The 72089-nt window shown below is 39.7% G+C and overlaps 1 long non-coding RNA gene across 1 annotated transcript; it reads left to right on the top strand.

Moving 5' to 3' along the window:
* Window positions 1–15869: 15869 nt before the first annotated feature.
* Window positions 15870–50626, top strand: LOC139440445 (uncharacterized). Its single transcript, XR_011650687.1, has 3 exons — window positions 15870–15944; window positions 38873–38981; window positions 50131–50626. It is a non-coding gene; the product is annotated as an uncharacterized lncRNA (long non-coding RNA).
* Window positions 50627–72089: the final 21463 nt, after the last annotated feature.

The following is a 72089-nucleotide window of genomic DNA, read 5'->3' as shown; positions in this document are numbered from 1 at the left end:
ATGAAAACTTTATTGGATTCCACAAAAATAGATACAAACAGCCGAAATACAATGTGTGGTTAACCACAGACGATGCAGTCCCTTCTGCTTAGCTCTGATGCCATCTGAAACTTTTTCTGGGCCATTGCTACTCTGCTAGTCCAGTAGCTGACCATTGGAATGAAGAGAATTAATGTGAAGTAGCATTTTTTTTTTGGATGAGCTTACATAGATATCAAGTTTCATTAATCTGTAGCGGGCTTATAGTTTGTCCCTTCACTTGGGGAGGATAAAGGGTGGAGTCTGGTTACATACACCTTGAATAATCAAAGTGTGCCATTCGAAACTCTCAGTCTGAACATGACCCATAGCCACTTGTTGGTAGGAATGAAGGAAGGCGATAAAGCCAACTCCTACCTTGCTGGACTTCACCTGCTGTCAAAAGGCAAACACAGTTAAGCTCGGGTTTACCTCTGTTTACATTGAGAACTTTAAGATCGTATGAAATTCCTTCTGTTTTGTAGATAAATGTCCTAATTTAGAATGGAAGAGAATTGCCCAATGTTATTACAGTTATAAAATAGCAATGCATTTAGCATGGCCTCTGGACTTTTGATAGCAGGGTACAGTGTTGAGAAATGACTATGCTGATTTCAGAACTTCAACGTAGCAAGTGGGAAGTGCCAAGTAAACTTCGGTTTACATTCTCACTACTGTATTTAGGAGTGGCCCTTTGACCTCTGGGGACAGCACAATACCTGACTTTTATGGCTGTTGTGCAGATAATTAATAGTCCATGTATAGATTCAATATAATGATAAGAGTACAAGATATGTATATGAAGCTTCCAAGCATCTATGAACAAAAAGAGAGGGCATCATTCGGCATGCTCCTCTCGTGACTGTTTGGCCTCCCTGCCACATCCTGCCCTTTCCGATGTACCGTATGCTGTGGGTGGACTTCCTCTGAACAGGCTGCATCTGTCCCCTCTCGGCTGGTCTCTGCCCGATCTCAGTCTTTGGAAACCTCTGTGAAAAGAAGTGACAACAAGAAGTGAAAACCAAGTGTAATACGGTGTCCTCCCTTGGATTCTGGAACAGTGGAAGGACATTGGTGGTGAATTGGTGACATCCAAGCCAAGTCTGGGGATTAGTTAGCGGTGACCTACCACAGTCCTGTTTGTTAATATTAGGGGAAACCTAGTGAAGTTTATGGGGAAACCCCATGTACTATCTTTGAATGTTTTTCTGTAAGTCTAAAATTATTTTAAAAATAAAACATTTATTTGAAGAGTTAGTAAATGAAAAATCAGGATGCTTACCTGCCCCCTTCATCAGTAGGCCTCCCAAGCAGTGAGCTATGTCCCCCAGGGCCCAGTGGACGTATCTGTCTCCATTTTCCTCTGAAATGTGTTAGCACCACCTCCCTTGCTTTTTTCTTTTAAGCTAGTGATGGTAAAAGCTTCCTTCTGTTGCTATTATCAGGCAGGCCTTATGGTTAGCTATTTGGCCCTCCAAGTGCTCATCAACAGAGTAGTCTCCTCCATTATTTCTGTTTGAGAAATTCAGAGTCGTGCTATTTTTCTTGAATGGATCTTGGCTAATGCACTTAGGGGAAGCTCCCATAATAAAGGTTATATCCTTTCTATATACAAAGTCCACTCTGGGATTTGATACTATTGATCAAATGAGATTGCAAATCACACTGGGGAGATGAAGGCTAGGTTATGGAAAGTACATCATGAACTGGGAGTTAAGAATGTCAGAAACATCCATTCATATCATCTGTTTTGGTGACAAGATAAAAAATATAAAATGTAACAATGGGTTTCTCAGGCCCCATTTAAGGGTCTTCTAATAGCTGCTAAGACAAAAATCCCTCCGGATAACATACATTTATTCGTTCATCATCCTTCAGGGTATGAACTTCAGCAATGCCGTATCAGTGCCTTGGACTCTTTCCTATTCCTGGGATTTGTTAAGATGGACCCATGGTAACCATAAACCTTGGGGATGATGGTCAACCAAACACCAATTAGCCCCGTTAGCTTTCTGGAAAGCTCCCTTGAAATAACTGGCACATTCTCTTTCCATTAGTTCAACGTATTCAGTTAAAAATGTAGTAAGATGGTTCCTTGATGGGCGTGTGCTATGAACCAGAAGAGTTAGTTACAGGAATTCGTTATTCAAAGATATCAGGGTAAGACAGTTTATATGCTCTTCTACATAAGGGGAGTATATCTGACATACTCCCAAGATAATTCCAAGACTTTCACGTGGACAAGGTAAACAAGACACTATGCAGGTGGTGTCAATGGCTTCATTTGTGACTGGCCGCCTTCATAATAACATTGATCTTAGAACCTGATCCATTGGTCTTACTGAAATGTTTTATATGTTGTAATTTGATACCCAAATCTTGCATTCTGTCTCTTTGCATATAATTGTGCTGATGATAGTGCATAGCTTAATCTATTTCTAGCTTCTTATGGGGCATTGTGTCCATCGGATGATGTTTGAATGGTATTTTATTGTGTTATTCTATTATTGTCGCTATAGCCTGCATATATTGTCCCTCTCCAAATAAAAATGCCATAAATCTCTTCATAGGACCAAGGTGAACAGTTCCAACTGCTAGGTTCCCAGAGATCTGGGGTCAACATTCCTCAGACAAGTCCTGATTATCCTTGTCATGGCTGTTTCCTGCTCCTCTGCAGCCTACAAACAAGTCCCAATGGCTGACACACTAGCAACAGGGGAGAAAGTACAGAATGGTTCAGCCATCAGCACAGCTCTCCGCTGCCCATGTCCTCTCTCAGCTATGGAGCACCCAGTCACGGAAAGAGCTCAGGCCTGGAAATCAGAACGCCCTCCTTGTTTTGGCATTAGAAGTGAGACCTAGAGCAAATCACTAGGACCCCCAGTGTCATCTGTGAAATGGATGAGATTTTATAACTCTTATGGATTAAGTAGGGGTAGTTTATAACACTTTATACAGTGCTTGAGATACAGCAGGTATTCAGTGATCAATCATTTCCTGTCATCCATATGGAGAATAATCCAATGCATTCTCAGCTCTCTTTTCCTGGATCCGGTAAGAGTATAGTTAAAAAACATTTGAAAGAAAGAAAAGCAATAATCCTCAAATAGTATGATAGCTGGTTTCCCTAAACACCCTATAATTTTTCATTTTGACAACTTGTAAACATGCCTCTGATGTCTTAAGGACTCTGATGCCTGTGCAGATGTTTGAGCTCAAACCTAAATTCAACTTATATCTGCTAAATACTTTGGTTTCTTTATTGGGGATTTGGTAGGAAAGGAAGTGGGCACAAAATAATATAATGGAAAGACATGTGGAGTCTGATAGATGTGGGTTTGAATTTTGCCTCTGCCAATTATCTGAGAGGCTCTGGAGCATGTCTGTTCACCTATAAAATGATAATGATAATTATTACTTTACCAGGTGTTTATGATCATGAAGAATTGAACGCAGTCATTGACTTGGCAAGGTACAGCCACATTTGGTACCAGTGGGCTCCATGATTGGTATTTATTGTTGTTACTATTGAAGCTATTTTCTTGGTTTTTCCATTTGGGATGGTCTTCGACCTAGAGGGTAAACAGGGAGATGTACCCTAGATATTCTGCTTCTGATACTGTTCTCTTCTGTCAAAGTCATGGTCTGTCACCCCTTCCTCCTACAACGGGCATGTCACCTCACCATGCCATTCTCTTCTTAGCCATTCACATCAAAACTTTCCTGGGTCAGTAGACCACCAATTCATAATGTTAGTCCTGGCAAAGAATAAAATCTGCCATGCCTTTGCTAATTGTTATTTTTATTTTTTATATTACAACCCTATTTTTCTAAACTCCTAATTTCCATTAATTTCCTCTACCTGTACTCTATTTCCTCTGTATTTAATTCCAAGTGTGTCTTGTAATTGCTATTATGCAACCATAGTAAGAACCTGGGAATAGCTGGGAGCCAATCTACATAATGTTAACTCCCTAAATGGTATAATAGCCTGCTCTCTTGTTCCTACATAAAGAAATGAGTTTATGATATGACTGCCCCTATGACCATTTCTTCCAGGAATTGTCCTTTTTTTTTCTTTATATTCCCAATTAAGTATTACATTCTTATATAGGTATAGGTCAGTCATAGTCTCTGTTATCAAGAAAATTTATATCATATAACAGGTTAGATGACACCAAGGGCTTAGAAAGCGTATTACATAGAGATTAAGGGTCTAAGCTTTAGGCTACCTCACAATGTATTCATTTTTTCATTAATTCACTAATATCCTTAACAAATATGTTTGAGCAATTCCAATATGAGAGAGAATCCATATGTGTTCAGAGGAGAGAGGACAGGACTTGAAATGTAGGATAACTGAATTCATATGTTGCTTTATCCTCAGGAAACAGATTTAATTCCTTGAGCATCAATTCCTTAGATCAAACAAGAAGAATTCGAGGTATCGTATTTAACATGTTTCACAGCATCTGCCACACTGTATGCACTTAATTAATGCTGTTCCTTTTTATTTTTTGTTGTTATTTTCCGGCTAATGTGAAATAGATGGGCCATATTTAGAATGACTACAAAAGCTCTTCATTTTAACATTATGAAAATACGATGAAAACACCATTCGTTTTGTACTCTGTAATTACTATAATTAATTCCCTCTAAGTATGAACAAGGGACCATGGCTCCAGTGACCCGGACCACACATGTGTCAAGAGAGGTCTGTGCCCTCCCGAATAGCAGGTGTACGTTTGTGTGTAATGGGATTGTTTCTGAGTGAAACTACAGGCACTTAGAAAGAAAACTGCGGTTGATATTTGGCAGATGAGTCACTTCTGAGACCTCGGTGGCCACAGAGGATGCATCACAATGATGTAATGAGAAGAGGAACCTAAGCAAATAGCCTTTTCACCACTGCAGAGAAGCAGAATCATGGTCCTAGTAGAGAGATCCATGAAATAATTGCTTTAGCTTCGAAAAGACTGTATCACTGATTAAAAAGAAAAACAGACAAGCAGAACTATTGACTATTGACATCTCACCAGTCCGCCTACAGTCAATAATTTTTTTAATGTCCTTTCTAAGATCTGACAATATGAGAAGAAAGTTCGCTCTTTGGATATGTTGAACCTACCATTGAAGACTCTGCCTTTCAGTAGTACATGCTGGCTTTCAAAGTGTGGAAGAGATGTTGTGCATGCTACAGACTGCGGTGTAGAGGTGTCAATAGGATTTCAAGTACAGGCAAGTAACAATTCTAGACCCTTCCTTATATATAAATGCTTGAACTATACAGGGTGGGGCAAAAGTAGGTTTACAGTTGTGAGTCCTTGAAACTGATGTGGACACTGTGACGCAGTGTCCACGGTGGTGTGGCCAAGACAAGACAAATTCACACGGACTACTGAGTTCTAGGGAAGAAAAGGGATGGAACGGCCACTGTCTCAAGGGGTGAATACACCGACCCCTGCCTTGACAGGCTTTTATTGCTTTTCTGGGCACATTATACTGAGGATGGTCCTCATTTACTATGCACAGGTTCACTCTAGGTGGTTACCTTTCACAGAAAACAAAGGAGAGGATGCTGCTAATTACATCAAAAAGGAAGGATATTTACAAATGTAAAGGGAAAAGTGGTTGAACTGGTTACACTGGTCCTTGGAAGGTTTAGCAAAGATTTTAGGAAGTTACTTTAAAGATATGCATCAAAGGGGAGGAAGGAGTTGGGGGAGGGAGGGGGGTTCGGCCAGGGTGGGTGGAGGGATGGGGAGAAAAGGCATACAACTGTAATTGAATAACAATAAATTTTTTTTAAAAAAAAGATATGCAGTAAACGTTTACTGCCTCAGTTCAGGGTGAGGGAGTTTTAGCAAAAAGCAAGTCTCAAAGCCGCCTAGGTACAACGCAGGCCTGATTCCCCACGGGAGAACCTATCCGTGAGCGTGGGTCCTATGTGCCGGACCTCAGTTTCCACTGGCCTTTCCGAGTGGGAGCTGGGCCCACACCACGCAGAACGGTCTCCTATACGAAACACAGTTGATTCCCGTATTATTATTAATTAACTATTGTATTACTTTCTGTGCAAACAACTGCAGATCTACTTTGCCCCACCCTGCAAATATGATAATTAGATTCTTTCTCGCATTAGTGGTGAAGAAAACTGAAAACTCAGAAGTTAACTGCAGAAAGAAATGACCGCCCGTGGAGCTGGGCGTTTAATAGGAGTAGGTATACCAGATCGCAAAATGCAGAATCAGCCAAGAGGAGCCAGAGCTCTCACGGGGTATTTCAGTGTGAAGGGCAATTGTGGAAGACAGGGCTGCCTGCTGGCAGCATCTCTCAGAGGTGACCCAGGAAGCCAAAGGAAAAGTAAGAAATACACAACTTCTACCAAGGTGTCTTATGGAATGAAGCACACCAGAAGCCAGAGAAAAGAGGATTCTGGAAATATAGGTACACCGAATAAGAGAAAAGAACAATAAAAAGGAAGATAATAGATTAGAAAGTACACAGACAATTCACTGGCATGCTCTCTAATCCATCCTATAGAGGGCTGCATAGTCGTTAGCAGAACAATTAAATTTGATCCTGACATTATCCTGTCAAAATTTCGGTGACTCTTTGTTTTCAGAGTTATTAACTGTTTTTCACGGCCTTATCTCTTGCATGTCTCCATTTTGCAAATTATACTTCAGCATTACTCCTGTACTTGCTTTTGTAATATCTGCACCCATCACATATGCTGCTTCCATCCTGAGGCGGAACGGATTCTGTAGACAAAAGACTAACCCTCACCTGAAGTCTCATATCAAAGAACCCATCCTCCAGGTTTAGTCCATAAGCCAACACAGCCACCAAATACAAATGCAGGACACTTGTGAAAACAAAACAGTACATCTTGGGGGTTGTCATTTGGGACAGTCCCTTTGTCCTACAATGAGACCGACAGCTCTGACAGTAGCAACTGCCTGGTTCATCTCGGTATTTCCTGCACCTAATACTGTATATGGGGGGACCCCCCAAAACCCAGAATTTATAAGAAATTGTGCATTTATTCTTACATGTTTAAGCTTCAGTCACCTTTGAAGTACCCTCCATCTGATGCAGTCCACCTATAGAGACATTTTTTCCACTGCTAAGAACAGATTTCGAAGTCATCGATTTTGATGCCTTTTAGTGCTTCTGCAGTTTTTTGTTTTACCTGTTCCACATTGGCAAAACATTTCGCTTTGAGGACTTTTTAATCTAGGGAAATGGAAAAAAAAAGTCACTTAGGGTGAGATTGGGTGAATAGGGAAGGTGGGGCATGGGGGTCATGCAGTGTTTGGTCAAAAACTGCTGAACACTCAGTGCAGTGTGGGCAGTGGGCTCATAAATCACCTATTGTGAAATAGGTAAATGCATTGAAAGAGTCTAAGAAAAATTCAGTGAGGCCGAATGCAGCCTCTCACAACAATGCCAGCTGGTCCACTGGTATAGATAGATTCCCAGAACACTCACCTAGCAGGGGACGCCTGTACTACAAGGGGCCTGCCGTCCAGAAGATAATTCTGTTTTATTTGAGGGGGGGCAGTCAGTCACCTGCCATATGTGACATGTGGAAACTTACTACATATATAGAGAATAAATAGCTAAATAATGAAGTAAAAAATCAATAAATTTGAAAGTCCTCACAATGTTCTCTTTAAAAATCTCATAACTTTTCTTCTTTTTCTCCAACTCCACACTAGGTGTTCTAATTATAATACAATATGTGAACTCTTGATAACTGGTAATATAAGAAAAAAAGTAAAATTATATTATAATACTATCCCAATATATTATTGAAAGTTTCCCTTAAAAGTACACTAAATTGTTGTAGATCCACCTGACAACTTTTGCTCTTTTGCCTCCAATAGGTTACCAGGTAGTAGTTCAACATGGTTGACCTTCATGGGCGTTCCCTTACATTGTAGTCTCATGAAAACCAATATTATCTGAACAACTGGGTACCACACATTCATGTTTATGTGTCCACCTGGAATTCATGTCAACATACCATGTAGAATTCCAATTCATGGTTAAATATCTCTTTAAAAATTATATGCTTAAGCAAACATTAGGAAGCAACTGAGATGACATTTAAGTCAATCACCTCATTAGCTACCAGCTTTTATAATAGCACGATATTCATAGGAAAAAATACTTTTCAGATTCAACATCAAATTTAATTGTCTTGGGGTCTTCGCCATCCGATCAAATGTCTCCTTAGGTGACAAGTCAATGTTTTCCACTAGAAAATATCAAAGCAGGTAATACTCAGCGGTGGTTTGTATTTGGACATGTTTTGTTTTCTCCTCTGTTCTCCTTTTGCCAGGCTAATGATTATAGGAAAAAATCCCGGTGACATTCAAATCAAACTTCTCTATAAGAATAAATAACCTAAGATAGATTTTGAAAACCTTGCAATTAAAATCCCTAAGCCTCATTTTAATGAATGCTTAAGATATTGCTCACAGTTTGCTAAATTTTTCCCCTTGACTTTCCAATGTCCTCACAAATGGAGATACAAATCCAGTGTCCATTAAACTACATTTTATTATCTTTAGGTTATTTGGCAATAGGTAGTCTTAGCCCATTCAGGCAGCTACATAACTAAAATATGATAGACTGGGGGGCTTACCAAATAAATTTGGAGGCTGGGGACTACAAGATGAAGACTCTGGTAGACGGAATGTCTGGTGAGGGCCTGCTCCTTCATAGATGACTGTCTTTTTGCTGTAACCTTACGTGGCAGAAGGAACGGGGGACCTTTCTTGAGCCTTCCTAATAAGGGCACTAAGCCCATTCTTGACGGCTCCCACTCATGACCCAAATCATCTCCCCAAGTTCCCGCCTCCCTATAACATTACTTTGGGGCTTAGAAACTCAACACACCATACGAATTTGGGCGGTGGGGGGACATGTTCGACCTGTCGTGAGGACGTTGAGTGCTCTTCCACTTGCCCTCTTTCTCAAAGGAGAAAAAATGTGTTGAACAAAGTGATAGCATGTGGGGTCCTCTACTTAAAGTTTATCTTCTCTCTTTCTGTTGCGTTCAGAATCACATATCTTAAAAACTGAAACTGCATACAGACTCAAAGGAATACATTGACTATAAACTAATACATGTTGGAATGGAAGCTAAAAGAAGAATCTACTAATGCAGGGAGAGAGAAAAGCATTAGCTTACTATCCTTTCTTCTTCTTTTTTAAAATTTTACTTCAAAATCTGTGCAGCGTTTATTGGCAAGGCCAATGAAAACTTTTCACAGAGGTGGAATGGGGAATGTAGGAATTGTAACGTAGAGAGTGTGTGTGTGTGTTTTGTGAAGGTGGGGGGAGAAAGGAAACAATTTTCATGCCAACGAAGCGTGAAGTATACATTGTTTCATACTGTTTTAAAAAGGAGAACCACACTGAGGTGCATTGCTGAATGAAACTTGAATCAGGAACTCTTTTGCTGGGAAGAGGAGCGATATTTACATCTCCCCAAACCCAAAGTTAAAATCCCTTCCAAATCATTGCGTTCTATTCAAGGGACTGTCCCCAAAGAAATCAACATCCGATGTGTAATTGTACCACCTACGTATCAGATGCAAAAAGCACAAAGATGTACAGCCTGTTTACTTGTTTACATGCTTTACAGTGATGCCATATCTCCCTTACTAGTGTGGAATAACGGGTACCATTCTCCATTTTTAGACCAATAAAGTCCATCTGGGTCTAAAGGCAAAAAGTAATGTGAAAGCTCATAGCTGGTTTTTTTTTTTGAAAGACCAAATTAAAGTAATAATTAAAACCCTATAGCTTTAATCAGGACTACAAGCCTTGAAAAATATACAGCATTATCTCCTGGGCTAGGAACAAATAACTCACCTAATTTGTTCCCTATTAAGTCTAACTGACTCTCTTACTTAAGAGCCTTCAGCAAAATGGGGTGGTGGTGTGAGGGGAACTAGAAAATATTATTTTGTTTCTTTTTTTCTTTAAACATTTTGTGGGTTAAGGTAGTGTTTAAAGGCTTCGGGCAGTGGTGGCTGGGTGATTCTGACTAACCCTTTCACTCAGTAACTGGAAAAACTGAATTAAAAAAATTGAAGTTACCGGGAAAACATCAGGTCGGAAAAGTAAGGGACTCAAGGATCAACTTTGAGACGGGAGCGCAGGTCTGGGGAGGGGGTCTAGCGTTTTGTTTGTACTCACCGCGTGTTCACTGGCTTGCCGGTGATCTCCCCACATCAGCGGAAAGGCAAGGCTGGGCGGAGCTTTCCACAGCGGCACGTGGGTGGGGACCCCTGGAGCTGTGGGCCCCTGCAGAAGGGAGGGTCTGGTCACACCTTCTTGACTGCCCGGCTGCAGTGGGAACGTCCAAGGGGACCCTCCAGTAAAATAGGAATAAACCAGTTTGGAAAACACCTAAAGTCTTCATTGGATTCGAACAACGCGGAATTACGGGAGCCCACAGACCAGCCGCTAGCCAGAATCAAATGTCAGTTCCCACTAGAAAAACATGTTATCCTCTACAGTTATCAAACTATTTTTACAATATTTGCATGTACAAGGTCCAGCATTTAATTTGAAATAGGGAAACATGTTTTTTTTGTTTTTTTTTAGAAAACCAGACCACATGACAGAGGACAAGAACCACCAAAATCAAGTAGAACAAAAACCTAATTTAAAAAGAAGACATTTGGAGGATAAAGAGATATAACAGTAGATAAGACACAGCTAAAAGATGCTTAGTGGATTTGAAGAAAAGTCAGGTAAAACTGTACGGAATGAGGGCTGTAATATTAGAAAACATAGTCTTATTAACTACTAAGGCTAAATATATGCATACCCTGTAAGCCAGGGAGTCTACCCTTAGTCATGCCCATAACAAAAACGTGTGTACTTGTATACTGGGTGGGGCTAAAGTAGGTTTACACTTGTTCATATGGGAAATATTACAACAATTAATGAATAATAATACAAGAATAGACACGGTGGTTTGCATACTCACGATGTAAAGGTACTTTTGCCCCACCCTGTATGCATACATAAAACCATGTACAAGAATAATTATATGAGTATTATTGGTATTAACCAAAAATCAAGATACAAGTTGTCATGTATGATAGTTTAGAAAGTCAAATGGTGGTATATTTACATAATTAAATAGTATACCATAATAAAAATAAGCAAACAATAAATATACATACCATCTTGGATAAATATCATAAACATGTTCATGAACAAATCAGCCAGAGACAAAAAAAAGGCCATACTATGTGATTTTACTTACATAAATTCAAAGCAGAGGAAAAAATTAATCTCTATATAAAATAATATAGCAAGTACTTTGGGAAGAGCTGCAGGAGCGTGTAGGAGGGGCACAACTGGGATTCTTGGGGGCTTGGTATGGGAGGGAGTACAATCAATTTGTGAAAAAGCCTTGAACTTACTCTTGTGATTTGTACACTACCCTATGTGTGTTTTGCATAGAGAAAACACAACAAAGGTAAATGCAAAAATGTCAAAAATAGAGCCCCAAATGGCTCTATTTCAGAATATATAAAAATATTCTGCAAAGTAATACAAAGACAGACATTGTAATTTAAACAATGGGCTAAAGATTTGAATGGCTCTTCATTGGAGAGGCTTAGAGTAGGCACTGCTTTTTTTTTTTTTGCATTTAAAAATTTTTAAAAAATACTTAAAGTAGAAACTATCAGGAATCTCAAGAAACTTTCTCTCAAGTGGTTATCTTTCCAAGACCCAGAGACCCCACTTCTTTCAGTCTAGAATTTTGTACCAGAAAACTTTTCTTGCTGATGCTTCTGCCTAGTGTGAACTCTAGCACCCTGTCCATGCACCCTTTGAGAAGCAGAGATCCAGGGAGGCTGACATCAAATGAGTCCCCTTTTTCCCTCTAAGATTTTCCATTTTAACAGAGGCCTTGAGCAGAAGCAGCCTTACGTACATCAGTAGCTCCTGAGAATAAAGTTATTATGGATGGCCATTCCAGTACAGGGAAGGGGTTTTCCAAGTGCATCTCCAGTGTCCCTTCCAGTGTTGCATGGGAATGCAATTCTCACTGGGGACACAAGGATTCTAATCGCCAATTGTGATATGAGGGGCTTTAACTCCATTCTGACACGATTTACCCACAGGTATGGTCATATTCCACAGGTTAAGGGGTCAGTCCTACAAGACTTACCCCCTGACATGCCCCAGACAGCAGTCACGAGCCCAGGTTACTGCATGTGTTTCTTACCAACTGCTACAGAGCAGAGGTTCCAAGGTCGGCTTCCGGGAGGGGTTTGGCTCAAGCAGCTCACAGAACTCAAAGAAACATTTTACTTACTAGACCACTGGTTTATTATCAGTATATAGATAGATAGATAGATAGATAGATAGATAGATAGATAGATAGATATAGATAACTCAGGAACAGCCCGATGGAGGAGATACTCTAGTCAAGGGATGGGAAAGGGCATGGAGCTCCCTGATCTCTCCCAGCCTGCTACTTTCCCCCAAACTCCACAGGTTTACCAGCCCAAGAGCTCTCTAACCCCGATCCTTTTAAGTGTTTATGACGGTGTTATTACATACTCATTGTTGATGAAATCATTGGCCATTGACAATTGACTCAACCTCCAGTCGCCAGATATTATTGGAGGGTGGTACTAAAAGTTGCAACAATCCCCTTACCACATGGGTGGGTCCACGGGCCCCCACCCCCATCCTTAGTTTACCTAGTTCTTTCCCAAAGTCACCTCATTAACATAACAAAAACACCTTTGCCATTCTTACCACTTCAGGAATCCCACTGGTTTTAGGAGCCTTGTGACAAAACAGGGACAAAAACCAAATCTACATATTTTTATTATAAATCACAATATCACAAAGACCTAAGTCATAAAAGTTCAGATATGAGTCTATGAATTGCCCTACATATAAGAGGGAAAATAAATGTTTAGCACAGAAAATGTTTGCAAGCAAAGTTCTTTCCCCCTCAAACTGGTTTAGTCATAGAGCCCTATTATATGGATAATTTAAATATAGAGAATTATGTCCCTTTAAATCACAAGGAAACAACAGTCATCACTTGGGTATTTTATATAAATTTGCTGGCATATAAATGTATATTGTGTATATGACTCAATGCGATACGTAATTTATGAGGTTCATCTTCACAATATAGGCTGAAAATTCCCATGAAGCACTTTGAGTGTCCTCCTACATGAAAATATTAAAGGGGGCACGGTATCATAGATGGTCAAGGAAAACAGAAAGCCAGAGAGAATGGGCAAAACTTCGGGTCAGTCATTAGGAGTAGGATAGAGAGGATGTTGTCCCCGATACCTCACCTTTCCCAGCTCCCATGCTCATTGCGATACAATTTTGCAGTCCCTCCCTCCCTCTGAAGTGAGGGTGTATCTCCCTCTTTCACTTTGGACCTGGGTTTGTAATGCTATTTAGCAAGTGAAATATTAGCACACATAACACAAGATGGGGCTGGGAAAGTGCTTGCGCACCATGAACTTTGGCCTCTTGACTTCTGCCATCACCAGGAGAAGAGGTTTCCTAGACTAGCTTCTACCCCATTAGTCTGGGCCGCACAAAAAGCACGCAAGGCCTAGAGCCACCAGCTGGGCTCAGGCTGGAAGAGCTTCCCAGGCAGCGACCTTGTGGCACTGGCTTACCGACACACAGGTTGATACAGCCTAACCGTTGTGAAACGACACATGGTAACATGTCCTTATAACACATCATAAAGCTTTCAAATCAGTGATCTCATTATAATCCACCAGTATTTGTTCTGCACAGGCAGGAAGTCATGGCATTAACTGATTTCATAGATGCATAAACTGAGCCTTATGTATTTGATTAAGGCAATAATTCCTATGTGAAAGCCAAGATTCAAAGCCCAGGTGTCTGAATCTCAGGTTTACTGCAATTCTATTCCTCTATGTGGCTTTTTCAAAAATCAGGATGAAGAAACAGGAGGAAGAACTGAAGAAAATGCAATGATCATATAATCTATTCATTCCAAAACAAATTGGATTATTTCTAAATGTTTGAGTAGACTTACTAACAGAGATCTAAAGGCTAACAGTTATTTTTCCATTTTCCATTTTCCATTCTGTCTGTGACAAAAGCCCACAAAGAAATGCATTAGGAGCTAAGGATTGGGGAGGAATGCAGAGAAAAAAAAAAAAAACCCAAAACCCTGTAGCTAGATAATCCATAAACTAAACAATCAACCCTTAACTGAAGGCACACGTGTCGACTGAGATGCCTCCCTAACAGTGAGACCGTAGGCAATGATGAATGACTGGAAGAAATCAGCAAAAAGTCCTTCCTGAGCTCCAAATTGTGCCCTGAATATAAAAATCTGCTGGAATAGGTGACATGTTGCCACAGGTTCTGGGGAGCAGACAGAAGAAATTGCAGATCTGCCAACAATTTATTTCCAAAGACAGAGAGAAATGGTGATGTAGCAATGTCACAAAATAACGCAGCGAGCTTTTTTATTTTTCTGTCTGTCTGAGGAATGGCGAGCCAGACGAGAGTTTTATTATCTGAGCTACAGAGAACGACAAAATGCAATAATTAAGAAATCCGAAGACTGTCATAAGAGACAATATGAAGCAGGAAGCTGAACAATTACTTAAAGTGCTCAAATCGCTTAGCTCAGAACTTCACGGCTTTAAATATTTGGGGGAAAAATGAAGAGTTATCTCAGGGTGGGGGAAACTTTGAATTCCGAGAAAAATAAACGGGAGTGCATAAGAATATTTATTCAGTCATCTGCCGAATGTTGCTGCCGAGTGTAGGAATGTTGCAATCCTACAATGCCCCAAGTATATATTTTGTAAAGGAAGAAACATGAAAATAACTATTTACTGTTCTAGGTTCCCAACATGGGCGATTCCAGCTCTGAAATTCCTAAGCCTGAGAGTCTGATTTTTATTTTTCTTTTTTTAAATAAAATCACTCAGAAAATTATCTTGGTCTTCTACCTCCTTTAATACCTGTATTTTACACCAGCACAGGTGGTCCTTAGGTTGTGGTTGTGTTTGTTGTGGCTACTGCTGTGCGTGTGTGTGTGTGTACGTGCTCTGACTGAATGAGATATGGACACACTTGTGTAGCCTCCTCGACGCTCTAGAAGTTGATCCAAACTCAGCACAGTCACGTTCTAGAAAACACAACTAGGAAGGCAGAAATAATTTCAAGTTAGCTCAAATGTTTTACTTCCATTTCTTGGGCGTGATGTAGAGGCTCTTTAAAAATCACCATTTAAAAAAATCATTTTTATTGTTATTCTTTTATAGTTGTTCCAATTTTTCCCCCTTTGCCCTCCTCTGACCAGCCCACCCCCTGCTTCCACAGTCAATCCCCACACTGTTGTCCATGTCAATGGGTCATTCATACATGTTCTTTGTCTAGTCCTTTCCCCTTCTATCATTATCCCCTTCTCTGCTCCCCCCTGGGGCTGTCAGTCTGCTCCGTGTTTCCATGTCTGTGGCTCTATTTTGTCCCTTAGTTTTTTTTGTTCATTAGATTCCACTTATAGGTGAGATCATATGGTACTTGTCTTTCACCTGGCTTATTTCACTTAGCATAATATTCTCTAGTTCCATCCATACTGTTGCAAAAGGTAGGAGTTCCTTCTTTCTTTCTGCTGTGTAGTGTTCCATTGTGTAAATGCACCATAGTTAGAAATCGCTAGTTTTTCTCCCCATCCCTTTCCTACAATCCATGGCACCTCCCGTGTCCGTGTGCCCCCTCCAACGATCGCAGTGATCACGTTGCTTCTGCTCTTACCTCTGCTCTGTCTCCAGGTTCTGCATCAAAATACCCACAAGAAACAACTGGCAAAATACTGTGCAGAGAGTGGTGACGGGAACAAGCAGTCTTAGGTAGGTAAAGCTGGAATCTTCTCTATAGAAGAGAGAAGATAAAGGCCAGCATTACTCACCCAAATGATGTTCATCCAGACACATTTAAAAAAACTACCCTTTTCCTAAGAGTACATCAACGTTCATAACTGTTTCAATGAATATATCAAAGACCTATTTTCCGAGACAAAGTGTCTGCTGGTTGACGCATATCATTTGATAATAAAACTCAAGTATGCCAGACACAACTAATAGCCTTCCTTGACTCTTGTTATAGTTGGAGACCTATTCAGAAGGTAATTCATTTATAGGGCTTAAAAAAATTAATGTATAGAGTTTAGTGAACCATTCAAAAAAGTTGGGCAGGGAAATCTAATAGAGAATTTAGAAGCATCCTGTCTGATTGAAATTATGAATGTCCATCTACATAAAACTGACTGACAGACAATCAAATAGGTAATTACCATCAGGACACTGTCAAAAGGGGAACAAGATTAAAGAATTAGATTGGAACAATACCTGTGAAGGCAGAATTTAAACATTAAAATACATTTGTAGCCAGACAAGCAAGCATTTAAAAAGCACTTTTTATGTACTTCACTTGTATTAGAAGGTAAAATACAGTGAAACACCTAGAAAATGTCTTAAAGTTCAAGGTTTTTCCTAAGCAGAAAAGAACCAAAAGTAGTAAAATAATGCCCACACACAAAAACTCTGTGCAAATATTGATAAAAAGCTGTATTTATTCACCAAAAAATGGAAGCCAGGAAGATAGCTTTCATAGGTAAATGGATAAAAGAAATTTTGACCTATCCATGCAACAGAATCCTATTCAGTGATAAAGCGAGCCACGGTGCCATCCACAAACACAGATGAATCTTAACTGCATAATACTTAGTGGAAAAAGCCGGTCTGAAAAGGCTACATATTGTACGCTTCTATTGATAAGGCATTCTGAAAAAGGCAAAATCGTAGAGATGTAAACCAATCAACTGTGGTTGCTAGGGATCAGGAGGGAGAGGAGGTTAAGTAGGTGAAACACGGGATTTTTTAAGGGTGAAGAAACTGTTCTATGTGATGCTGTATTGTGATACATGCCACTACACTTGTAACATTGCATTGCTGATACATATACTTGTAAAATCTGCAGAAATTCACAGCAAAAGAATGAACTTTAATGTCTGCATATCACAACAGAATTATTTAGGAGGTGGGAGGACATGAGGAAGGAATATGGAATGGGACCAAGGAATCAAACTGTAGTAGAAATGTATTGAACAACCTCATTAAAGGGGTGGAGAAAAAGATTCTGGCCACAGTAACTTTGGAGGGAAGTACAGTCTGTAAGACTACAGGCAGGCGGTATTACCATCCGTGAGCATTGTACTGTAGTTGATAAAGTTTCCCTCCCCCCTCCAGTGGTATGGGTTAACACTTCTGAAAACACTATATACGGTACACGTACTGGAATTGAATAGGTAAGTGAACGGCTGGTGAATGGCAAGATCCAGGTTTCTGACCACTGGACTTGGAGATTACCATAAGCAAGGAAAGCAGGTACAATGATCCAAGTAGGAAGACTTAGAGTTGGAGACATCAGCATAAATGCCTATTTGGTTTAATATAGACTTAGACATACTTATTAATATGAGATCCTAGAAGCAACAATAACCCAGTAACAACAAGCACATCCAATGTACAGAACTTTGTTTCTGATACCATTGTCCAAAAGAGGACCCAGCGTATCCTTGGAGAAATGGCTGATTCTAAGTCCTAGGGAGGGAAATGTACAAGATGAACTTGGAGAACCTTACTGTGCCAGAAAGGAAGTGTTCCACACAGACGCACACAGTGATGGGTGGGTGACTGAGAGATGCCGGAGCCAGCCGGAAGAGCTCCCAATGGCAATGTTGGGACACTTTGAACAAAGTAAATAAAGTTTTGGATTATAACCCAAAATTAAAATAAGTGTCCATGAGTCATAAGTAAATAGTAGAATAATACATTAATAAAGGGGAGAGAAGAGAATAGCCTCTCAAGGAAGTGAAACATAACCTCCCCCACACATACACACCTGGACCAACGAGTCACGCTAATTGTATGGGGACTTGATATGATATGTTGAGAATCACACTTTCCCACTATCAATTTCTTCCCCCACATCAGTCTCCAGTTTATTGATGAGAAATAACAGAGAAATCCTGACTTAAGAACATTCTGCAAAATACCTGATTAGTTCTACTCACAACTTTCAAGGTTATCAAAACTAAGAAAAATCTCAGAAACTTGCAGCCAAGGGGAGCCCACAGACCTGGTAACTAAATGTAATGTGGTATCTTGGATAGGATCCAGGAACAGAAAAAAAAAACAGGTAAGAATTATTGAAATATGAATAAATTATGGACTTAGATGATTGTGACAAATTTGTCATAATAATGGAAGATGTTAATAAGAGTGAAAAGTATAGGGAACTCTATTATCATCTCAAATTTGCTTAAATTTAAAGCTGTTACAAAAAATTTAAAAACTGTAGATGACTTCTTAGGATTTTTTTAAATTTAATAAGCATAACCCAATACCAGACACTAAAAGAATCCAGGAACTCTCTCTTATAACATTGGACAATTTGATTTTACAATCTCTCACATCCTCTCAATACTAGCCATAAACTTTATGACAGTGGAATGTACCTTATTTGTCTTTATATCCTCATAGTATCTAGCACATTATTGTGTAAATACAAGTGCTCAAAAGGTTTTGGTAGAATGGAAGTCACATATATTAAAGGTTCCCTAGAATTAGGTAATGAATAAATTGACAACAAAATGAATATGAGCATTCATAACTACTGTAAAAAATCAGATGCATCATTCATTCTAAAAGAAATCGTTGAACACACATTATGGATTTAGTGGTCAGTAGCTATAATTAATGTTTACTGCAGACTAAAGGGAGAAGATTAAATTTCAACTAGTGCTTGGTGTTTGAGGCATAGTAGAGTGAGTAGCCTTTCCACAGGCTCTCAAGAAGAACCTTGCACTTAAGACTCGAGATTGCCAAATTATTGGTAGAAATAAGTGTACTCTGTGTGTTCACAGTGCCCCAATAAATGCTTATTCAAATGAAAACATAGAAAACCCTTAATATTCATCCACTTAACAGTCACCATTCCTGCTTTGAGATGTGACTTGAAAAATATATAATACAAAGCCAGTTTGAGAAAAGTCAATGTCCTACCTGTAAAATTGTAAACTACTACTTGTTTGGTGAGAAGAATTCACTTTGCTAATTGGGGGGTGTGGGGAACCATTCCAAGCGTGGGAAATGTGGCTCAGCCCCTACTCGGAAAAGCCAGTGGGGAGCAAGGTTGGTGGGCAGGACCCACGTCCATGGATAGGTTCTCCAGTGGGGAATCAGGCCTGCATTGTACCTAGACCACTATGAGGCTTGCTCTTGCTAAAACTCCCTCACCCTGAATTGAGGCAGCAAATGTTTACTGAGTATCTTTATCTTCCTACAATCTAGGCTAGACCTTCCAGGTATGGAGCATAACCTGTTGCGATCACTTCTCCCTTTACATTGCAAATATCCTTCTTTGATGTATTCAGCCAACATCCTCTCCTTTGTCTCCAAAAGATAACCACCCAAAACAAACCTGTGCATAGTAAATGAGGACCATCCTAGATGTAATGTGCCTAGAAAAACAATAAAAGCCTGTCCAGGTGGGGTCAGATCTCTTGGGCTCTCTCTAGCCCTCTCGCCCTCTCTCACTTAGAGAGTGGCCGCGCTGTCCCTTTTCCTCCACAGAATTTCTATAGTCCGTGTGTATTTGTCTATTGCTGCCACAACACCCAATCCTGCAAACTGGGATCTGCATCGGGGGGCCTAGCTAAACACCCAACATTTTCATTTCAAACTAGTATTGTTCCTTTGTATTAAAGAGTCACAGTACACACTATACCTTCCACTTATAAATTGCTTTCTAGTTTACTTCAGTATTTTTTAATCTTTATTATATTTTTTCCATTACCATTTAGTCCCCTTATACCCTACTCCCCGCATCAATCAGCACACTGTTGTCCATGTCCATGAGTCCTTTTTCCTTTCTGCTCAATCCCTCGACCTCCTACATTCCCCCACTCCTTAGCTGTCATCCTGCTCTCTCTGAGTCTGTCTCTATTTGCTTGTTAGTTCAATTTGTTCATTACATTCCACATATGAGTGAAATTATTGGTATATTTCTTATATTTCACTTAACATAACATTCTCCAGGTCCAACCATACTGTCATGAAGGGTAGAACTTTCATCTTTTTTTAATTTTTAAAATAATTTTTTAAGATTTCATTTATTCATTTATAGAGTGGGTGGAAGAGAGGGAGAAATAGAGGGAGAGAAACATAGATGTGCGAGAGAAACATCCATTGGTTGCATCTTGCACACCCCCAACTGGGACCTGGCCCACAACCCAGGCATGTGGTGGGACCTGGAATCAAACCAGTGGCCTTTTGGTTTGCAGGCCGGCACTTAATTCAGTGAACCACACCAGCCAGGGGAAAACTTCCTTCTTTTTTATGGTCGAGTAGTATTCCGTTGTGTAAAGGTCCCATAGTTGATTTATCCACTCATGTACTGGTGGACACTTGGGCTGCTTCCATATCTTGGCTATTGTAAATAACTCTGCAATGAACATAGGGGTGCTTATGTTCATTCAAAGCAGTGTTTTGGATTCCTTCAGTTTTATTACCAGAAGTGAGATCATTTATCAAAAGCAGGTTAATTTTTAATTTTTTGAGGTATCTCCATACTGCTTTCCACAGTGGCTGCACCAATATGCATCTCCATAAACAGTGCAGAAGTGTTCCCCTTTCTCCACATCCTCGCCAGCACTTGTTGTTTGTTGGTTTATTGATGATGGCCATTCTGACCGGTGTGAGATGGTATCTCATTGTGGTTTTAATTTGCATTTCTCTGATGCTTAGTGATGTTGAGCAACTTTTCATGTCTATTGACCATCTGTATGTCCTCTTTTATTAACCAATGTCACCCCAATAAATTCAAGAAAAAAACAAGAATATATAAATTAATTTAGAAAGTTAAAATAAAAACAAACAAATAAATAAAGTGAAGCTTAGCAGGAAAGGAGCCCGAACTCACTCTTTTCTCACTAAACGGTCCCTCAGTCCAAAGCCCAACTGAAAATAAACGGCAAGAACCCAGCTGATACGGTCTACAAGCATTAGCTTTCTGAGGCCCCGAACAAAGTTAGAAAAGCTTGGAGAGTGGGTCAGGAGGGGCAAAAAAACCAAAAGCAAAAACAAAAAATCCCAGCACATTGTATATTCACAAATGTGTATATTTAAGTTCTTATTTGTATTCCACCAGGATATTAAGGCTCTACTGTGCAAGAATATATAGTCCCAAATGGATAAGGAGTTTCCTGCTGGAATATGGTGGGAGATAATATTGTTAAAAGTGGGACCAGGGACTTCTTTAATCTTTAAATACCCTGAGTGATAAGCCTTTTCAACACTTTATTTTTTAAATGGGGAAGTGCAGACCTAAAACAGTGACTTGTAAAAATGTAGGTCCAGTAAGGGAAAGTGCTCGATTCTAAATGCAGTAAGGCAGTCTCCCCAGGTCCTCTGCTGTCTTTCCACCTGTTCATGGAGTGTCTTACAGAACTGATGGAAGAATTTACACTTTCCTAGAGAAACACTCATTGTGAGGTTAGTCCTTCCGAATACCTCTTTTCAGGCAATCTGCAGCTATTTTAGATAAATGCAGTGATGACATAGAAAGAAATGTGTGGAAATGATTTAGACTGCTGTCTTAGGCTAGTGTTCTTCCAGTACTTTATTTCTTGGACAGAAGGTGGGGTTTCCACCAAAATGTTTAATAAAGATGCTTTAACTTAAAAAGGTACATATATATGCATGAATGTTGTCAAGTGTATACACCCATGTTTGTGTGCATATGTGTATATTTTACTATGTCAAAAATAAACAAATCACATCATAAAGCAGAATAAAACATATTAACTTTCTTCAAAAATAGGCACAAGCAAATGGCATGTGACATGGACTTCGTTCATTGCCACGGTATTGACAGGTGGATATTAACAACAAACCAAAGAATTCCCAGAGCTGGAAGGACTTCCAGTCACCCCCTAGCCCCCACCATTTTGCATATGAGAAAATTCAGGAGGTTCAGTTAAGAAAATAGGACTCTCTTATTTGAGAGTGAAAACTGAACTTTACAAAGCTTTTGCCAGGATCAGAAGCTAAAGTAAAAAAAACAAAATAATAATAATAATAAAAGTATTGGCTGGGCCATGGGGTGGAAAATGTAAGCACAGAAAAACCAGCTCAGCAGCGAGAGAGGAGTGAATTGCAGCCAAGCAGAATCACGTGTGAGAAAAATGGCACCTGAGACAGAGGAGGGAGCTTTGCGATGCTTTCTGGTTCTGGTCCCTCTGAATCATGCTTGTACTTCTGTTTCTCCAGACATTCTGTCCTGAAACCACATTCTCACATAAGTAATTGAGTAAGCTTCCATGAGTTAGTAGTTTTGGTATTAAAATAGAGTTGACTGGTACAGACATTCTCTGTGTCCCCATGTGACATTTTTCCTTATATCCCAAATGTCGGTTACACTAAACTTAATATTGCACCTCTAAACATGTCTGGGTTTTCTGGGGAGCTCTACAGTATGTCATAGAAACCTCAGAAAAAAACACATATTGTAGACACGTCCACACAAAACAGAAGCGACTTCTAGGAATGGAATATTGGATCCAGAGATTTCCTCCTGCGAATTTTGGTCCATCCACTGGAAGTCTTTTCTAAAACCCAAAAAACTCATGTGTTTATTTATTTTTATTGTTTTTTTTCCACTGTGGCATTGTCATGTCCTAAACAAAATTTCTGAATAGAGACCCTTTGTAGGAGTCTGACCATTGATTCAAAGGACCTTCGTGTTTCTAATGTCTTGTGATCACAGTGAATGTTCAAGAGCTTTGACGAACTCTTGAAAGCAATCAGAGAACCAAGTTGCTAGGAGCTCCATACTCAGTACAGCCAAGATCTACAGAATATTAAAGTTTTGGAAAATCTCAACCATCTGCTGTCAAGTAAAGTCTTCACATTCCAGGTCCTCTGACTATTTCCCTGGGTCTCTACCCACAGATGACATGGTGGTTTGTTAAAGTCTGACACACTCTTACAATCTAATTTTCTATTTTAAAAAATGCAAACATTGAAAAAAAATGAAAATAAGCAAAAGAAGAATAGGGACAAAAGAATAGCCCTGAGACCCTAAGGATTCTTAAGATACTTTTTCAAACATCTTCCTATTCCCTTAAAACTTTCACTAACAATCAAAGGCTGAGAAAGGGAAAGGCAATTTCCCCAGGGTCACACAACTGATTATATGACTGAATAGATCTCAAGTCCTCAGTGTCTGGTTTTAGGGTGTGACGAATAAGAAAACACACCGAGGCCTAAACCAAGCCTGATGCCCAGCACAGGGGCCACTTGGCTCGAGTGTTTAGGTCAATCAGTTGGTGGCTCCCTGCCTAGAGAAAAGTTGCTCAGAAGTCTGAGGCTAAAATGTACCCAGTGACGTGGTTTTGTTTTTATTTCTGCTTGCTTTTTTCCCCATATCGTCACTGAACGATTTTTACTTGGTCCCATTACTGAAAAATAGATGGATTGCCCATAAAATTCTGGATTTCTGGCCTCACTAAGATGAATACACGCTGTCAGCTGTGGGCCAGCGTTGCTGACTTTGAGCTGTAGCCACTCTCTTCAGACAGGAAATGCGTGATTTAGTTCCCCTCTGCTCCCAGCCTGCTTCATTCATTTCTGTTACTTGCCTGGCACTGACATTTGATATTCCCTCGGGTTTCATATTACCAACTCCATGTCACATGGGCATTGCTTTGAAAAGACTCCCTTTGCCCTTCCACACGGAATGCTTTCGCATACAGTACACCGTATTGTCCAATACGGTCAGTGGGCTTTGGAGTCGGACCGCTTTGCTTCAAATTCTGGTTTTACCACTTCCTGGCTGTGTGAGCATGGGCAAGCTGTTTAAGAACTCTTGCCTCTGTTTTTCATCAACAAAATGGGGTTGGTAATACTACTGTTGTGAGCATTCATTGAGTTCATAAAAAATACATTTGCCAGAACACGACTGATGTTCTTTTACATACGTGTTCGCTATCACTATATTATTTCCTTAGATCTGCCTATTGTTCCATAAAAAGCAAATGTGATTCATGAAGTAAAGTCAGTATGGGAAACTCTGGAGTCATATGTATAGACTTTGTTTTACTTGAAGAACATGCTTTTTTGTTGTTGTTGTTATAGAATGATCCTTCAATGGTAGCTTCCTTCCCAATTAACTGTATTGTGTCTAGTGAGTATATTATGACTTTAATATCTTTGTTCCTGCACTCTATTCTGATATGGTAACAACTTTGGAAGATAAAATACGAAATAAACCAATTAGAGATAAATCAAATAAACTAGTTTATTTCTTGTTTCTTTCTTTTTTGTCTTATTTCTTGTTTCCTTTTTTCCCCATATAAGACCAAGGATGGAAAGTATCTGAGATCCAAACAAAGGTAATCTCATCCTGTGCCCACTGCAGACAAAACTAATCCATCCTCATGCTCTTTCCCTAAGAGTTTAGATCTGACCATACAACCCTCGTCAGAGTGGTTCGAAAAGCTACTACTGTACTGTTGTAGTTGACCCATCTACTGAGAACGATTATTTAGTTATTTTCCTATCTGTTAACTGTACTGCCATTCTGCCACACAATTTCAAAATCTAAAAGCCATCATCCACTCCTTTCTCTCCCGGGACAGAGCATCAGCTTCAACATCCTGCCAATTATACTTCTACAGAATCTTTGGAAGCTGTCACCTCCTCTCGGGTTTTCACTGCCATTGTCTTGGTTGGAGCTTTCCTTGCCTGTCACTTGGGTAGGAACACTGGCTTCCTATGCTTCTCTGCCTCAAGTCCCCTTTTGGTGATTCTACTTGAATGGATTTTTCTAAGACCACAGGTTGAATCATGTCCCCTTCCGGGTCTATTCTTTTTCCAACACATTTATGGCCCTGTCCTCTCAGTATTGAATCCCTCCCATGCTCCACAGCCTCATCTCTCACTGTCATTGAGTCTGGCACTGTTGCTGAACTCAGTTTCCTCAAAGTGATTTCTAATTTTTTTGCTCCCTGTTTGCTCGCGGCATGTCTATCTCCACGTTTAAAATAAATACTCATCTGTCTAATACCAACCCCTCTCTAAAGTACCTGAAGCACTTTTATTTAGTAAAAATCAGATATTCGATGGATTTCTATAGTGTTCTATATATATTTCGTCATAAATAATCATATATCACATTGTGTCATTGCTAGTTGTATGTGACTTACTAAACTCTAACAAGGAAGAAACTGTATGTTAGCAAGTATTTTTGAATACTCACTTTGTCCATATCCACATTCATAAGATGCCATTTTAATGGACTTTGGATCCTCAGCTATTATACTGAAAAGGTAGTTAATAAAACAAGATATCAACTGGGTAGTGAACTCAGTATGTGTTTATCAAACAGAGTTGGGCACTCAAATCACCAAAAAGTCAAGACACTTCTCAGCTAGATGATGGGTTCGCCACTGTAGAGGGTGTTGCCCTGTTCTAGTGAATCAGAGAGGCAACCCTCAGGGCTGCTTTGGGGGAGTTACAAGCAATACAATATGCAAAGCTTGAGAAAACAACAACATCAAACTGTTCACTTCAGTGTTGTCCTCAGGCTGACAAGATTTTTCTTAGCTTGACAAATTTTAGCAGTCTACTTCCTTCCTAGCTTTGCAGTGCATTGTAAGTATAGGATATCCATTCAATCGTCTTTCTACAAATCAGACATTACAGATATTTGAATGCTTCCACTACCTAGTACTTAAAATGTTCATTCATCCTTGCCCAGGAGCAACTGGAACATCTGGAGCTATTCTACGTGAAGTCACTGGTGCAGTTTGCCTTCTGAATGGGAATGTGATGGGTGAGCTGGAGGGCAAACCAGTGGTACGTGTGACAGAAAGCAGGTGCAGTGGAAAAAGGAAGGAGAGATTTTTGCAACATGCTTTCTATAAAAATGGCTGGGACATTCCATAGATTCTTATTTCTTTTGCAAATGATGCTCATCCACTTTAAGTAACAGTTTGAAATTTTGACCTATGCATATTGAATAAGTCAAATTATTCTTCAATGGTGATGAGGACTAAAGAACCACATGGTGACAATTTGTTTCTTTCCCAATTCATGTGGATTGTCACCACACCCCAAACTGAACACCTGAGTCTTACTCCACTGAAAAAGCTCTAGGCATTAATGTTTAGAACTCTGGATGCTCACGATCACAGAGAGAAGGAAATAAGAACACATTAATATAAAAGGTATGAGATATTGTATAGGACATTAAAAATAAGGATTGTTTTGCCAACAACTCGCAAATTCACGCTTTTACTTAAGAGAGACACATTCAATAGGAGGCATGACTGTTCATAGAACATATATATCAGAAGTCTTGCGACCGAGGGTTTGGAATTTTTATAAATGTTACTAAGAAAAATAATTCTGTACTCAGAGGTAAAGGATAGTGTTTCTAAAATAAGAAAGGAGCGTCTTTACAGCTCTGTCCCCACCCTTTCAGTGTTGGTGTCAGAAATTACATCTTTATATATAGATTGTGTCCTCAAAAATATAAACTAATTTTTAAATGCATCAGCCTTTTAAATTATGAAAAAAACAAGATTTGGAGCAACAAACCGAAGTTACATAATACTAACTTTTTCAATAATAATTGTACCTTTTTGTTAAACGCATTAGTCTCTGAAATCATGTAAAAACAAAAAGTGCAATTCCAAACCACTGTCACAATAATACTACCTCCTGTACTTGCCCACGTGTTGACCTTTTTTGAGATCTTATCTCTCCATGCAGCTTTAATTACTGTCTCGTGCATTTTCCTTCCACCTTGTAGACTCCCTTGAGCATTTCTTACAGGGTAAGTAGAGTGGACACAGACTCTCTCATCTTTTGTTTATCTGTGAATGTCTTAATTTCTCCCTCACTTCTGAAGGAGGATAGTTTTGCCAGATATAATATTCTTGGTTGACAGATTATTTTCTTTTAGCATGTTGAATATATCGGATCACTATGTTCTGGCTTCTAAAATTTCTCGTGAGAAATGTGATGATACTTATTGAGGATTCCTTGTATTTGACAGATTGCTTCTCTCTTCCTGCTTTCTTTTCTCTTTTTTATTGTATTTTTTTCCATTAGCATATATTCCCCTTACACTCCCCTGCCCCGTGCAATCACCACACTGTTGTCCATGTCCATGAGTCCTTTTTCCTTTTGGCTCGATACTTCCACCCCCTAATCCCAATCCCCCAAAGTTGTCAGCTTGCTCTCTCTATAAGTCTGTCTCTGTTTTCCTTGTTAGTTCAGTTTGTTCATTAGATTCCACATGTGAGTGAGATCATGTGGTGTTTGTCTTTCTCTGACTGGCTTATTTCACTCAGCATTGTGTTCTCCAGGTCCATCCATGCTGTCACAAAGGGTGAAATTTTCTTCTTGTTTACAACAGAGCAGTATTCCACTGTGTAAATGTGCCACAGTTGTTTTATTATCTATTGATGGATACTTGGGCCACTTCCATAGCTTGGTGATTGTAAATAAAACTGCGATAAACATAGGGGTACTTATGTTATTTTGAATTAATGTTTTGGGTTTCTTTGGATATATTCCCAGAAGTGGAATTACTGGCTCATAAGGCAGTTCCATTTTTAAAATATTGAGGTATCTTCCATGCTGCTTTCCATTGTGGCTGTACCTGTCTGCATTCCCATCAACCATGCAAAAGGGTTTCCCTTGCTCCACATCCTCCCCAGCACTTGTTTGTTGATTTATTGATGATGGCCATTCTGACCACTGTGAGGTGACGTCTCATTGTGGTTTTAATTTGCATTTCTCTGATGATTAGTGACACCGAGTATCTTTTCATATGTCTATTGGCTGTATGTCTTCTTTGGAAAAGTGTCTGTTCAGGTCCTTTTCCAACTTTTGAATTGGATTGTCTGCTTTTTGGTATTGAGTTTTATAAGTTCAACATTCCCTTTTTCTTTGACTTTTGAAAGTTGGATTATAATGTGTCTTGTGGTAGGTCTCTTTGAGCTCATGTTTGAGTTCACTGAGCTCCTTGGATGGGTTTATTCATGTTGTTCATCAAATATGAGACCTTTTTAACCATTATATCCTCAAATATTTTTTCTGACCCTTTTCCTCTCTCTTCTCCTTCTGTAACTCCCACAATGTATATGCTGGTTCTCTTGATGATGTCCTAACATCTCTTAGGTTCTGTTTGCTTTTCTTCAATCATTTTCTTTCTGTGGCTCAGACTCAATAATTCCTACTGTCTCATTTCTGAGTTCACTGATGCTTTCTTCTGTCGGATCAAATCTGCCTCTGAATCTCTCTAGGGAAATTTTCATTCAGCTTTTGTACTTTTCAGATTGACAACTGTCAGACAGGAGGGGTGTTGGGGGCTGGGTGAACAAAGATGGAGGGATTAAGCAAAATATATATATATATAACAATATATATATACACACAACAGTACATTGATAGCCAGAGGGAAAGAGGAGTGCGGGCAGGTGGAAGTGGGCAAAATGGGGATGGAAAGAGACTTTACTTTGGGCAATGAGGGCATGATGCAGCATGCAAATGATGTTTTTTGAGTTGTACAGTTTTATTAATCAATGTCAACCCAATAATTTTTTTTAAAGAGATAGAGCCAGGGGCAAAGAGAGGTCTCTATCTTTCCTTTAACTCTACTTACCTTCCCAAACATGAAGTTATAAGTTCCATACCTAGACAGAGTCTATTCGTTGTTGCAAAATTTAGCAACCTCAGCAGAAGAGAACTAACCTTTTCAGTAGCTCCAATGGTGGTCTGAAACTGGTGGTCCTTCGGTCTCACCAGTATCGTATGCCTACCTCTGAACCAACTTACAGAGATCAGGAGTGTGTAAAAACATGTCCGGAGCTGAGACCAATTACATGGCTTAAGGGTGGAGAAGCCACTGTTCCCTAAAGAAAATTGGGGTTTTATCTCCAGCATAAAGGGAATTTGGTGCTGACTGAGTCTAGGTGCACAAGCAGGCTCCCTGCTTTCCTCTTGTTGTAGTTGTGATGGAATCTGTTCTCCCTGAGCATATTCTCCAAAGCAGTGCTCTTTCAATAATTATTCATGTTAGACAGATGATTTTTAACTTGTGATGAAAAGATATCAGATAAAGCATTTTGAAAGCAAGACAATGAGGCTCATAGAGTAGTTGCTCAAAAGGTGGGACTCTGCAGGACAGCTGCCCAGTCCCCAACTGCCAGCAGCACCGACTCCATCCCCAGCACATCAGGTTTTAGAAGCTGAACCAGGACACTCCCTCCCTTCACTATTCTTCTACTACCCTCCATCCCTTCCTCTGCATCATAAAAATGAGTGCCTTCTGAAACACTACTAATTAGCAGGAATAGGTCTATTTTATAATAACTGTAATTAGTGCTAATTACCTTCCCCTAGGCTCACCAGGTTAAAGAGGGTTCATTATTATTATTGTTACTATTTTATCACAGCCGGAAAAGATGAAGAGATCACATATTCTCGAGAGGCCTTCATGTCTGGGAGTTAAAGCTTGAATTTATTCAACGTGTACATCTGTACACATATGTCTATGCTTACGTACGCAGAATGACAGATTCACACTCACACATGGTTGCACACGGGCCCACATACTTTTTAACGGGATTTCTTAATTATTCAGAAGGAGAGGAGCTGCTTCAGGTTCTGAAGCAGGTAATTCAACTAACTTATGACACCATAACACTTACTCTAATTTACATTTTACAAACAAGCCTAAATATATCCTCCCCTGAGCTGCAACAGTAATTCAGTTTATGCTAACTGTGGAACTTAAGGTAACATTCTCTTTCTGAGGTTAGAAATTATGCTTAATATATGCAACGTTTCTCTTTTGTAATGCTAATTAAAACAAAGACCGAGGCAGGGAACAGATTCAGGCTATTTATGTTGCACTACCTGCAATGTCCTCCATGTTCATCCAAACCAAATACCAAACTGGCTTCTGCTTGCACAGAGACCAGTATCACTGTTCCCTCCATTTCTATAGGTGGCACGTTTAAAAGGGAGGGTTTGAACGTAATGTTAACTCAATGTCGATTGTCAGGTTTAGTCTAGCACCTTGTAGATATGTCACATTTAAAATATGTTTAAAACTCAATAATGTTTTTAATGGTGAACCTAAATGTCTGCCTATTTACTGCTTAAAATGAGAACTTGATTGTCGTCCTTCAGCACGATGTAATGGGAACACCCCTGGCTTGGGAGGAAAAAAAACGTCCCTGGTACTGATACTTTTTTTTTTTCAGATAAACCAGAGGTTTGGAACGGACAGGATGTGATTATGTGCATGAAATACCTCCTCTATCATTAAACTGAGGAATTATTGACATGTCATTGTCACTTTCAAAAATGGAATGAGCGCGTCATTTCCTTCTGGGCTTTTCTGGAGAGTCTGACTTTTAACAGTATCAGGAAGTACTATGGCACCCAGGCTTCTGCCACCCCTAACACAGAGGGCACCAATGTCTTCTGATAAGGGGACTTGAATGAAGCTGTTTTCCCTGCTGGCACTGCAGCCCAGGCAGAGCTGGCCAAGGACAGCCTCTGCAGAGGGGAGTGCATCCAAGCGTGGAGGACCCCGCTACGGCTCCGCTCTGCCTGTGGCACACTGATCAAAAAGATGCTCTGCCTGAAAAAAAAAAACCCTTAAAACTAGACATTTACTTTAATGTTGGCTAAATGTATCTTCCCCACTTCCCAAAGATAGAATGGATGGTGGAGAACCCTATGTATGGATTTAACCACTGATAGCCTAGGGACTTATGTAGAATATGTCACGTCCATCAAAATCCAGTGGGGTAATCGAAATCCATTGTCAGAGTGGCTTCTAGGTCACTAGAATCAGGAGTGGTGGCAACGTTGGTGGTGGTGGTGATGGTAGTAATAGTAAGAGTAGTGATAATACTATTAGTAGTAGCAGCAGCAGCAGCTAATTGGTCCAAATGACAGATTATTCTTCTAGTGGTACATTTTGTAATAAATCTCAGTAGGAATCTTCCCCGATGGCAGAAATTCCCCATTCTCTCTCACCGGTTTCCTTAATCTCCTTGACTGAGTCCCCTTATCCACACTGTATATTAAATCTCACCCACGAGCTCTAGACACAGTTTATATCTTCACCTCTGATCCAAAATATTTTTCTAGCTAGAAATTAAGAATTTGGGCAATGAAATATTACAATAATGGTTTCTCCTGGACAGTCAAAACTCATGTTTTCTTTTGGGGATATTCTTTCTTGTGGGCTGAACGGCAGAGAGTTGGGGAAAAATTTCATGATTTCTAGCTCCTCTTCCTTATTCTGTCTCCATTCCTGCTCCTGAATTCCATAAGATATCTTAATAGTAGCATTTGGAGTTTTGTTAAAAATAGCCAAGTCTTGGGGTGGGATGGAGGGATGGGGAGAAAAAGCACACAACTGTAATTGAATAACAATAAAAAATTAAAATTAAAAAAAATAGCCAAGTCTAGTTGGTATTTATAACTTAGAGGAAAAAAAAAACCAAAAAAACCTCAACTAATGAATGCAATTGATTTAAGCGACATGGTATTTTATAAACTATATCATCATCATCATCATCATCATCATCATCATTATTTACTTTGTGGAATAGGCTAAGGCTTTCTCAATAACGCTTTCTCATCCTTTATAAGAATGTAATGTAGGAAAAATTTTCAGGTTGTATAATAAGCAAAAATCTAGACTATGAAAATTTTATATAAGTAGGTAAGATTAGATTCTGGAGCTTGATCAGATAAGGTTTATTTCTTTCAAAATGCTGCTTCACAAAATTATAGGATGTGCTCTATTTCATTTCATCAAATGCCTCACAACTCCTGACTTCACTGAGTACAAAGACATCACGAATGTGCTATTTAAACATTCAAACTAAGATGAAGAAAGAGCAGTTGACATAATCTATCACCTTGCCCAAATATAAAATTTGGTTTTAATTACACTAATTAGAAAATAAGCTTTAAAAACTGTGCAAAATTTACAACAGGATAGCAACATAAACTTTTTATGTTTCCTAATCAGTTAGAGAACTGTGAAATTCCCCATCGGTACTGTTGCTAATTCATAAGCCTCGTACTTATAAACGTATGTTAGCTCTTGTTTTTAAAAATGCATGCTTGCCTTTCTCTATGGGTTACATAGGGATTAAAGGATGAGTATCCACATAGATTCTACCTATTTGTGTTCACTCTCTCCACATTCTCTGTAGGGCAGAAGTTCTCACACTGGAGATGCAATGTTGCCCGCCTAGGGAACATCTGCCAAGTTTTGAACACACGTTGTTGTTCTTATAACTGGGTGGAGGAGTGCACCTGGGATTTAGTGGGTAAAAGCCAGGGTTGCCGCTAAACCTCCTACAATGCACAGCATGCTTCTGCACAAGAAAGAGGTCCTCCACCTAAAATGTTAACGGCACTGAGGGTGTGCGAGCTCTGCTACTGGGGGTCCCATATCCTCAATACACCTTTTCAGTTATTTTGATTGATGACTGAGTGAGATGTGAGGCCTCTGTACCTTGCAGCTGACTGGGAGAACTCAGGGACAGGGGGCTTCATGGTCTTATCAGGCATGGGCCCCTTGGAAGATCAGGGTACTCCGAATTAAAGAAATTATTTTTTGATCAAGTTGCTTCTCACATAGGTTTTTGTCATTGATCCAGAAGAAGCAGAGTGTTTTTTTTCCTTTAGGTTTAATAATGGTTATTGAAAATTCCTAGCAACAAAGTGAGAACAGCTAGTATTTTAAAATTGTTTTCATAGAATAGCATGCATTTGTCTCCAAGAACTTCACAGATTTTTGTTAATTAGATATGTTAAAACGTCTTCAATGCAAGGAAAATAGGCAATTTTAGACACGGAAATTATGTCTCACGATTAAACAGCCAGCAGGACCCTGAAATAACTACTTCTGCAAAGAAAGACGTTTCATTGTGTGACGCCTGAAGCGTCACCACCCCACGCAAGACCATGTGGTTTTCCTCGGGAACCCCAAGCAGGAGCTGCCTCTGCCCATTGGCAGGAGAAACCATAACCCTTCCCAAGGGACAGTGTGGCAGCCAGTGTTGACTGCGACAGAGTCGGTGACACTCAAAGACTAATCTTTCAGCACACAAAACCGCCATTCCGAGCCTTGTAAGTAAAAGAGCCAACTCGAACTTGTTAATGCATATTGGAAGGAAGCCGCGTCGCCATGGTAACAAAGTGACAGTGTTTATATTTAAAGGGACTGTACTCTTCTATCGGTCACTTTGTGGTTTCAGTGTGCCATTTGCAGATAATTCTTGGCCCGTGCTAAGGCTCAGACATGTAAGAATATCTGCGACACTAAAAAATGATAAATAGGATAAATGAGCCAGGAAGGGGCACACTCAGTCTCTTCATCCTCCCAACCATTGTTTGGACTCAGGTGCTTGTCATCTCTTACTAAAAAGTCCTTGAACAAGATGGTCTAAAATGATCTGTCTGCCACCAAGGCCCACACCGCTCTCTCTCACTCCTGCTCGCTCTCCCTCTCGCATATACACACGTACTGCACACAATTACAATTTAAAATTGAGTGCAATTCTGAAAATCAAAAATAAGTATTAGTTCTCAAGCACACCATTCTAATAAATTATGTTTCTATATTTTTCACTTCATTTTATTATTCTTGTTCTAACAGTGTAGTAATCGAACAATATAATTATTAATTCTAAGTTGTCCTCTCATATATAATAACATTTCTATTTGATTTATAATCTTCATTACCAGAGTTTTTATCAGTATAATACAATTTTCAATATAGTTAATGTGTCACAAATTCACTGCTAATAAGAATGTTTTAAGGAATCCTTGCTTATTACTTTGTTCCCTGTATTTTTAGATGGAGATGCTCATTGCAGTGTTACTTACTCTGAGCAACTAGGATGTTTCTAAGAGTTCTCCAGCATCTAATCAGAATTACATGGCAAACATGAAATTACCCCCACCCCCAGTTTCATGAAAATAACCAAACTGCTCTCCAAAAAATGTAGCAGCTAACACCAGATTCTAGCAATGCGTGATGATGTATTTTAGAATATTTCCATTTGCACTTAGTGTTGCCTTTATTATTAACTTTTATTAATTTATAATGATATACTGTCCACTTATCTGTTAAACTGGAGTTTTGCAGAGTAAGCCTGATGGCTAGGTGTATCTTAGAAAGGCTTATCCTTGTATATAGTCAGGGTTTAGTTAGCCACTTTTTTTTGTGATTATTCATAAAACGTAGCTGAGGGCCACTTATGAGCATCAGCAATAGCCATACAGAGAGGAAACATATGTCGGCTCTGTCTTCCATGAGTTTGCAGCTGGTAGACAAAAACAAGTGGCATGTTCAAATACTGATGACAATATGAAATTTGATAAAGGTCAGACCAGAGAGGTTATAGCAATGTAACGTTAGCACCCAGAAATAAAACAGCGAAAGCTTCAAGAAGTCGTAGCATTTCAGCTGGCCACGAGGAAGGGATAATCTAGGGAAGGAAGACAGGGTGTGTGCAAGGCGGAGCGACTGGAGCAAAGGCACTAAGGTGGAAAACACAGCAGTGTTTCTAATGGGGGAAGAAGGCCTGTACCCCCCAAAATTATAGTGAACGATGTGTGGATATTTGTGTACTTTTTTTGAAGCGGCCCAGAAGTTTCCATCAGATTTTCGGAGCTGTCACTGACTGCACCACCTTCAGTAAAAAATACAATAATAAAAAATAAAAAAAAGAAGCTTGAAGCAATGGGTAGAAGAGGGAGGGGATTATAAAATAAGTGCACATTATTCAATTTACACATAAGTGGGAATAGGATTAGCTTACAACACTCTATATCTTGAGTTTATTTTAATGCCAGCATCTTAATTTATTTTAATATTAGTCTTTGAGGAGATAGAGTGAAACTCATTTTTTGGAAGAACTAACATCTTATGCATGATAATTCTGTTTTTTTTTTCCTTTAAAACTCTCTCACTTCTCCTTTTCATTTTTCAGTATAAATCTTTTGAAATACAATTGGGACCCAATGCTAGTCCTATGAAGAATACTTACTTCCTGTACATTCCACATATATTTATATATGTTATATATATATTATATATATATATATAATATATATATATCCATATATTCCCATTTTAGAAATTAGAACACTAAGATCAAAATAATTGAAGAACTTCTTCAGGACTCAACAACAATGCAGTTGCAAGCTGGGACTTACCTTTGGAAATATGTCACCTATTCCATTCTCCTCACACTCAGTCACCTGCCCCGGATGGTAAATGTACTTGGAGTTGCGTGGTTGGGAACGTGGGGCTTTAAAGCAGGTGAGGGTCACTGTAATGTTACTTCTCTCAGCTCCTGCTTCTCACACTTGCACTCCCCAGTGCTCCCTCTGTTCCTACTCTTCCATGCATGCCACTTCTCCATTTTCTTGTTCTATTTATTTTTTGGCATTGTCAAAAAAGTCATTTCATTTTTTTTTTCATTTTTTTTATTGTAGTGCAAAACCTAACAGGAGAACCACCCTCTTGACAAAATTTTAAGTGTGCATACGGTATTGTTAAGTACAGGCACAAAGCTGTACAGCACATCTGGAGAACTTACTCAGTTTGTATAAGTGGGACTTTACACTATGGAACAGCTGCTGCCCCCAGCCCCAGGCAACCACCTTTCTTCTCTGCTTCTGTGACTCGCACTATTTAAGACACCTCGTATTAGGGAAACCGTGCAGTGTTCATCCACGTGGGACTGGCTCATTTCACTGAGCATGGCGTCCTCCAGTTTTGTCCATGTTGTAGCATGTGCCAGGATTTTTTAAGGCTGAATAATACCTTATTGTGTGTATATAACATTTTTTAATTTATTGATTTGAGAGAGAGAGAGAGAGAGGTCCATTTGTTCTTTCACTTATTTACACATTCATTTGTTGTTTCTTGTATGTGCCCTGACTGGGAATTGAACCTGCAGCCCTGCTGTATGGGAACAACACTCTCACCAATTGAGATGCCCAGCCAAGGCTATAACATTTTCTTTATCCACTCACCCATCAATGGGCACTTAGGAAAACAATTGCATTAATTAACACTGCGTGGTACTGGCATAAAGATACCTGTTTTCTTAAAAGACATTTCACACTCTTGTTTCCCTTCTCTTTCCCTGTGTCCATGCTGTTTGACAGTTGATGATTAAATGCCCCAAGGTAGATTTTCTGTTGTAAAATGCCTGTCCTAAAACATCAATTTCTCTTCCGTGTTAGGATTCCTGGAAACTAACATGATGTATCTCTTTGTACTTTGGATGTGGACTAGAGTCTAGGTATTGCTTTTTTTTCTTTGAACTAAGAACTAAGTAAAGGAAAGGGGAAAAGGAAGAGATCTGATGTGCCATTGAGGAATATAATGGAAACACAATTACTGATTTCTGAAGTGTCTCAAATATAATACCCAGAAGTTGTGTCTTGACAATTTAATAATGCAGAATAGAATAACTTGGTAAAATTGTCATTTGAAAATGGAAAATTGGGGTTTTATAAAAAATATTGTATGATCTTGATTATTATTCAGATCTAATATGAATTCGCGAGCTCTTTAGGAGCCTGGGAATTTCAAATGCTTATCTTTTGTTGATCGTCAAAGAAATTCAGCTTTTCCACTGGTATCTGTCAATACCTGGAACACGATGTAAAGGCTTCCTCAGTATTCAGTTTACGATTTTAGCTGTGGTTTCTCCTCAAGTTTCTTTTTACATTTTCTTGGGAAGGAAAACAACTATTTTGTATGCTTTAAAATATGTGGTGGTCAGATAGTCTGTCAAAATTCATTGGAAAATGTTGATAGAAGAGACCAACTCCTTTTCACCGCTTCTAAGAGTGCTGGTGATAGAAGAATAAGTGAACTTCACTCAGATTTCCCCACAATAAGGGCCAGATAAGAAGGTTTCATGTCAGACTGCGAGGGGAAACAACCCTGAATGAGGCTTCTCAACACACTCTGATAAGTCAGGTGTCACAAAAGAGTTAGGCATACCTAGATTAAAAGTTTACCGTCATAGGAATTGGACTCTCTATATAGCTGTCATGTCATGAAGCCCCACATAGGGTGAGCAACTTGCCCTGGTCTGCTGGGATTTTCCCAGTTTGGAACTGAATGCCCCATGTCCCAAGAATACCCTCTGTTTTGGGCAAATCAGGACAGTTGGTCTTGTTAGCCAAATATAAACACCAAATATAAACCCAAGTATCATGCAGGCTTAAGAGAAGGCAGAAAATAAGCCTTTTCTCATGTAGACTGGAGAGGACACAAGGGAATCCAAAGAACCCTCTTTACAGCTTAAATACATAGTAATGTGAACATGATCTATCACTCTTATAGTATCATTGTGTCATAGATGTTATCACCTCAGTTTTATGAATTAAAACATGTTGATAATTATGCCTAAGGGGCCACACTTTGTATGGAGAGCAAATTCTCAAACATGAGTACCTTCAATGCCATTCCATGAACAAAGTATATCCATCTTCCTAGCCTCGGTCAATGGAGGCACAGAGCAGACCCAATCAACATGAAGTCATCTCAAAAAAAAAAAAAAAAGCTGTCATTGTAGGTTTGGTAATTAAAGCAAAAATTCTGGGCAGCCTGAAGTTCAAGTCCAACAGCTCATGATAAGAATGGGAAAAGCAACATTATAAGTTCAATTATTTTTACCTACCAAACCACAACATTTGAAGGAAAACACAGAACAGGATACCCCCCAAAATATGGCTATTTTTTTTTCCTAAGCTGTGTTTTAAATTCAACCACGTCTCACCCCTCTCACATCGTTATCCTTTCTCAAGTCTCTATGTCTACTCTTCCTCTTCAACAATCGCTATTGTGCACAGTATCCACAGCGAATCTCTAAAAGCATAAGCAGATCAAGCCACCTCTCCCAAAGCCCCTGGTGAATTCCATTTGCACTTGGCATGAGTTCAAGCCCTAAAAGCTGGCACAAACACCCTCTTTCCTCTTCAACTTCATATCTTACATGGTTGCCTTGTCCCTCAATGTTCCAGCCATGCGGGTTCCTCAAACAGACCAAAGCTACACCCTCCCCTCTGAACATCTGACCTCCGAACATCTGACCTGCTGCTTGCCTTGAAACAGTCTTCTTCCACATCTCCACCTGACGGGGTCCCTCCTACCACCCAGGACGCAGAGCATGTTTCACCTCACCAGCCAGGTGTTCTCTGGAGTCTCCATCTCTTTGCTTGTTTAATCTTGTTCATACCAGAAATGTTTTATTAAGTAAGCAAATGAGATGGTTTTTGATGGTGAAATTTCATTTCACTGGCAAGTATTCTCTGGAAACAGAAAATGCGACTATCTGCTTCCAAGCACTGGGAGTTCAAGGGTTAATCATGTCTTGCGACTACTACATATTCAAATATTAATAAAATTACTGAAGTAGGAATGTCAAATACATCCTAGAGGGTATGCCCATGTGACGTATCACCAGTGAAGAGGACCAGATGAATGGATAGTGGCAATGACATTGGGTAGTGTTGACTGCACGTGTCTCACATGCCTTTGGGGGAAGGGAGGCTGTACCTCTTTGCCCAGTTTACATGGCTCTCTGTGAGCCTGTGCTCCCAGTTAGTTGAATTATATTTTTTTCTCCTAGGAATACAGATCTGGACGGAGACACATAGTTACAGAATGCAGTTTAAAACAACCATTTGGTGGAAGCGAAAGCAGCAGAAACTCGTGGGCTAGCGAGCGTCTTCTTTCAGGTGCCCTAACTTTTCTTTTCAATGCGTGTCTTTTTCCTGTGCAAGCTAATCAGAGTTGTTTCTGTTGCTAAGAACTGAAAGACTGCTGCCAATATGGGAGGGATATGACAGCAAGGGCTCCCGGGGAGGCAGAGCGATTGACATAGCAGCAAAGCTGAGCTGGAGTAACCGCTGAACTGTTGGAATGTCGCCAGGGGCGTTCCGAGGACTCTAGCAGATGTTTAGATGGTGTAAGTAGGATCTGTACTTCTGTGGGCAAAGTCGATTTAAAGGGACTTGACGTAAGGGGTGGGCAGTGGAAGGTGTGACAGTGGCCTCTAGGCACTGCCAGATACACTAACATTTTCTAAAAAGGAAAATAAAGATAAAAATATAACGAAGGAAATCTTTTTTTTTGAAGGTTCTTGTGATCTTTTGTTTTTTAAATCACTCTGACATTTTTCTTGAGTAAATTTCTCCTCAGGTATTCTATTCGCATCTTAAATAGCCCAAGCACGCAATGATCTCTGCATTGCATCCCTAAAAATGTATGCCACGCAATAAAAATGGGGTTCCTTGGAACACAACTCAAACTTCCGTTCTTCTCCTTGATATGTGTGTGTTTCCCAGGAGCCTCTATGATTTGGGTCAACTGATTATTGACACTTAATACCACTGTTCTTCCGATGGGGATTTGATACAAGCAGAGCCCAGTTAGAACAAAGGCAGTTTCATTACACCGGATAATTACATTTTTAGATATAATTGTCTCCATTGGGATCGTATGAAAACAGAGCAACAGAAATATGCAAAACTAAGGATAGCCTTCTATTCATCGAGAAGAAGATTTTTAATAGAAAAAATTCTCCAATAAAATGTTCCCTTGAATTATATGTCTATGAAGCAAGGGTTTCCCTTCTGCTTTTTATTCACCCCTCTTATATTCTTGTTCAGTGTTTGTGTGGCCCAGTAGTGAGTGGTTTAACCCTGTGAAAGCTATTAACATTGTTACACAATTCACTTACATCTATCTCCTTTTATAAGCATGCCTCTCTTTGTAATTGTGACACGGCGGGTTATTGACCTTCAACATCAGGAATAACAACTCACATCTGAATAGTGTTCTTTGGTTAACAATTTGCACTCACTTCTATTCACTCGGCTGATTCTGTGCTGCAACCTGTGTTAGATATCAGTGTGTTCATTTTACAGGCAAAGAAAATAGGGCCCGGGAGTTAAAGAACTAGACCAAGTTCACGTGATTAGCAAATGAAAGAGCAGGAATTCGATGCATGTCTGCAGGATCTCAAAGTCCATATTCTTTTTCCAAAAATGCTAAGTTAGAAAAACTATGGAAATAGGAGGCTCAATAACATCTGGGGAGAGAAAAGAGCATTCAATGAACCAATTCCTCTCCCCCCACTCTGGAAAAAATAAATTGCTATTTTGCATTACAATAGTTAATCCATTGTCCTTGTAAGGACAGGGACACGCATGTCCCATCAAGAAATACTTGTTTTCAAATAGACTCAGGACTCTCATTGTTGTCTCATCTATTCTTGCTACTAGTGCTATTACTGTTATTTTTATGATAAGTGGGTACAATATTAAAAGGTGGGTGTTTTCTCACCATAATCAGACACAAGGACAAGTATTTCACACCTGCGTGACTGACAGGCAGCTGAAACCTGGGAAGCACGTTAGCACAGCCTCCTCAGTCCCGCTGCTTCAAACCTCCAGGCTGACTCTCAGCACACAGCAGCTGCTAGTGGTTCTAGCCAACAGAACAGTAATCCTGAAAGTTATAAATAGGTTCTTTGATCACAATATTGACAACCTAATTGAAAAATATATATCCTACTGTTTTGCTGTTTGCTAGCCAGTGAAATAAGACAGAAACCCCAAGGAATCACACAAGGCTTTATATGACCTGCCACTTTGACTTATGTAAGTGCATTACCCCTGCGAACGAAAGGCTTTGTGTATTTTTAGTTCCTTATTTTTCCCCATCAATTTGGTCTATGAGGCAACTGTAAACAACACATGTTGAAAGGACAAAAAAGGTTGTTAAAACTTTCTCAGCTTAAGTCTTCATCTGGGCTCTTCTTAAAGAAGCAGAGAATAAAAAATTTGGATGCATCTGCACCTCTCCCAAACCCACACAGCACAGCCACGAGCATGCCTATGGTGGTGAATGAATAAGGTGCTGAAGCCACTAGTGAACAGAATCGACATTGTTTAGCAGGCTGGGGACTTGGGAAGCATTCCTCATCTGCCAACCTAATCAATGAATGATTAATTACCCACATTATAAAGTGTGCCTTATAAAAGTGGAATTCGTTGACTGTTTCAGTTTGTCATCAGGAAACATATTTTGAGTACTATTTGGGGCAAAGCACTAGAGAAGTTTCAAACCTGAAATACAACCAAAAGATAGGAATGCTCACTGAGTCCCCGTACACCTTCCCCTCAAAGTGAGGACCATGGAGGAGCAATACAGACACATTATTGAATTTCTCATAGGGTTTTTTTTTCCCCTGCCAACTGGGGATAAATTATATTTACTTTCACTCTTGTCAATAGAAAATGAATACAACACTCAGATTGCTTCATCTAGTTTCACACTTCTCAATCTTTAACTTGTGCCTAACTAACTCTAAACCTTATCCTTCTTTTCAACATATCACACTGTTATCTTAAACTAATAGTTTTAAATTTTAGGGGGCACAGATTGCAATCCTCCCCCCAAACTTCTTGCCCATATTATCTCGTAGTAGAGATAAAATATTCATTCATCTGTCTTTAACAGTACCTGAGAAAAGTGTTACGTGTATTTTACCACGGTAATGAGTATTTTAAGAAGGGATGGAGAGATGGAAAAAGAGAGAGAAAGAAAGAGAGAAATTGATTTCCTGGCTTCTTTCCAAAGCAATTGAATTTGCAAAAGGAGGAGATAGTTGATGGCAGGCAGTCTGAGAAAGTAAGACACAAATTCATTTTTACAGAAACTTCTCAGTTGGTCAGTGATTTCCAAGGTCAACTTCACAGTCGGAAAAACTTAGGCCCAAAGAAGGGAATTGGCACCTTCGGGGTCACAGTGATGGAGCCAAGTGCTAGCAGAATCAACATTCCAATCCTGTCTCCAGGCCACCTATCTCAAATTCATTCCACAGAGCGCATGTCTGGTGTGGTCCGTGGAGATATTGCTTCCTGGTCCTTTTCTGTGAGGCAACTGCAGGCTGAACATCTGGAACCCTCTTTGCACCTGCCCCTTGAGTTTCTCGTAAACAGAAACCGAGACCCATTTTTTTCACACATCTGTAAATACAAGATGAAGGGGGGGGGTTAATACCTACTATGTGAGGTAGAGACATCATTAGTTACTTTTTAGGTGAGCAAAGTAAGGCTTGGTCAGTGTAAGAAAATTACATACATTCACAAAGCTCAGGAATCGCAGCTAGGATTACAAATAATCTGAATGCCCTCAACGTCCGTGCTGCTCTGTCAACACTGCGAGGCTCCTGATGAAGGCCGTGGCCCGCTGCTTCGAGGAATAAAAGACTATTGGAACTGGGATTTAAAACCCGAAAAGCCCCAATATTCTTCACCTGAAGGTCCCTCAATGTTCACTGATGCCTGGGTGTCAGAGCTCAATTTTAGAATTAGTTTTGTCCAAATCTAAATCATATACTGCTTTTCTTAAACAATATCTGTCCTGTGGTTGGAAAAAAAAAAAACTAGAAAAAGCAGGAGCTCCATATACATGTTGTTTTGGGGGGTCTCTAACTCAGTTTCTCTCCCCAGTTGTCCTTTAGCTGTAGCCCACAGTGCCCCCCACCCTTGCCACAACTGCATGGAATTCACGTTAAAAGCAAGAAGATGAGAAAAGACAATATACCTTAGAGTACTGAGTCCAGATTTTTTCCAAGTGAAAATGGCCAAATATGAATTTCTATGCAAAACAAGTATGCCGGGAGCAGGAACAAGACAGGAAAGTCAATTAAGACAAATATTTTCCCAAGTCTCATTCTGTGAGTGTCAGACAACAGTCAGTCCCGTCCACTCCTGAACAGAAGGAGAGAATTGTTTGATTCATGAATATTAATTTCCTAACTCCCAAGGAGAAGGAAAGTCAAACTCTGTGATCTCTCGGGCCCTGCAAGGGGGTGTGACTTACCCGAGTCATATGAGAACACAGCTGTGTCTTGCTCTGGATGATAAAATGGGACCTACCTGAAGTCCCTGGCTCTGATCCTGCTCTCATAAAACTGCTTCCACAGAAGCAAAAGCTTAAAAATTGGATCAGCTCATCCTTCTTCTCAAAACCCTCCAGAGATGCAGGGTGCAGCATAGGGAATAGTCAATAATATCATAACAAGTACACACAGGGCCAGGTGACTACTTGAAATATCAGGGGACCACTCTGTAAAGCAGATGATTGTCTAACCTCTATGCTGTACATCTAAAACTAATACAACATTGAATGTTAACTGTAATTGAAAAATAAAAAAAAAAAGCAGATCACTTGCCACGTCAAGAAAAAATTAAAGCCTTACTCTTGCAAGCTGTGCAAGGTGCAACAACTTGACCCTTGAACTCTTCCTTGACCTCTTCTCTAGGGGCCCACCTGCTTCCCTAGGCCCCAGCACACTGACCTTCTCTCTTCAGCACACCGACGTGGCCCCGTCCTGCAGCCCTTCACCTGCTCTTCTCCCTCCCGGGAAAGTCTCCCCAGATCTCTCCATCACTGGTTCCGCACGCACAGTCTCCGCTCCCAAATTCCTGCCGCAAGGAGTGCATTCCTGTCCACCTCGTGACCCCCCCTTAAAAACTGCAATAAAGTACCCATATTATTATTAAAGCCATCTTACCCATACTTACGTATGTAGTTCAGTAGAGTTAAGTACATTCACACTGTTGCAGAAACAAGCTCCAAAAGTTTTTCACCTTGCAAAACTGAAACTTCACACCCATGAAACAACAATTCCCCACTCCCCCCTCTCTTCATGGAGGCCCTGGCAACCATCATTCCACTTTCTGATTCTGTGAGTTTCACTGCTTTGAATAGTCTCTTGGCTTTTTGTGACTGGCTTATTTCACTTCGCATGAATCCTCAAGGTTCAGCCTTGTGGCATGTGCCAGCATTTTCTTCCTTTATACGGCAGAACGATCTTTTATTGTAGGTACATGCCACATTGGGCTTGTCCACCCGTCTGTCATTGAACGTTTGGGCTATTTCAACTTTTGGCTCTTGTGAACAACGCTGCCCTGAACATGCGCCTATGGGAAAACTTGCTTTCAATTCTTTATTTTTTTATTGTTGTTCAAGTACTGTGGTCTCCATGTTCCCACCACCACTTCTCCCCACCCCCCACCCTTCATCCTTCCTCCCTTTGGCTTTGTCCACAGGTCCTTTATACATGTTCCTTGATGACCCTTCCCTTTCTGTCCCCCGTTACACTGAGCGCTGGCCTGGGAACTGAAAGGTTGCTGAGCTTTCGATTCTTTAGACCAAGAAGCGGGTCGTTGGGTCATGAGGTAGTTCTACCATCTTTCCGGAGCTGTTAGGCTGTTGTCCGCAGTGGCTGTACCACTTGACGCTCCCACCAACAGTGCACAAGGCTTCCCACTTCTGTACATCCCCACCAGTAGGTATGATCTTCGATTTTTGTGATAGCGGCCATTCTAGTGGATGCGAGATGATATCTCATTAGGGTTCTGAATTTTCATCCTCTAGTGATCAGTGATATTGAGAATCCTTCAATATGTTTGTTGCCCATTTGTATATCTTCTTTGGAGAAATGTCTACTCAAGTCTTTTTCAATAACATCTTAATATTCTATGTCTAATATGGGTAAATTTAGGTTGTTTATAATGTTCCTTTGTTGTACTTAGTGATGTAATGATACCATTGTACATAAATATTGATGGGTAATTCTGGTTTTCCCCTCAGGAAAAAAAAATTCTTAAGAGAAGAATTACAATACTAAGTCAAAGATGTACGAACATTTTATACATTTATACTAAATGTCCTGATTAGAACTTTTATACCAAAAGTCCTGACTCACTGGGATGCCTTTTGTTCTCTGTAATTTGGCTTTATTAGCTCCGATAATGGGGAACATGTGGTTCTGAGAAACTTCTCAAGATCTGAAATTCACACGTCCATCCGTTCTGTGCTTGTCACAATTACTCAGACACCGTTTCTAAAGAAAATACTGGGATTCAACCCCACCACCACCTGGAGACAGTAATGATTGGTACCTTCTGAAACGATCATGTGGTCTCTCTGGTTTTCACAGGACAAAGCCAGAGAGAGAGTGATTCCAATGCAGTGTTGAGAACTTACAGAGAATCTGAGTATTATTCATTAATTTGCTTCAGCAACTTAGGATTTGAACTTGTGTGTTTGTAGCACACTTCCCAATACTGTTCTAGAACTCCCTGTGGCACTAAGGGAGGAATTAAAAATCAGCCATGGACACAGCGGTGATATTACAATCGAACCTATCTCATAACGTCTATAAAAATAAATCATGGCTATTTCACTCTTCTTTCGATTTTCATAATGCCTTATGCAGCGGTTGGTCTTCAGCCAAGGCAAGGAAGAGTTCAAGTCACTTATGTAAACTCCACAGATGCTAGCTGGGATTTTTTCCACGGAGCGTCTCTTCCTAAACCTACGCCTCAGTGTTTTCATCTGCCAAAATGAAAAATGCCCCAAGCTTGATAGATGCGTTTACCTTTTGATCTCTCAAATGTGTCAAGTTTATTTCTTTCACCTTGCAGTCAGTGCATGCTTTTAAACATAGATAATGTTAACTTCAAATTATTAATGACTTTTGGACTTGACAAACATTAGTATTGTTGAATTTTTTGAGCTCTCCATGCAACCGGTAATATTAATGAAATAACTAGGTCTTCTTTCCCTCCAGCACAGAGTGAGAAAACCAGGGAAGCACATAGAAGGTGTACGGCACAGACACCGTTCTTTCCTGTACCCAGTCACTCTCCTCTTCTCTCCTCTCTCTCTTTTTAAATTGCAGTAAGAACAATTAAGTTCATTCCTTATTTGCATTGTTTTATAATAATTATATGATCCACCTTCTGAGACACCATGAACTGGGCTGGTTAAAGCTATTGTTGGTCTACAATTGCTCTCTGCCCAAAGCACCCAATTCATAAGCAAAGAATAGACACGGAAGAGAGACAATGACAGTAGCGGCCATGACACTGTCCATAGTCACAGCCTTTACGACTTAAACTCCCCCCTCAGGTCCCATGTTTTACTTAGGCAGCTTTCTTACCATCCCAGTCCATCTTCGCCCAGATGTATTATTTAAGTTTCTTTTTTCTTCATCTAATTTCTTGGGCTAAACATTGATGATTTAGTCCTTGTTCTTCTCTCCTTTACTCTTCTCTCCCCTTCTGAGCATATTGTTTTGTGTGCTTGTGCAAAGCAACGTAATCCTTTCTTGGCTTAGTTCCATATCATCATCTATCACCCGTTGCCGACAAATCAAAATATCTTTGTGAAAGAGGGATAGAGACTATAAATTATTTATAAAATGGAGATGATGGAAATGGTGGTGGTGGTGGTGGTAATAGTGGTGGTGGCAGGGAAATGATAATGATTCTATGTTGTATGATTGAAAATTATATTTAAAGAGTGAATGTAACTAAAGCTACTTTACTCACAGATTTTCTGTATGCAAATGTAAGAAACTTCATTTGGAGCTGGTGGTCTAAGGTCCACCAGTAAACAGAAAAGGGAAGGACCTGGAACTGATTGTTTACAACCTACAGAGATCTTAAGCAAGAGAGAGAAAGCAATGTGTGAGAGAAAGGATACATTGAAACTAATGTACATTGTTTCCTAAGTTCACTTCCTACCCCTCCCTTCCCCAACCTGTTTTTCCTCAAAAACAGGTTGCACATTTTTGGGGAAATCATGTTCTCTTGTGGACCTTTATTTCTCCATCTGTGAAATGTGAGTATTGAGTTGCTTTCATAACTCTCCAGCTGAGTTCACTAAAATCGCACAGGATTTTGCAATAGAGTAGGTCATCAGATTTTTTTCAGGGTCAGAAGACATTATATGTAAGACCCCATGAACTGTAAAACTGTTATAAAAAAAACAGCAATACACTTGGAAACTACTAGACTAGGTAGCTTTCTCACTCTGCGTCTACGGCTCTACCCTTTTCCTTCCACCTCTCATTGCATTTAGCTACTAATGTGCATGGTAGTTGCAGGAAATCGAGAAAAGAGGAACTTCTGGTTAGTTACTCTTTTCTTTCTCTTTTAACTGCTAATACATATTTTCATGCTACAATTACCTGTGTAACTTACACATCAGCTGAGGCTTTTTGGCCCTTTTTTGTTGATATATCTGCTAGATTGTCTCTTTTAATCCCTATGGAAACCCAAAGGTATTCAGTAACTAGATTTTAGCAAACAAGTGTTGAGTAGTGAATGGGGAAGGGTAGAGAGCTGTCTTCCCTGACCCCTCTGCTTCTGCCCCAGCACGTATGTGCTGTGTCTGTTCTGAAAGTATCAGATGCTATCCTTTCCTCAGATCCCTTCGAAATCCTGTTTCACAGAGGGCCTTGTGTGTAGGGTAATACATTTTACAGAATACAGAAGTACGGACTGCTGCTGGCACTGTGGGAGCTGGGCCACACACAATCGGCTGACATCACAACCACCGCAACTTGGAAATGCGCGTTAAGTCTATGGCCTTTAAAATAACTTGGGCAATCTCATCACGGAAACAGATGAACTATTTTTCAGTCACCATGGCCTGCTGAAGATGTCCTCCTCACTCTCTCGTCCCATTCCTCTTCTTTCCTCACTCCCACACAGTGACCAGGGAGCTCATAGAGTCTTCTTACTCAGCAAGGAACACTCATTCCTTTCTCTTGCACTCTCTCTGCTATATATAGTCTGCTCTGGGCCCACCTTCATGCCCCCAAACGTAGCAGAAAAGGAGAGTGTCCGTTTAACAGGATCTACTCTCCGACAAAACATGGAGGTGGAGAGTCACCACGTTGTTTTTATTTTATGTTTTTCTTTATCCTAAGTTCTTCTAGGAAAATCGATACATGATGATGATCACATCATTCGTCCGGGTATTATTGTATATGGGTCATGTTTCTAGCATGTATTATTTGGTGCTACTCATTATGTAAATGTTTTTTTCCAATCATTTACCACAGGTATTTTGCCCTTTAGTACCCTCGTGTTTCTTTTAATAACCCTGTTTCCTGATCTCAAATGATTCAGGGTTTTAAATGGGCATTCAAATGCTATGTCAAATGCATTTGTAAAACCTTTATTCAGTTTAACAGCAACAAATTGTAAGTTTGCCTTGGTTTAATCTATCAATTTAAGGCTCATTGAGATAAGGAATGACAAAGCTGAAAGAGAAGGCCTTTCTTTTCTGTGAAAACACTTATAAAATCAAGTGCTCAGCTGTTTCCTCATTGCAGACAGCTTTGGAAATGTCAGGCAAGTCCGACTGTCAAAGCCATCAAAAATACTGCTGAAATTGCACAGGAAACAACGACCGCCTTGGGAAAACACAATAAGCTGTAGGACCCAGGAGGCTGCTTTTCCTGTAAGAAGGAAAATAAATTCTGAAAGGGCGAGGTTGGAGAGCCAGGTCCTCCATGGGAAGTTTACAGATCCCGCAGTTGCGCTGAGAAACGATACACGGCCAGAACACAGCTGTCTTGTCATGGTGTCCCTGCTTCTAGGGGACCTCTGTTTCCAGCCTTCTCTGCCCACCTCTGCCAGCAATGCCTTCCCTAAAATCCCAGAAAGCCACTTGTCTTTCCTAAAGATCTTCAAAGGCCTTTGGGTGGAGAGGTGCCCTGGTCTGGTGCAAAGATCGGCATTTGAGTGACATAAACAGTTAAGTTCAGAAGGCTGGATGTAATTGTATCAAATGAATGTAAGAAAATAATTATGGTGCTGGTGAGGTTGTGGAGAAAAGGGAACCCAAGTGCACTGTCAGTGGGAATGCAGACTGGTGGAGCCGCTGTAGAAAAGAGTATGGAATTCCCTCAAAAAATTAAAAATGGACCTGCCTTTTGACCCAGTGATTCCACTGCTGGGATTATACCCTAAGAACCCTGGAACACTAATTTAAAAGAACCTATGCACCCCAATGTTCATAGCAGCATTACTTACAATAGCCAAGTGTTGGAAACAGCCTAAGTGCCCATCAGTAAATGAGTGGATGAAAAAAACTCTGGTATATTTTACATAACAAAATACTACAGAGCAGAAAGAAAGAACTCCTACCTTTTGCCACAGCATGGATGGAACTGGAGAATATTATGCTAAGTGAAATAAGCCAGTAGGTGAAAGACAAATACCTTATGATCTCACTTCTAAGAGGAATCCAATGAACAAAATTAACAAGCAAAATAGAACCAGAGACATGGAAACATGGAGCAGACTGGCAGTGGGGAGCGGGATAATGGTGGAAAGAAGGGGAAGGGACTAGTCAGAGAACATGTATGACTAACCCATGGACATGGACAACAGTGTGGGGATTGACTGTGGGAGCGGGGGCTGGGGCTGGGCGGAGGAGGGCAAAGGGGGGAAAATGGGGACAGCTGTAATAGAAAAACAATAGAAAATGAAGATAAAAAAAAGAAAAGAATTACTCCTGAAAGTAGAGTCTAAGACAAGGCCTTCGCTCCCTCCCATTGCAGACAACTGGGGCTCAATCCTTCTGGCTGCTTTGGTTAACTTGAGAGGCTGATTTGGCCAAATGGTCTAATTTTTTCTGCCTTTCCTACCTAGAGAAGCTAAGCCCTCAAAATGGGAAAGTCTTCTAAGGAAATGCTGATCAGATTTATTGGGCTTTTGACAACCTTACATAATTTTATATTTTAATTCCTAAACGCCCTTTTTTAGAACATATTGGCAGTTGAGTTATATTTGACAAATACCTATACTCTAGTAAATATAACGGAGCCGATAGGTTTCTTCAAAAACTCTTTTTCTCCCACATGTGCCTGCGGGAAATTATCTGAGAAGGGAAGTAGTGGTCTCTAAGGAGACAGAGCTAGATCCTAAATGTTGAACTGTAGCAAAGGTTTTTAAACGAACTTAGAATAAGGTAACAACCGTCTGCTTGTTCTGGTTTCCCCACCAGGTCAATCCCAGCGTCTGAGCTTTGATCTGATGACAATGGCTGTCCCTGCCTTTCGACTTTCATGTCAGAGTACTTTCATGCTTCTGGATGGAAGGCAGTAGAAATGGCCCTGTAGGCACGAAGGAAACAATTCTTTCCACATGCCTGCTATGATGTTGGGTACAAACTAAGAACTGGGTATACATAAATATTATCATTAAATCTTTATCACCGTCATTATTACTCTTGAGATTTATATCTTTAGCTCTCTTTTAGCAAATGGCTACTGATCTTCATTGACAAGTTGTAGGACCCGCCCCCATTCCCAGAGTTTAATGATATTCACTGAGGTTTGGTGAGGATTTAGCCCTAAGAATGGCACAGGTTTATAAAATATCAGCTGTGTCCTTGGCAGCTTAGTTTATTTGGGGGCTCAGTTTCTCCAGAAGACTAAATGAGGCATCTGGGAAAGAAGCTACTTCATTGTACGTTGGTCCCTCATCTAGCGCTCCATGATTTCAGGGGGTTGTCTCCAGGGATGTAAGGAAGATTCATACCTTTACTTTCCATTAATCTTGAAGTTCTCTGATTTATCCCCTCAACTTTTATGAAGTAATTACTCGCAAGAGCTCTTCCTTGTATGAACTGTAATAAAAATGACTTAAGAAAAACGGTTAGTCCGTGCATAAAATTAAGCAGACATTAAATTAAAATGCAGGACATCTGTTCATTGCACATCAAGCTTTTGAAGATGTTCCCAATGAGCTGTAGAGATTGTGATGATAACGAAAATTGGGGCAAATTTTGATTTCCATAATTGACCTTGCCTGTCTCTCTCTAGTCCCTCTAGCCATGGGTCTCTCTAGTCCCTATTTTCTGCCTGATCTGGGCCAACACTTCCAACTGTGACACCAGGAAGTCCCATCAGCTGATGGCTCAACTCGGTCTCAAGAGGAATCTTTGCCTCTTCAAACAGACTTGTCCAGGAGAAAAGAGTGACAGCTGCGGCTATATGAGGAAATACAGTAAGATAATGACATGCAATAACTATCACGTATTGAGAACTTAGTTTATATCAGGGATTGTATTGGCATTTACATTCATTATTTCTGTGAATTGTCAAAACAAACCAGTGCATAATGAAGTAAGTCCAAAGGGTTTGTTTGAACCATGGAGCCATCTTTCCAGAAAGGCACCAAAAGACTGTGTTAAAATACAGGGTCATAGGGTCTGAAATTTACTGAGCACATAGTATATGTAAAGTAGTGGATGAGGGGCCTTTGACCTAACTTATCTTTCTAAATCTCAGAGAACCCTTCAAGGTGTAGTATTACCAATTCCCATTTTCTAGATTAGACATATAAATCTCAGAGAAATTAAGTCATTGGCTCAAGATTGCATGTTCATGAAGCTCAGCTGGGAGTACAGAGTTGTAACTAAGTATCTCTGGCCTCTTCAGATTCAGAAACAGTCACAGGGTCACAGTGCTTTCCATCTAGGACAGCGATTTTCAACCGGTGAGTCACAAGAACTTTTAAAACATGCACTACCTGACTGTTTAGTCAGGGGCACTGACCTCTTTTCCCTTAGACTGTCAAATAAAAAAATGACAGCAGCCAACACAACAGTAGCCGTCCAGTATGAGTGAATGAGAATTGTAACTCTTTCATTTGATCAGATTGGCAAAAAATATAGGTTTGGTGCGCCGCAGAATTTTAGTAGTTGGTTAATATGTGCCATGAGATGAAAAAGACTGAATGAACATCACTGATCGAGGGGAGACGTTTCCTTCATGGAGACATAAGGACACGGAGAGTTTTCTCAGATAAGCGGGACACAGAACCACATGCTCTTGTGATCGCCTCATGTAATGTCCAAGGCAGACAAAGAGACTAGTGATCAGAGGTCATTTTATGGAACTGACATAACCAAGGAAGGTGGTAATGACAAATATATTATATTGTATTTTAATATAATGAAATCGATATGACCTAAACAAGCCTTTAGTTTTCTTATATGTTTCTTTGTTTTTCCCCAGAATGTAAGAAAAAACGGAACTTATTTCTTTTGTCAAACCATTTTTCTCCAGGTCAGAAAACCAATCACAGAGCGGAGGCAGTTTTCTGGGAGCAGGTAAACCAATGTTACAGGTTACCAAGGATTTGGGAATCCTATTTTTTTCTACTAATGTAGTCTGCAGAAGGAAAGATGGATACATCAAAGGAACTAAAATGGCAGAAAGGGAAGAAGAAGGAGAGAGAGAGAGAGAGAGAGACTGACTGACTTCAGGAAAGAAAGACGTCTTCCTGCTACGAACCCTGAGAGTTCAGGGGATGAACTCGCCATGGTCATGTTGAAGGGTTAATATGGAGGCATCTGCTGAGGACAGCTGGCAGCCCAGCAGAAAGGGAAGCAGGTTTCTGGTGTCAGAAAAGGAAACGTAAATAATAATAATTAAAAAACCCTCTTAGTTCCACGCTTCCATTTTGGTATGTATTCCCATTTTCAGTGAGACTAGAGTTTCACAAGCCTTTCACCTTCCTGCATTCCTCCTCACGAAATTTTGGTAAGAAAAAGATGTAATCAAAAGTGTGAATTCATAATCAGAGGCTATAGATAGCAAGCATTCCCAGAAGTATCAGGAGGGGAAATGTTAGAAATTGTGACTAGAAGCCACCAAACAAAGTGTGCTGGAGGACGTCTACCCTCATCAGGGAACCATGAGGAGGAGGGAGCTTCCCTTTACAGAAACTCACTGTCTTCTGAGACTAACGTCAGGAACATTCCTGCCACTCACAGGCATAGAAGCGAACTCTCTCCCTTCCACTCACAGACCCTTAGGTTTCAGAGTCATTAAGGTGGAGTTACCTTAGGGTCCTCCCAGTCCCTGTTTTTTTAGAATACCCTCCTCAAGCAAAATTTTGACTATCAACTTATCTATCACTTTAATTATTTATTGCAGGACGTTTGACAGATGAATAATACATTTTTTAAAAGATACACACACAGAGCCCTGGCTGGTGAGGCTCCGTGGCTTGAGTGCCAGCCTGTGAACCGAAAGGTCGCAGGTTCAATTCCCAATCAGGGCACTTGCCTGGGTTGCAGGTCTGGTCCCCAGTAGGGAGCATGTGAGAGGCAATCACACATGGATGTTTCTCTCCCTCTCTTTCTCTCTCCCTTTCCCTCTTTCTAAAAAGTAAATAAATACAATATTTAAAAAAACATGTACAAAAATAGAAATCAATTGAAATAATGACAGGGGTTCTCAGCAGAGGGGCACTGACACCATAAACTCTAACTTTTTCATTGGCATCCGGTTTATGATGCTATTACTTACTGAGGGTAAAGTGAGACCTCCTCTGAGTGAGTGTCCAGTAGCCTTTGTAAATTCTGACTTGCCCATGATTGCCCTTCTCTTTTAACTCTAGGTCAAGAGAAAGGTGTCCGTGTTCCGAGAATTTCTGGGTGATCGTGGGAACTTTTTCAGACATGCTTACTTTTTATTTGTGCCCTTTCTTCTGCTTTAATGGCCTGGGCCTGGCTGCTGCAAGCTAACAACTTAATCACAGTGTCTGTTGATGCATCTGCCCTTCTGGCATTGTTGATGCGCTCACTGGGGATTCTCTCACCTGCATGGGGGGAGGTCTTGCACGTGGTCAAGCACCCCCTAGAGTGGAAGGCCTCTATAGATAAATACCAAATAATTCTCTGTGGAAGGAGGACATCTGGAGAGGCTAGAGACTGCCTCTGGAGACTGCACTCTGGATGCTGAGACCCGCATGGGGCCTTAGGAGGGCCTGCATGTTCTAGAATGCAGATGCACTTCTGTCTTTAAAGGCCGGTGTCCAGAGTCCCGGGGCCTGTGTCGGAGGACTGGTTCCACAGCCAACAGGCACCTCAGGATGTTGTAGGAACCAATGTCAAAGTAGCTCCACTGAACTGCAATTGAAATTCTTTTGGGGGCTTTTAAAGATTTTATTTACTTATTTTTAGAGAGAGGGAGAGAGGAGAAAGAAAGAGAGAGAAGCATCAATATGTGGTTGCCTCTTGCGTGTCCCCTACTGGGTACCTGGCCTGCAAACCAGGCATGTGCCACAACTGGGAATCGAACCAGAGACTCTTTGGTTTGCAGGCCAGTGCTCAGTGCACTGAGCCGTACCAGCCAGGGCTGCAATTGAAATTCTTGAACCATTCTTGAACCTTCCTTGAACCTCTGCTGGCCCAGCTAGAGAACACTGCTAGCTGGAGGCCTCTGTGGTTGGGCCAGGAAGGGTCCTTTTGGCTGCAGGGAGCCTGAGTTAAGCTAGTGCGTCCAAGAAGTTGCTGTGTTGGCAGCCCATGAACAGACGGTAATGCACAAAGAGGTGGCCTTGACATTGCCACAAATCTGGGGATTCTCACTGGACTCACTGAAAGCCCTGATATCCAGAGCAACATGATTGCTTTCTCTGAGAATAGCATGATATTTAAAAACCAAGTCTTTTTTCTAGGTTAACCTCGACTTTTGGCTTCTGTGTCTCAGATGATGTCAGTCTCTCCAAGGGGCTCGAGTCCATATATAAATGAAATGGTGGGCAGGTCCATCATACCTCTGTCCTATCCAGGCTGTTTTTGGAATTATCTAGGCATGAAGACAGCTCAAAATATCACCTTTTTACCAGATTCTAATTAAAGGCATATGGTAGATAAATAAAGAAATGCATAGAGAGTAGAAATGGATTCCCCAGAGTACATGAATATATCAATATTTCCAGCATTATCCATGAAGAGGACACATGGCTATGGACTCAAATTATCTTAGTGCTTGACAGTGGAGATAAAAATGCCAGGGTCACATTGCCATAGCAACCATAAAGTGATGTGCCTGAACTGATGCTCTTTGTTCTGATTCCATCACTGCTGAGATACTGTCCATTTACTCTACCCCACCCTACGTCAATCTTCTCCCCTGCCAATCATGTGCTAAATATGTTCCTGGGTGCAGAGGATACGGCAATGAATTCAATGGACCATGAAGTTCCTACTTTCGTGAAACCTGCATTCTTAGAAACAAAGCAAACTATCAACAAATAAATATATAATATTAGATTGTGACCCACACAATGGAAAGCAAGGAAATGTTGCAAGGGGCAGGGGGTAAGAATGCTGAAAGACAAGGGGCTGTTGTTTTATGTGGGGCCATCAAGGCAGACTTCACCTATGGGTCGGGGAACATTTTAACAGGATGCTGGAAAAGGGAGGGAGTAATCTTTCTAACCAGTTGAAGGAAGCATGTCTCGTGCAGAGGGAATAGCTCATCCAGAGACCATGATATGGGAAAGAGCCTGAGGATTTCTGGCAACTGAAAAAGAAAACAGTGTCAACGGCTGGGACTGAATAAGGAACTGGGAGACAGAGTGGGAGGTAAGGTCAGAAAACAGCTGAAGGCCCAGCATGGGGGGGCATTTGATCATTGTAAACACATTGCTTTTACTCTAACTGAGATGAAAAGAGACTTCAGAGGATCAATTGGACAGTGGAGTTACATGACTTCATTTACATTTTTAACAGGATCATTCTTTCTAGGAATTTGACCAACAGGCCACGCAGAAATGAAGTAGGATTTATGATGAGGGGCAATAAAAGTTTTTATTGTGTAGAGGTTAAAAGCATTTTTATGTGAGCTTGGAGCAAATCCACTAGAGGAGAGAGGGGTGTTGGGTTTTAGGATGCAGCAAAGAAATAGGAGAATTCCAACAGTGATGAAAGTTAGAGAAAGGAAGGTTTAGAATCTAGTAACTGGTAGAAGGCATTGACTTACGTGAGCAGTGAGTCAATCAACCTAAGTTATCAGGGGAGGATGCAGATGAATACATAAAGATGAATACACACGGTTCGGCCATGGGCAAGTTCTTGCTTTTTCTTGGTGACATAGGCATCACGGTTATTAGCTGAGAATGAGGATTCAGAAGGTCAACTAGATTTTTGCTTCCAAACTCTTCCTTTGTCCAAGTTCTCTGAGGCCACACTCCACGGGATATGCAGCAGACCCTACCTGCCCTGTTCCTGTTTCAGCTCTGGGGTGTGCACATTCCCTAGCAGGATGCAAGCACGGGATTAGTCTGCACAGGAACAGTCAATGGGACTTGCACTACAGCCACAGTACGAAACTTTTAACACAAAGTGATTATTTTTTTCAGTCAGAGGCGCCTAACCTTCTTGACCTGTTCTCCACAGAAGCAATCAGATCCAAATTCATATCTTTAGAAAAGTTGTGTTTCTCTTTGTTCATGTGAACCAAGAGCATAAGAAGCATTCTTGCGATACAACAGCCCGCTAAGCCACACAAAACTGGACCATTATTACTTGTGTCCTTGTAGGTATGTTAGCCTTTAAATGGTGATACTATCACTTTAATTAAAGCTGAGGTTTCTTCAGCACTCAATTCAAAGAGAGACTGCAAGGCCCCATTCTACAATAGAAACTAAATCCTCAGTCCACAAGGAAACAAAATGTCTGTGCGAAGGTAGGCAGAGCTGGGAAGGTTTCAAAATTTGATGGTGAGAGATTGGTGCCATGTACACAGAACAAAGAGATACTCCCAGAACTATGAAAATTATACAAATAAAATTCATTTTATGAAATATGAGACACAGGAAAAGCTAAAAATTGGGAGTTGTGTACAGAATGAGATAGATGTAGAGACTCTTAGCCTTCCTTTTTTTAAAAAAAAATATCTGAAGGATTTAGTTAATATGTGCACTGCATACATGTGGAGGTACTGAGATCTTTATTTAATCTGCAGACTACTGGAAAAGAATGAACACAGACCAGGGTTCTGCAGAATGGCATTATTAACAGTTGGAGCTAGAGAAGTTGTTGTTAGAGGCTATCCTGCATACCTGGGTTTGTTTAGCAGCTTGCCTGTCCTGTACTCAGTGGGTATCAGGAGCACCCTTCTCTTAACTGTAACAAACAACAGTGTCAACAGACATTGACCAACATCTATTTGGAGGCTAACATGGACATCATCCCTGCTTGAAAACCACTGATATAGACAAAGTGCCCAGCATGGTGCCTGGTGATATTTCTTACTCAAGACAAAGAATGTTATAAAAGTAATAAAAAACAGACTCTTTTCCCATTTCCAACACAATAAAGCATGGATTTTTTAAATAATGCCAGGCTGGCAGGGACAAGTGAGGGAGGTTGCCTTGAGCCCAGACTGAGACCCACACTGAGTTCATTGCTCAGGGTCTTGCATACTTCAGGGATGACCAAGTCTGGGTAAATGACAGAATTGAATGCAGGATCCCTCAACCAAGGACCTGTCTTCATTTCTCCCATGAGTTCTCTTTGATGCTGTGCTGGTGACAGATATTGCCTAGAGAGGCTACCGTATTTTGCCATGGATAATGTGCATTGTTTGGCTCAGGTTTCTGAGGGAAAAATAAGGATGTGCATTATACATGAGTTAAATGATTACATACCATGGGCATAATAATGGGTATAGTAATTCCATGCATAATGCACAAAAAATGTGGGTGTGCATTATACACAGCAAAAAAAATTACTGATATACATTTTATTAACCTATTAATACAATTATCAACATTATCAGATAATAAGTAAACCAGGGGTTATTTATCTAACACCGTGTACTTCCAAGTATTCCTAACACTTCTCAACAAATTTGTGTGTGTGTCCATACCTGGATTATTCTTGGGGAAGTGTCTATGGATTTCCTTGGGTTCTGAATAGATCCCAAGGAAATAGATCCAAGGAAATCTACTGAATAGATTTCCATATTAGCCTTGGAGAAGAACTTGGATTTAGAAAACGTGGGTCTCCTTTGAACATCTGTGCACTGATACGCTAGTCTACAAAGATGTTTACCTTCATAAGTTTTTAGACATTTCCAAATTTTGCTGCAAAAGCTTTTATGTTTTATGAATCATTAATGAATCATGGGAAGACTGACATGTTTAAAGGTAAGTCAGTAGGTTCAGGGCAACGATGATATACTTTTCGAGAGCCAGTCCTCTGATCTCCCTTTCAGGAAACCCCGTTTCTCCCTGTCCCTTGCTGGAAAAGTCTGGCCTTGGTACAGGTGGCCGCACAGGAAGGAAGCGATTCTCTGGCACAGCTCCCTGTAACTTGCTGCAGTTTGCACATCGGATTTGCTCTACACGCCGAAGGTTCTAACTGGGTCAGATCATTTTTGCTTCCTTGAATTTCAAATGTGAACACTTCATTAGAGGACATTTAATTAAGGTTCTCATCCTAGACATTTGTGACAGCTGGGTATTTTTGCACTACTTAATCCACGACATCCCCTTTCAGTGTACTTGTTAGGTGAACGATGTGTCTTAGTCCTCTAGCATTTCTAGGAAGCATTTCAAATTCCATTAGGGTTTCATTACTAAATCTGCCTAAGTTTTGATTAACCCCATTTCCAACAAATCAGCACTCTTTTTTGATTCCTGCGGATGCCTGTGGCCTCACAGGATGTGCAATGTACTACGGTCAAAGTAGAGATGAAATATCAAAAAATCTTGGTGCTGGAGAGAAAGCTAACACCTTTAACGTCAACCACGGGCTGAACAGAAGTCTCATCTGTACTTTAGGGCAATTCTGTGCTGTAGTTACCAGCAACCCCATTTTAAAGGCGAGAAAACGAAGGTTCAAAGGAACGCTCACTGGTTATTTCTAAAGAGAGAAGCAAAACTACAGTCTCTGGGTCACCAGAGCACATACTTTTCCTCACATTATTTCAAGCTGTTTCACAGAGAGAAAAAATAATAAAAGGGTCCTTGTTGGGGGAAAAAAAGGTCAGGAACCACAGGACCATCTGGCCGTGCTCTTCCAAACCCATGGAGTCTATTAAATAATAATTGGCTACCAATTTATTATTAATCAAAAGCACATATAACCCACAAATCTTAACCTTTTTTTGTTGTTTACATAAGAAAGCCAAAGTTATCAGGCTTAGTTCAAATAAGAGCACACATATTAACAAAAATATGAGGCTGCTTTGGCTTGGGCAGGAATTTTCCCTAGTTACTTCTATGATTCTGAAAATCCGTTTTTAAAAATAGGGTAAAAAAGGCTCGTTATTATATTTATAGATTATGTTTTAGGAATTCTAGGACTTAATTTGGAACCAGTGGCAGGGTGACACTCTGCTTTGAGTAAATAAATCTTATTGTAACTAAATACCACAGGACAAATTAAAGGCAGAGCCAGAATTAAAGCCTATGTCTTCTGCCTCCTGGATCATTATTCTCACGATTACCCTGTCCCTTTGCCTCTTCATCCATGACCCAAATACTATCTAACGTTACATCCCTTTTATTTCTTTACCCTTGCTTCCCTATACATCATTTGCACAAGAAGTTTTAGTAGAAAAATCTGGGAGAGCAGAAAGGTCATAACTAGCAAAGGAAAGCCTAGATATTGTTTTCACTCATTTTGCTTAAGACAGTTTAAATAAGATGTCTTTCCCTAATGAATGAGAGAGTCTACTAATTTTAGAAAGACATACAGAATAAAGTAGACATAAAGAGAGGGTGAGAGATTTATTGGTTTATATAAGCCAATGAAAGATAGTTTGCTTCTGGCCCACTTGGACTCAGGTGACCTGAAAATGTGCTCGGGACTCTGCATCCCCTTCTACATTTCCTGGAGGCTCTTTCTTCTGTGCAGAATTCATCGTGAACAGGCCTTACTCATGCCATTTGGAACATGACCAAAAATAGTACCAAGTTGAAGCGGTTCTTGGAACTTGCCTTCCTAGAATTAGCGCAAGGTGTTCTTTGAAGAGTACTGCTCTAGTGTGGTTTACCACGCTTAGAGCCATAGGGTGACCATCTCGAGGGTTACATTAACAGGGCTGAAATCTGATGTTCAAAGGCATTGGGTAATTTGTACGTGATCACACATGGAGCAAACGGAGCCAGACACTGAACTCGAAAAGCTTAGTTTAATGGACTTAGTTTTATGGCTTAGTTCAATGTTCTCTTAGACATTACCCACACAAGTATCTTTTCATGAGTTTTGTGTAAGCACAATCCTCTTTGTCAAAGCACATAAATATACTTCGTTTTTATAGGCTATATGACACTATTCTTTCAAGTACCACCTTTTGTTCAGATGGAGAAAATCTTGAAGACAATCTAAATGTTCACAAATAGATAATGATTACAAACAATGGGTGTCCTTATACATTTACTGTCAGACATGGGCCAAGAAGTCTGTTCAGATCAAATTGTATTTGAGGATTTACTCACACAAAGGTTCTGTACACATAACATTTAGTAAATCCCACTCAGTTACCCTCTGAAGAGTTGACTAAAGATACATTATCAGCATTGATATGTGCAAATGTATGTTTCAGCATATCTGCTTCAGCACTAGATACTAAGCATCACCTGCCTTCCACCGACCTTACTAGTTGGCTTAATTTGGAAAAGTAGAATAGGCTTCTAAAAAAGATATCTCACTGAAATACTGATTTAAGAATTTCATCAGTAAGTAACTCTTCATAGAAGATAAACAAAATGCCTTGCAATATTTTTACTCACAGCCTGGGAAACTATTTCAAAATTCTTGAGAGCTTCCACTGACATGCTTGTCTATGATATGTGATTTTTCTCACAAGTACAACAAGAAGCAAGTATATATCACCTAAACATCCCTTTTCAAATAAAACAGCATAAAATAGTAGCAGAAACAAATGAAGTTTCCTTTTAGACAGAGGCAAGCTGTCTGCCCAGAATCTGACCTTTCTTCTGAATTTTCTTCTTATGTTACCCCAGAGGGTAACATATAAAAGAGGAAGGATTTTTGCAGAAGCATGGTGAGGGTCAGGGGTCATGTTTACATCTAAGCCAGATAGACACCAGACAGCCTCTTTACATCCATAAAACATCTGTTTCTAACCATATATTTGAATTGCAAGCATAAAAAATAATGCCTATAAACCACATTGATATCAAACTATGTCACAAAGCTCTGTCTTATGCCTTGTGCCAAAGAGCTTAATATATGTGCCTTAGGATGTATGGAAAGAGTCAAGACTTGAGAGACCAGTTACCACATATTAACGGTACTTGGAGAGGTCCTGACTATATTGATTCCTTGAATTTTCTAAGACCACCTGCTGAATCACATTATGCACATGTTTGAAAAATAGAAAAAATATATCTTATAAAGTAGAAGATCACTGTCAATAAATAATGATTTTTTTCCTAATTTATTTCATACTTCTTCAGATTTGGAAATAAAACATATAGGTGTGCTTTAGGCAATTTAAGCTATGTGTGTGTGTAAAATAAACAATTCCTTGTTGAATGTAAAGCTGTGAGATATTCATCAAAGCATGTTATGAATAAAAATAAAAACAAAGACTGTCTTTTGTACACTGGCTCTGAGCTAAGACAGAAAAATCAAAACTAGTCACCATTATCAGAATGATCCTATAGGACCAGTAGTGGAAATACCCTTTTACCTTGGACAGATGTAGGTCTTGAATTTCCCTTTGTCTCTTAATGTTCTAAGTGTCAGAATAAAACAATTTCAAGAGCTGAAGTGGGGTAAGTAGCAGGGTCCAGACTCAAGAACAAGAGCCAAAATCAAGCACAATGGGAAAGTCCTACATTTCTCCTACAAATCACCAATGAGACAAAAAAAAAAAAAGCCAGATTTCAAGCAACAAAATCACCTCCTAGATTTGGTATCTAGCATGGCTTCGTCAGCTTTAACATCCCTGTTAAAACTGAAATGCAAGTGTCAAATAGTGTCACATCCCAGTCTCTTGGAATAAATGCCCTGTCTGCCAAGGCTCCATCCAGCCCCTTTGATGCCTTTATTTTACTAGTCTCGTTGGCTGCCTTTCTACATGGTCTGACAAAACCATCACAAAAGGGAGGAGACAGAAGAGGAAAAGGCATGTTGATGACGTGAAAATATGGTGCTATTTTATTGTTGTTGAAGTTGCCATGTGTTTATTCTGCCAGGCGCCATGTTGAGCACCTAAGTACTACAATATGCCAACTCCCAGATACTCTCCCTGTGTGGACCACAGCCCCGGCACTCACTGCTTGGGTATGTGTGGGCCAAATGCAGCTCACTTCTGCTGCCAGATGGAGCTGAGTCTATCCCAGTGACGATCCTTGTGGGGACGTGAGAGACAATAGTTCTACAGAGTTGACATTTACTAAGAGCTGCTAATGTTCCAAGAATTGTGCTGAATCCTAACTGCTATTCACAATGATGATAATTAGTCTGGGAGGCAGATGTTATTGTCCTCATTTTATAAGTGAAGAAATGACAGCTTAAGGAGTTTCAAGTGACTTGGCCTGGGTCACCAGGAAAATGAGTGATTAAGATTGCATGCAAACCCAACTCAAATGTTGATTCCCTAAAACTAAAACCTTAATCCTTGACAAGACATTTTATCAGCTCAATGTCCAGGATATTTCCTGGATTGTGCAGAAAATCATTATACGCACCTGTAGGAAGGTAGTTCCATGTTAATATATTTTTATTGTCATTGGACAGGAAAAGAGGCCAAAGCTACCAAGTCATTTCTCAGATATAATCCTTTTTAAACTTTCCCTTTTTTAAGGGTTTTGGAAATGTTGAATGCTTTCCATATTATCACTAAATGATATTACTAGATAAGTGGATACAGGGTATTAACAAATATGTGGAAATCATGTAATGGATTCATGTACTATTAATGCACTAATGGATGTGCCAAGCTATTATTGTCATTCAAATTGATAGGGCATTTTCTCTTTAATGGCTTTGAGTGTTCATCTCCTTGAGAAGTTTAGATCCAGGCTAATGTTTTAATATAAGTCCTTCCTGTTGATATTTCACAATTAAAGGGAAAAAAAATGCTCTGTGACTAATGTGTTTAAAAGGTAGCGATCAGTATCTTAGGAAAATAATAAGTCACAATTTAGGAACATCTTTGTTTGCTGACTTGCAATTATCAAGGTAAATTAATATTTAATTAGGGGGCATATCTTGATCTGTGATTTAGAAACACCTTAGCTATATACCAAGGGGAATGGAGGAACTACAGTAATGGACAAATAGTCAAGCTTTACTTTTTAGGTGAAACAAGTATTTCAGAAGTATTAGAATAAGAGAGGAGCAGAAACAGGAAAAAAGAGAGACATAGAAATTATTTCTAACTTGGTTTAATCTGTTCTCATCTAGTATCTATAACTAATCATAAAAGTATGAGAGTGTTGTCATCCTAAAGCTATCCCCTATCAAAATATGCCAATGCATTTATTTTTGTTTTTTTGACTCTATCAGTCACATTGTGTATTGATCATTATTAAATGATCATTGGTTAAATATGCTGCGATATCAACTAAAATATTTAGACAAATAGGTTCTCTCTGCTGGTTTGTATTTAAGAAGAAGTCATCTTTATTACTGAAGGAAAAATCTGTACCTGAGCTTATTTTATAAAACCCAAATTACTTTTAAAAACTCATAGGAGAACCAACTATGGTATTATTTCAGAATATTGGTAAAGAATATTTATTACAGAACTTGAAATAATGTCTGGGTAAATTAAATAATTTGATACTTATATAATTTCAAAAATGAGAATTGAATCTGTTATAATCTCCTTAAACCATTTATGATTTGTGGGTAAAGCAAACTCCGTAGTTTAGTTGATTTACAATAGTTTTCTTATGGGATGAGCAAGTTTATAAAATATTTTGATTTAAATGTTTAGCAAAATACATGAGAATCAACATTCCCTTTAATACATAACACTTTTTTTTAAAGATTAGTGGATATAAAAGCATTTCCCCAACATGTAGCAAATGTTTAAATTAATGTTATCATAATCAAAGATGCTTAAAACCTTCTCCATGCACATTAAAAGTGCCAACCTTTTTTCTGCTTTGCCCATTCAAATCTATCCTCACAATTGACCACCTTGGTATTCTTTCAAACAATTTAAGCTTAATGAAAGATTTCAAGATAAATTTTAGAGAAGCACTGAGAATTATCTTAGGTTGAATAGGTTTATGAATTGCAACAAGGGGCAGTAAAGGAGTTTAGACAAATATTGAGAATATAGCACACAGGCATTGAGCCCCTGGAAAGTTCATTCCCAATGGCAGCACGACAGACACGGAGGTGAGGCCATGAAAAAGGGTCTTTGTCTGAGCCTCCTGAGCCACCTGCAGTCCCATACTCGTCAAGGGCTCCATCTTACCAGGACTTATTTACAAATCACGTGATTAGATCAGCCACGTGATCTCATAATCAGGAATTCTGGCACGTTACAAAGTGGTAAGTAGCTTCTCAAGGCCTGACTTGTCCAGTGACACTTGGTTAGGTGTTGGGAACACAGAGATAAATATCTGACGCTGTGCTCTGATCGACCTTAACCTCTAATGGAGGAAAACAACAAGAAAATCAACCATCTGCACACATCAGAGTCACCAAGCTAAGAGTAAATTAAGAACAAAGGCTCCAGAAGTCTGCTCTAGATTCTAGAGGAAATGAGTCCTGACTCAGCCACATAGCATGGCTGTCTTGACCTTGAACAGTGGACCAGTTAGGAAGGAGAATCCATGCTAGATCAACAGTAGAAATTTAATATTCATGACTCACTGCAAAGGTGTTTGAAATGCTGATAGGACAATAGGACCAATGAGGTAACCAAGAGATTAGTATCAACAGGAAGCTATTATTACCCTACAATTTGGGGGATGAAAAGGAAAGGTGGAGTTCCCAGAGCTCAGCAGCTGAAGCCGTTTGACCTAAATGAACTAATAGAAGAAGGGAATACTGAGTAGGCAGTATACCACGAAAGACTGCAGTCACTTCTAAATAAGTGCTACATAGAGAGAAGAAGGGACTCTACTGGCTTTTTCTCCTTTACAGCAAGAATAGGAACACAGTTGGAGAGGGAGAGTAGGGAATGTAAATTTCAAGACACTCTCCTACCCCTAGGACAGAAAAAGTATATGGAAAATACAAGAAAAATAGAAAAATATGACCAGGAATCTCTAATTTCTGCTTAAAAAAACATATATAGGGGTTTGACAAATTTCTCACTGAACGTATATTTTAAAACAATACTTCAAAGCAGGATTCCATTATTTAATTATAGATTTATTAATCAGGGCTACTTGATTCATTTTATTATTAAGATTTATGAGGATCATGGTGATTATCATGATTTATTAATGATCAGGATTTATTTATTCACGCTGGGTGATTTTATTGTATGCATAGCATGATGCCCAGTTTCTCTTTAATATTTACCAACTACCAGTAGGTAAAGGTCTTCTGGTAATTTGAATATGAAGTCCCATTATCCTTTTTAAGTTTTTACTTTTTGGAATCGTTGCCTTTCATTCTTTCACTGGTCTCCTCAGTTTTTTCCCCGGAACAGGCTTGGTTTTGTTTGATTTTAGATGAAAGTACACATTTCTTTCATTTGTAAGGTGATGGATTGTACTTCCATATTGGACAGTTTGTGAACACACTAAAACACTGCTGTAAAGAACTGGGGCAGATGAATCGTGTTCTAATTCCACCTCTAACTTTCTCAGGGTTGTAACTTTAAAAAATGTACGTAAGCTTTTGAAGGTTAATTTCTCATCTGCACTTTGTTATTGCTGATGTGAGGATTAACAGAGAAACAGGCATATAAAACTGAAAAGAACCTACCACATGTCACCACCACCACCACCAATCATCATAATATTTTGCTTTTTGTTATGATAAAAATATTGATACTGACTCTCTTAAAATTTTAGTGTACAGTATGGTGATGTTAACTGTAAGAAAAAGGTAATACAACAGATCTCAACAATTTTTTTTTATTTTGCATGACAAACACTCTACACATCAAACACCAACTCCCCATTTCTCCCTTCCCCCAGCTCCTGGCACCCAGCATTCTACGTTGTGTCTCTGTGAATTTGACTGCACTAAACACCTCACATCAGCGGAATCAGCTACTGCCGTGCTACTGTGATAAGCCTATTGCTCTCAGCGTAATGTTCTCACACTTCATTGTACGTGGGAGAACTCTCTCACGTGGCATGTCTAACTAACATCCCATTGTGTGTAGACCACAGCTTCAGTATTAATCCATCTGTCTGTGGACATTGAGGGGGTTTCCACATCTGAGCTATTGTATGTAATGCTACTGTATGTAAAGCTACTGAGTGGCAATGAACATGGTAGTGCAAATATCTCCTTGAGATTCTGATTTCAATCATTTTGGATAAATACTTAGAAGTAGGATGCTAGATCATATGGTAGTTTAAAAAAATATCTTTTTAACAATCGCCATACTGTTTTCCTTAGCAACTGTACCAGTGTACATCCCTACCAACACTAAGCGAGGGTTCCAATTTCTCCCCATCTTCACCAATATTTGTTATTTATTTATTTACTTACTTACTTATTTGAGAATGAACGCCCTGAGAGGTTCAAGGCTATGTCTCATTTGCATTTTCCTGATGATTAGTGTTGGGGATCTTTTCATATACCTGGTGGCCATTTGTATGTTGTCCTTGGACAAATGTCTATTTAAGTCCATTGCTCATTTTTAATTGGGTTATCATTCCATTGAGTTATTGGCCACCAGTTCTTGGTCAATATGTATCATGTATCAAGCATGTATCATGTTGACCCTCCAACAGTGTTTTGTATTAGCACCATGGATCTGCTTGGTAGTTTTATTACTATCGAGCCTAATCCTGACTCGGAGCTTTTGCAATTGCTGTTTCTTTCGTTTATAAAGTCTCCCTCAGCCGTCCACATAGCTTGTCTTCTCACTTAAAGTTGCTTCTAAAAAAGTAACTTTATCAACAAGTTAAGCGATTTATGAGGCATACCATGGCACACTAAGTATTTATCTAAAATAATGAGGAACATTTCTGTATGATATGGGTGCTAATATAGAAAGGTCCCTAACATTTACTATTAAGTTTTTTTAATCAAGGGTAAAAAAAAAATGTGTAACACAATGCTCTAACATTTTTCTTTAAAAAAAAAGTAGGGTTACTAATCTTACTAGCTTTTACACATATAAAAACAGATTTTAGAGGCATAAAAAGACACTAATGATCTCTCAGAAGAAGAGTTAACATGGGGCAGAAGGGAGACATGGGTAACATGAAGGCATGTGAGTGCATTAATTAAAAAGCAAAATATAATGGAATGTCACATTATTAAAGTTTTTTTCTGATCACCATGAATAAAAGAACAATTCTCTAGTCTCCTTTCAATGTTTTAATTTTCCTCACAGAACTTATTGCCAATACATACACAATGAACAAACAGGAGCAAGCATCACTCTTCACTAGTAGGTGAGCTTGAGGAGGACAAAGTGTTGACTATGTTGCTATCTGATAACACCCAGAACATATTAAAGTCTCAATGAAACATAATGAAAAATGAACTATAAAAATATCGATAACTACTTCATTGTGTATCATGAGGATTAAATGAGCTAACATACATGAAGTTCCCTCACATAAAATAGTTGTTCGATGAACGTTAAAATGATTCTTCTCATCATAGGGTACAAACGCTTGGACTTTCTTGTCAGGACAAGCAGAAGTCCTAAGTAGTAATAATGAAGAAAAAATTCAGGCAGACAGGATCGATCCTCTTTCTGACTCATAGATGTAAAGGTCAAATAGGCCAGAAATTTGTAGTCAGACCTCATCTACCAAGTCTGATGTTGGCATCTCCCCACTAAACCATCTTCCTTCAGTCACAGGAAGTTTGGCCTTGGACAGAATGATTTCTTATTCTTTTGCCAAATATATTTCTGTTTCTCAGAATGTGAGCTCTAGTTGAAGCTCTATAATTTGTCCAGATTTGGGATTTAGGCAAGAATAGACATAGAAGATAGTTTGATGACCACCAACAATCCGTCCATCTGTGGATGGGCATACCACTACATTCTTTAAGGAGTGGAGTCTATTTTTGGCCTAATAACTGGTTGGGCCAATAGAATGTGGCCATTGTAATATTGTGCCAATTCTGGTTTAGCCCATCTGAGGTAGGGAGCTTCTGGTTTTGTTCTCTTGGAAACCAGTCACCATAGCCCACTGAATGATGAGAGGCCACGTGGACAACAGGTAGAGCTCCCCAGCTGGCTGTCGGCACCTGTGTTTCGGACATGTGAGTGAGGTCATCTTGAACATGGTCAAGTTCATAGGTGGATGAAGCCAGCCATATGAGTGACCCCCAACTGTAGTGTGAGCAGAATCGTCTAGCTGAATTCAGCCAACCTATAGGACTATTGGAAACGATAAAGCATTATTATTCTGATTTACTATGAAGCCATAAATAACTGAGACGGTGGAGCTGTTCACACTCCCAGGGTGTCAGATGCAGGCTGAGAGTGAGGATGGGAACACAGGCATTTCCTGTATGGGAGCTGAGACCCTGCCTATCAATCCTCCTCATTAGAACTCTCTCTCTTGGTGGGGAGAGACTTTGTGTCAAGCAGAGAGTATTTACCAAAATTCACTGTGGCAGTAAAACTAATATAATTCACGGTGTCATCTTCTCTTTTGTACACTTTATTAAGTAGGCTTTATTTGACATCTGCATTACGAAAATTAAATGATAAAATCTGGGTGACCTTTCTTATTTTGCATAGGGTTGCTTTCATCAGCTTATCTCGGTTCTTGAAAAGGTCATCATCACTTGTACTATGGGATCAGCTAATAACATATTAATGTTTGCTTTGTAGGCTGAGGAATTATCCATAAATCAAAACACATAAACATTAGGAAAATAGAGTTTATAGCTATCTGAAGCAACTCGTGTGAGATGGATATGCTAGTTTTTCATAGATGTATTGTCTGCCAGTGACTACAGGAGAATAATAGTATGAGTCTAAAATGCTACCTTTTTTGATGCCCAAGCCACGTTGAGCGATGTGATAGGGTGGGGGCCACTGGAGTAAACTTGGGCTGCCTGGATTGGAGTGCAAATTCTAACACTGATTCCATGACTGGAAACAAAGTCCTTCGCCTCTTTGAGTTTAGTGCTCTTTGTCTACACATGGAGATAAATCTCCTTCCCAGGCCTAACAATAGTAAGTCTGTGAAAATCAGCTGCAACACTGTTCAAAGTGTTTTGTGAACCACAAAGTTCTTTATGTCAAAACTTGCCCAAAATTAATGAATGCTTTGGGTTCAACACACTGTGTGTGTGCGTGTGTGTGTTAGGGGTGATGGCAGGCAAAGCTGGACTTGAACCTTGTCTCCACTATTTGATCCCCAGTTGAACCCAAGTTCCATGCTGTGGATTTCTTGAACTGAAATATGGGATCATCTCATGGCTATGGTGGGGCTTAACTGAGGTACAGCATTGTGCGGGATTTTCTCACTCTCCCCTGAATACTCAGAGTCTTTTCTCTGCCCTTCTCTTCACTGCTCCATGTCCCCACAGGCTGACCTCTGCGCAATGTGTAGTCTGGGCCCCCCATGAAATTTTTCTTCTTGTTAGGTTAGCGGGCACCACTCACAGGAGATGGTAGGATAGCAGGAAAGGGAGGTCAGGTTTCTGTGCTTTCTTTTTTCCCTTCTGGTGGTGGCTGAGTTCCTCCAAGGCCAAAATTTGTGCCAGGAGCTCCTTTTCCATTATTCCAGCTCTCACCATCCTGCAGTCTCTCCTTTGCTTCCCAGGCTCCCCAGTGTTCAGTACTTCTCACTGTCAACCTTAGCGCCTCGCCATCCCTTCTTGGTTCCTCAACTCTTTAAATTCTTTTCATTTTAGACATAATTTCTTTGTAAACCTTTTCCATCTTTTTCTTGGCAGGACCCCAAAATGCCAATCACATACTAATATCTAAAAGCTGTTAGCACTTATGATTATAGTAATTGCAATACTTTCGGTACAAAAAAGTCTGACCTTTATGAACTTGCTCTTACATTTCTTTTCTTTCTAATTTTTATATTGCTTTTCAGAAGGGGAACATTAGATACATGAAATCATTAGGAAAAGAAAAACAGAGGCCCCGATTTGTGGAATATAACTGAGTAAGAAAGAAGACAGGGGAGAGCATTTGTCTTCAAGGAATTGGACAGAGGTTGATCTCAGGACAGCCCAGACAGCGCAGGTGATTCGTGTGACTGATTTGTGAGCATGTGTGACTATCATAAACCTGTGCTATTGTAATAGCTTGACCCCAAGCTCAAGTTTCCATTTCATTCATATCAACATTCAATTGGGCATCTGAGCAGGGACATATCATGAGCCAAACTCTGTCTCTCCAGAGGCCAACCCAGTGGGCATGGCTGGTGAGGTTTAACTACTCATATGTTTCTCTGGCTCACTATATTAAAATGCCTTACGTCTTTCTGAGCCTTTGTTTAGTTGCTCTAAGTCACTCTAAAAGGATATTAAAAGCAGTGACTGTCTTCATAATGCCCCTCATTCTCCAGGTAGAAACAGAAATTTAGCTAATAGATATTCAGACAAAAATATTCAGTAATATTTAGCTAACAAGTTTATTAGATAGTAAGATAGATAAGATTATAATAACATGGTGTATTCTTCCTTGAATATTTTAAAATTTACTTCACTTTAAATGGCTTTCCATTACAACCCTATTAAGAAAGAAATAAACCTCCGATCTTTGTTCAAGTTCTTTTTTCCAGGCCACTCCACTGCTGTTGCCATGGGTTATTCAGTCAAGTTTTCTTTAGGGGATATAATTTTCAGTATCTCTACCACCAAACCCCCAATCTTCCCCCAAATGCCCATTAAATATCATCCAAAGCATTTTATTTTGATCTACCCATATTTCAGCTCCTTTCTCTTTGTTTGCATCTGAAATGGGGCAGATATCTTGTTTACCAGAGAACATAGGGAGGTGAATTCACTTATTGATTGACATTATCAAGCAGTCAGACATACACTGCAGCAGGTAAAATTGCTTTTTTTGTGTTGTTGTCTGACAAACTTTAACAGAGAAAGTGATGTACTTTTGCCAGGCAGGGCTACTATACAAGCAGGTAATGGGTCTTAGAAATGCTGCAAACATTAATGGTGTTAGATCAATAATATTACTAATACAGGTAAAATGCTCTTACATATATTATTAAGATCTCACTCAGAATGGAGTGGCTCAAAGGGTTGCGAACGTACAAGTAATTGCTATATCATTGGTACAATAAGATGCTAATGGAAATTTTGTCATACAACATGCTGTGCATATTTTTTTTCTGCAGGATTTTATAAAGAGTGGTTTTGTATTAATGCATGACGCCAACCCTCAATTCTTCCATCATAGTCTCAGCTTTCCCCCAAACATTAGCCAACTCAGAAGGCTGAAGATGCTATTATTTCTCTCCTCATTCATTACTTTTGAAAAATCTCTCATGAAGCAAAAGACAAAGAATAGTGTAAGTATTCATTATTATCCATCATTTTCTAAATATTTAATACGTTGATTAAATAAAACTGGCCTGAATACCTTCATCCCAGCAGAGTGTAGCATGAAGTGTTAGCTCCAGGGAACATTGTAGATTGCCACAAAAAGTTCTATATTTACTAATGGATTCCAAAGGTAAAGGAATACGTTCTTTCCATGGAGTTACTAAATATGAGCTAGATTACTTCAATGTGTTAAAATAATGTTACTCAAAGGCAATTGTTTCAGTTAAATTAGTCCTTATATGTTCTATTTAGAGAAAATGTATACATAGATGGTAAAAATTGAGGTGGATGGATGGGGGGCTCAATAGATATGAGAAGATCCCAGATTCTAATTGTGTAGCTCTCTTTCCCCAACTCATTTGTTTACTTATTTCTATTGCTTTTAGCACTTAACACTAGGTTTTCTTTTTTTGTTGTTGTTGAAATTCTGTGTCGTTGATGAAAAATAAAGGTAAAGAAAGGGAGGAAAGAAGGGAAGGAGGGAAGAAGGAAAGAGGCTGAAAAAAAGCAAAGAGAAAGGGAGAGGGAGAAAA

This window comes from Desmodus rotundus, chromosome 12 (genome assembly GCF_022682495.2).
Source record: "Desmodus rotundus isolate HL8 chromosome 12, HLdesRot8A.1, whole genome shotgun sequence".
NCBI lineage: Eukaryota > Metazoa > Chordata > Mammalia > Chiroptera > Phyllostomidae > Desmodus > Desmodus rotundus.
This window is presented reverse-complemented; position numbering and strand designations above follow the sequence as displayed.